The following is a 72,089-nucleotide window of genomic DNA, read 5'->3' on the forward strand; positions in this document are numbered from 1 at the left end:
CAACTTTATATGACCATGCCAAATCACACTTTTGAAACCTTAAACATCTTCAGTGATTTAAAGTGACACATTTCCCATACACTGATTTTCCAACATGATATTGTTGTTTAGTCACTAAGTCGTGTCCAACTCTTTGTGACCCCATGGACTGCAGCAGCATATACTTGGCCTCAATTCTGAGTGTTTTATCCACTGTGTGTGTGCACAGGCACAAATTGTGAAGTCTATGGAATGTTATTATTGTAGCATCTTTTGGGGATATTTTAATTTCTGCTGGCTTAGTCCCCACCATGACTTGAATTTAGTCTTATTCCTGGGTTTTCTCACCTATCTGTGTTTTTCTATAAACTTTGAAATCAATTTATCTAACTCCAGAAAAGAAAACACATTTTGAGTTATCTGTTCAAGAATATAGGATATCTTATCATTCATCCAAAACTATTTTTTCTTTTTGTGTGTGATGTTTTGGTTTTTATTTATTTTTTCCCTAGGAATATTTTAAAGATTTCCTCATATGAATTTTCACATTTTCTGTTAAGGTCATAGGTATCTTATCTTTTTCATTGTTATTATAATTGTTGTTTTTGTTTTTCATCATGTATCTTTTAGTGGGAATATAGACTGATTTTGTCATGTTTTATCTAATGGCTTTACTGAACCTTCTTACTATTTGTGGTAGTTTCATAGTTTTCTCTTGGGTGTTCCAGATATCCTCTAAGTCTTCTTTTTAAACAAATTCAGTTTTATGTGATTTTTAATTTTTATTTATTTTTAAAAAATGTATTTATTTATTTTTGCTGCATGGCATGTGGAATCTTTGTTCCCAACCAGAGATTGAACTCCCACCCCTTGCATTGGAAGCACAGAGTCTTAACCATTGGACCACCAGGGAAAAATCCTTCTAAGTTTTAAAATAGGAGATAGATTAAAAGGCCTTTTCCATTTCCCTGGATGATTCTCTAGTGTGGCTGTGGTGGCCAATCTTCCAATATGGTATTAAAGAGCAAGGGATAAAGGAACAACCTTTCTGTGACCCTAACTTCAGCATAAAGGCACTCGTTCCCTCACTAAGGAAAGTGCTAGCTTTTAGGCTGATGTGTGTATATGTATATGTATATGTATATGTATATGTATATGTATATGTATATCTTACTGGACTTCCCTGGTGGCTCAGACACTAAACAATCTGCTTGTAATGCAGGAGACCTGGGTTCAATCCCTGGGTCAGGATGATCCCCTGGAGTAGGAAATGACAACCTACTCCAGTATTCATGCCTGGAAAATTCCAAGGACATGGAACCCTGTTGGGCTACACTCCATGCGGTCGCAAAGAGTCAGACATGACTGAGCGACTAATACACTATATATCTTATTATTCAATGGTTCCTTTTTTAAAAGTTGGAAATGGATTTTGAATGTGTTAAACATCTTTTCTTTAATTTTATTCTCCTTAGAAAAGCAATAATATTGTGAATTATATCTATGGGTTTTCTAATAATTATCTTTGCATTACTGGAATAATTTCTACAGGATTATAATGTATTACTTAAAAAATAATGTTGAGCTCTGTTAATCTTTCATCAGGATTTTTGTTAGTTGATAGGTTGGATTGTCTTAGTTTTTTGTGTGTGATTAGTTTTTGTCTTCACAACACTCTCCTCCTTTGTCTGTGTCTGGAACAGAATGGACAGCACTGGGACAATCCTGTGGTTAAAGGCCTGATGTGACTCCCAAGGAGGCCATCTCAGCTAAGGACTTTCACTAGGATAGTTTTTTTTCCTTAAATTTCCCCATTTCTTCTTTGGAATTTGATCTCTAGCCTTCTGTCTCTACTGGGATCAGTTTCAATAAATTAGTTATTTCCTAAAAAGTGATACTTTTCATTTGAATTTATTTACATAGAGTTGAATAATATCTCTTAGGATTTCTTAAACTTTTTATGTTCAAAGGATATATCCCCCTTGTCATTTCTTGTTTTGTGTATTTTCAGTCTCACATCATATCTTGATTAAGTTCATGATGTCCTTTCTTACTTTTTGATTTTTTGTTAAAATTGGTATTTCTAAAATGTTAGTTTTAATGTTTTCTGTTGTTTAGCTTTTGATTTCTGCTTTTACCTTTTAAGTTTCCTTTGGGTGCCTACTCTCAGCTCATGTTTTCCATTTTCCAAATTAGATGTTTAAGTATTTAATACTCTGATATTGATAGGTCTGTTTTTAAGATGATGACTTTCCCTCTGCCCCAGCTTTGGTCACACCCTGGATTCTATATCCAGACATGGTTGTCCTTTCTAGACATGCTGTAGTTTGATTTATCCTTCTGTCACCCTTCTGTCAAGGGTGACATTCTGACAAGTGTTCATTCTGACAAGGCAGGGTGATGAACATACTCTGCATGTGAAAGGGAGGCTGTACTCTGTGTAGAAAGATAAATATAGGATTTCTGGGACACTTGCTTTGTAAATATTTAATATCTTCTCAAATCTTAGGTGCCTGGAGCACTCAGCAAATGTCCTCTGCCCTCCCATGAACCGCCGCCCTTCTGTGGTGAGACCAGCCTCTGCCGTGCTCGGCGTGGCCCTTAGCAGTCTCCCCCCCAACCTTGCGTGTGAGCTTGGCTGATGGCCCTCACTTTGCTCAGGTGTGTGAGGACTTGAGGGGCTGGAGCTGGGCAGGGATGGAGGCATGCAGCTGTGAGGAAGCTGGGTGAGGCTTTAGTCCTTACAGCATTGACAGGGCAGCCAATGAGGTCATAAGGACGTTGATGATGGCCCCCGGAGTAGGGGAGAGGGCAGGGAGTGGCTGAAGAGGTAAGAGTGTGTTTTCTATGTGACGTTGAATCCATCTCGAGAAAAAGGAGACTCGGGCAAAAACTGTAGGAAACATAGGGTATGTGCAACCCTTTCCCCAGCTCACTACTCCAATTTGCACCCAGGTATGGTTGAATTCACAGACAAGTGGGCTCCCAGAATCACCCTGGAAAAAAGAGGAGTTTCTTGTAAACTGGGAGTTCGGGGCCTCCTGCATGAGGGTGGCCCAGTGCCAACCCTGTGGGATGGAGCCAGGCTCCTGCCAGTCATGCAGCCCCACCTTGTCAATGGGAAGGCCCTGCTGCAGGCAAGCAGTGTTCACGACACTGTCCTGCAAGTAGAGGGTAGGTGCTGTGGGATGACAGTCAGCATGGCCGCTGGGAAAACGTGGAGCCCTGGGCTGCTCTGGCCAGCACTGGGGTTCACAGGGCCTGACGGAGGCCTGCGTTGCATTTGCACATAAGCCACCTTGTGGTCCCCCACTCAGCCCATGGCTGCGTGGAGATGTACGTCTGAGCCCCATAAGAACAAGGATGCTGGGGACCATTGACCCGCCCAGTAGAAGTGCTCCTGGCTTAAAGCATATATAACATCTGAAATCCCTGGGCTTAGCCTCCCATTCCTGCAGTGGGTCACACCTGACATGCAGTCTTCATGTCCCTGATGTTTCCGGCACACAGCATGTCTGGCTGAATGTTTGTTTGTCCATAGAGCAGTCGGCACAGGTACAATGGGACCAGAGGCAGCTGTACCTCCTGCAGCTTGTTTGACGTGTCACCTGTCAAAAGCAGTGTAGGCCCAGTGAATGGTCTTGTCATTCCTTTTCCCCACGGCACACACTGGAGCTCCCCCAAGGCTTAGTGGGCTCACACCAGAGCTCCTTCTCTTGCTCCCGCCCTCCACGTGGCTCCCTTCTCTGCAATGGAGACCCAGGCTTTTGTCAGTAAAGCTTAAATATGTGCCACATGACACTTCCTAAGAGAGATGTAAGAGCCAAGACTTGGTTCATCCCATTACATTCCCATTGTCACAGCTCAAGTGCAAACAGCTCCATCAGCTGAGTCCCTGGGTGAGAGTGAGTGGATGACAGAATGTGTGCAAGAAAGTAGCCTCCAAAAGTTTTGTGGGTTGTCATTCCACGTGTCCTTGTCTATACCAATGGATATGGTAATTGGTCCTAGGAAACCTGTACTTGCCTGACCAATGTGTAAGTGATCCTGTTCTACCTAGAAAGGGGTTATTCTCATAGGTTAAAGACAGGTCTGAGTGGGTATTGGTGGGGGTGGGGTGCTGAATTTGGGGATAGTGTAGTCTGTGGCAGGGGGGAATTAGTTTTAGAGTAAACAAATGTGTACCTCAAAGGAAGATGATGGGAAGCAGAATGTCAGCAGTGTTTGTGGTTTCTATTGAGTGCATTGGCAAGGCAGTATCAGGAGAGGAGCCATGGAAGAATTAGATGGTTAATAGAAGGAATAAAAAAGCTCAATGTTGGTGATCCTGGAGAAGCAATGTAGTACAATGCAGTTGGAAAATACTTTTAACTACTAAGCCAGCTAAAAATCTATCTGAGGCTTTTCGTTGTGCCCACAGCGAGGTAACTAGGAGTGAACTTGCCTCTACCATAAGCTAGCAGCAAACATATTTACCTAGGAGGCAATTATTTCCCATTCAGCGTGAGGCAGGGCATGGCCGTGGCCCCTGAGAAAAGAGGACAGATGAGGTAAGGTCTATAAGGGCCTCATCTTCCTTCTTGGGGCACATTCCAGGCTGTGACATGAAGAGGAGCACAGGCAGCTAGAATCTGCAAAGATGGATGCCAGAATCAGGGCACTCCAGAGCGAAGGACCCCTGAGGGAGCCCAGGAGGCCTCAGTGCCTGCAGTGTGTCGTTGGACCCTGAGCCATGGGGACACCGTATGCAATTCCACAGGAAAGGCAGAGTGGCCAGATTAGACTTCATAGTCCCCAGAGCTCACACGGGTCTAGAAGGCTGAGCTGTAACCAGTTAAGAGTGAAGAGCCTTGTGGAGCACCTGGGACATTGAATGAAGACAGTGCAGAGGTAGGATAAAATATCCCTGTCATGTTTACACAGATGCCGAGGCCCACACGGAACCAGGTGGACAGAGATCCAGACTGAAGCACTCTGAAAATGATTAGCACAGCACAAAGGAAGAGGTGTAACACAAGTGGGAGGGAGAAGTCAGCTGACTATAGTTTCAATGAGCCATTCAATTGTGGGCCAGTGTGCCAGTTCAGAATGATGAGAAATCGGACAAGAGGAGGATTGCACTCACTGGTAGGTCTTTCTCCTAGGCCTTCACTAGCAGCTCAGGCAATATACCTGGGGCAAAGCAAGGGACCATAGAGAGAGCATCTCAGTGTAGGTGTTGAGAAGATTACCACCTACCACTGGGGACCTGAAAGCACACATTTTTCTTACCTCTCACATATGGAGCAGAAGCCTTCTATTGGTAGTGTGTGGTGGGAGGCACCACATGCTCCTATCCTCAGGGCCTAGTACAGGTGCACTATTCTGGAGGAAGAGTAGAACAGGCCCACATCCCTGGAAAATCTCAGATGCCAAGACCAACCGCAGAAGCCACAACCCAGTTCAAGTTCTCACTAGCCTGAATCAGACCTTCCCCACCCTGACGGTTTAGCAGAAGAAGAGGAATGCCTGTTTTGGGGTACAGAGACTTTGGTCTTAAGTGTTCTTCTTTAATATCTGGCATTCAACCAAAAATGAAAAGATACACACACACACACATACACACACACACACACACAGGAATGGGGGAGGGGAAATAAAACACTGGACCCACTGTCAAGAGATGTAACATTGAACAGAATCAGACCCAGAGATGACTGAAACATTGAAAGTATCTGAAAGGAACTTTAAAGTAGCTATGATTAATACGTTAAAGGAATTAAGAAGTAAACAAGCATGAAAAAATGAATAATTTTAAAGTAGATATATGGAAACTATTAAAGAACAATCAATCGGAAATGCCAGAAATACACACTATCAGAAATTTTAAAATTTCTTCAACAGGTGTTTCAGCAGACTGGACACAAATGAGGAAAGAAGCAGCAAGTGTGAAGATAGGTCAATAGCTATTATGGCTGAAATACAAAAGAAACAGAGTGGAGAATAAAGCAAAACCTTAAGAGATGTAAGAAAGTAGCAGTGTAACACATGTGGAATTAGTTCCAGAAGAAGAGAGTGTAGGGCATAAAAAATGTGGAGATATAAAGGATAAGAATTTTCCAAGATTAAAGACTATAATAATCACAGATTCAAGAATTTCAGAGAACCCCACACCAGAATAAAAAAGCAAACATCATAGTCAGTGGGTTCCCTGGTGGTCCAGTGGTTGAGACTCCACACTACCACTGCAGGGGCATGGGTTCGATCCTTGGTTGGGAAACTAGGATCCCGCTGGCCACGTAGTGCAGCAAAAGAAAGGGAGGAAGGGGGAAAGATCGTAGTCAAATGGCTGCAAAATAAAGTCAGGGAAAATCCTAAGGCAGTGAGAGTGGGAAAGTATTTAACACAGAGGATCAAGGATAAGAGTTACAAGTTTTTCATTAAAAACTATGCAAGTCAGAAGACAGTCAATCAGACTCTTGCAAAACAAAATTAAACCAGAAAACTGTCTACCCAGGATTCTATTATCTAGGGAAATTTTCTGTAAAAATGAAGGTAAAATAAAGACTTGTAGTCTGACAAACAGACCTGTAGCTCTTATTCACTGTTGAAGACAGTGTAAAATTGTACACACACTTTGGAAAATCCTTTGCAGTTTCTCAAAACTACATGAATATGTAATTTCACTGTCCTGTATGCACCCAACAGCAATGAGAGCACATGTGCATAGAGACAGTTGTAAAAGAATGTTCATAAGAGTTTTCTTCACACTACCCCAAAACTGAAACAACACAAATGTCAGTCAACAGAAGAATAGACAAATAAACTTTGGTATTTATGTGATGAAAAGGCAAAAAGATATGACACTGAAAATGAACTCCCCAGGTCGATAAGGTGCCCAATATGCTACTGGAGAAGAGTGGAGAAATAGCTTCAGTTCAGAAAGACTGAAGAGGCCAAGCCAAAGTGAAAACAGTGCTCAGTTGTAGATGTGACTGGTGATGGAAGTAAAGTCCAATGCTGTAAAGATCAATATTGCATAGGAACCCAGAATGTTAGGTCCATGAATCAAGGTAAATTGGAAGTGGTCAAACAGGAGATGGCAAGAGTGAACATTGACATTTTTAGGAATCAGTGAACTAAAATGGACTGGAATGAGTGAATTTAATTCAGATGACCATTATATCTATTACTGTGGGTAAGAACCCCTTAGAAGAAATGGAGTAGCCCTCATACTCAACAAAAGAGTCCAAAATGCAGTTCTTGGGTGCAATCTCAAAAATGACAAAATGATCTCCGTTTGTCTCCAAGGCAACCCATTCAATATCACAGTAATTGAAGTCTATGCCCCAGCCACTAATGCCGAAGAAGCTGAAGCTGAATGGTTCTATGATGACCTACAAGACCTTCTAGAACTAACACCAAAAGGGGTGAGATGGGGAGGGAGACAGGAGGGAGGTTCAAAAGGGAGAGGATATATGTATACCTATGGCTGATTGATGCTTTTGAACTGTGGTGTTGGAGAAGACTCTTGAGAGTCCCTTGGACTTGAAGGAGATCCAACCAGTCCATCCTAAAGGAGATCAGTCCTGGGTGTTCACTGGAGGGACTGATATTGAAGCTGAAACTCCAATACTTTGGCCACCTGATGCAGAGAGCTGACTCATTTGAAAAGACCCTGATGCTGGGAAAGATTGAGGGCAGTAGAAGAAGGGGACGACAGAGGATGAGATGGTTGGATGGCATCACCAACACAATGGACATGGGTTTGGGTGGACTCAAGGAGTTGGTGATGGACAGGGAGGCCTGGCGTGCTGCAGTTCATGGGGTCACAAAGAGTTGGACATGACTGAGTGAGTGAACTGAACTGAACTGAACTGATGGCTGATTCATGTTGAGGTTTGACAGAAAACAACAAAATTCTGTAAAGCAATTAATCTTCAATAAAATAATAAAATTTTTAAAAAGATATCCTTTTCATCATAGGGAACTGGAATGCCAAAGTAGGAAGTCAAGGTAAATTTGAGGTAACAGGCAAGTTTGGCTTTAGAGTACAAAATGAAGCAGGGCAAAGGCTAACAGAGTATTGCCAGGAGAACATGCTGGTCACAGCAAAAACCTTCTTCCAACAACACAAGAGATGATTCTACACATGGACATCACCAGATGGTCAATACCAAAATCAGATCGATTACATTCTTTGCAGCCAAAGATAGAGAAGCTCTATACAGTCAGCAAAAACAAGACTGGGAGCTGACTATTGCTCAGATCATGAACTCCTCATTGCAAATTTCAGACAAAATTGAAGAAAGTAGGGAAAACCACTAAGCCATTCAGGTATGACCTAAATCAAATGCTTTACAATTATAAAGTGGAAATGACAAATAGATTCAAGGGTTAGATCTGATAGACAGAGTGCCTGAAGAACTATGGACAGGGGTTTGTAACATTGCACAGGAGGTGGTGATCAAAACCATCCCGAGGAAAAGATATGCAAAAAAGCCAAAATGGTTGTCTGAGGAGGCCTCACAAATAGTTGAGAAAAGAAAAGAAGCTAAAGGCAAAGGAGAAAAGGAAAGATATACCCATTTGATGCAGAGTTCCAACGTATAGCAAGGAGAGATAAGAAAGCCTTCTCAGTGATCAATGCAAAGAAATAGAGGAAAACAATAGAATGGGAAGACTAGCACTCTCTTCAAGAAAATTAGAGATACCAAGGGAACATTTCATGCAAAGATGGGCACAATAAAGGACAGAAATGGTATGGACCTAACAGAAGCAGAAGATGTTAAGAAGAGGTGGCAAGAATACACAGAAAAACTATACAAAAAAGATCTTCATGACCTAGATAACCACAATGGTGTGAGCACTCACCTAGAGCCAGACATCCTGGAATGTGAAGTCAAGTGGGGCTTAGGAAGCATCACTATGAACTATGAAGCTAGTGGAGATGATGAAATTCCAGTTAAGCTATTTCAAATCCTAAAAGATGATTCTGTGAAGGTGCTGCACTCAATCTGCCAGCAAATTTGGAAAACTCAGCAGTGGCCACAGGACTGGAAAAGGTCAATTTTCATTCCAATCCCAAAGAAAGGCAATGCCAAAGAATGTTCAAAACTGCACAGTTTCACTCATCTCACACACTAGTGAAGTAATGCTCAAAATTCTTGAAGCTAGGCTTCAACAGTACGTGAACTTCCAGATGTTCAAGTTGGATTTAGAAAAGGCAGAGGAACCAGAGGTCAAATTGCCAAGATTTATTGGATCACTGAAAAAGCAACAGAATTCCAGAAAAACATCTGCTTCATTGACTATGCAAAAGCCTTTGACTGTGAATCACAACAAACTGTAGAAAATTCTTCAAGAGATGGGAATACCAGACCACCTTACCTGCCTCCTGAGAAATTTGTACACAGGTCAAGAAGCAATAGCTAGAACTGGACATGGAACAATGGACTGGTTCAAAATTGGAGAAGAGTATGTCAAGGCTATATACTGTCATCCTTTTTATTTAACTTATATGCAGAGTACATCATGTGAAATGCCGGGCTGGATGAAACACAAGCTGGAATCAAGATTGCCAGGAGAGATATAATTAACTTTAGATATGCAGATGACACCACCCTCATGGCAGAAAGTGAAAAGGAGATAAAGAGCCTCTTCATGAAAGTGAAAGAAGAGAGTGAAAAAGTTGGCTTAAAACTCAACATTCAAAAAACTAAGATCATGGCATCCAGCCCCATCACACTTCATGGCAAACAGATGAGGAGACAATGGAAACAGTGACTGACTTTATTTTCTTGGGCTCCAAAATCACTGCAGATGGTGACTGCAGTCATGAAATTAAAAGATGCTTGCTCCTTGGAAGAAAAACTATGATAAACATAGACAGCATATTAATAACAAGAACATTACTTTGCTGACAAAGGTCTGTCTAGTCAAAGCTATGGTTTTTCCAGTAGTCATGTATGGATATGAGAGTTGGACTATAAAGAAAGTCTGAGCACTGAAGAACTGATGCTTTTGAGCTGTGCTGTTGGAGAAGACTCTTGAGAATCCCTTGGACTGCAAGGAGGTCAAACCAGTCAATCCTAAAGGAAATCAATCCTGAATATTCATTGGAAGGACTGATGCTGAAGCTGAAGCTCCAATACTTTGGCCACCTGATGGGAAGAACTGACTCATTGGCAAAGACCCTGCTGCTTGGAAAGATTGAAGGCAGGAAGAGAAGGGGATGACAGAGGACAAGATGGTTGGATGGTATCTCTGACTAAATGGACATGAGTTTGAGCAAGCTCTGGGAGATGGTGAAGGACAGGGAAGCCTGGTGTACTGCAGTCCACGGGGTTGCAAATAGTCGGACACCACTGAGCGACTGAACTGAACTGAATATTCCTCAAAATAAAAAGGAATTGAAGATACAAGGAAAACATGAATAATTCTTACAGACTATATTGAGTAAAAGGGTATTCCGTTTATATATAAAGTTCAAAAACATAAATGTAATGGGTAAATCACAGAAATCACAACAAAAGCTACCCTAGAAGAAAGAGCTTGGCTGCAAAGCAGTAAGAGAGCTTTTTGAGGTGATGAAAATGTTAAATGTATTGGTTTTAGTGTTTCAAGAATGTTTTATATAGAAACAGAAATAATTTAAAAGTTAGAAAAATGATCAGAGAAGCTCTCTGAAGAATATTCAGTGATGAGCTGAGTAAGTGGAAAACAGTGGGGTCTTATGAGCTGAGGTCAGAGACATCTTTTTTGGGTAATGTTCAGGAATTTGCTGGTGTGGAATAGAAGTGGGAAATAACTAAGAAATATGTGTTGTATTGAAGTCAGAACCCATGCAATGTTATCTAAGCAACCTAAATAAAGATGGGGCTACTTTTCAGTAATTTTTGGTTTCTTGGGAATTGTAAAACTGAGAACTACAAAACTTCATTAGGTGGCTCTATGGTTATTTGAACTACTTTCGCTTTGCGCATCTTAGAGCATGTTCTTGCATTGTGGATAATTCTCTGAGTTCTGCTGAGGGAAAGCCATACACTGAAATTGTATCTTTTTTTCCTCTTTTATAAAAATTAATTTTTATTGGAGTGTAGTTGCCTTGCAATGTGTTAGTTTCTGCTCTACAGCAAAGTAAACCAGTTATGTGTATACACACATCAATTAAAGATTTCTTTCACATTTAGGACATTACAAAGCACTGAGTAGAAGTTCTCTGTGCTATACAATAGGTTCTCCTCACTTATCTATTCTATACATAGTAGTGTATATGTGTCAAACCCAATTTCCCAGTTCCTTCCTGCCTCCTTCCCCCTTGGTATCCATAAAGTTGTTCTCTGTATCTGTGTATCTATTTCTGCTTTCCAAATAAGTTCATTTCTATTATTTTTCTAGATTCCACATAAAAGTGATAATATACAATGTTTGTTTTTCTTTTTCACTTTGTATGACAATCTGTAGATCTATCCACGTCTCTGCAAATGGCACTGTTTCATTCCTTTTTATGGCTGAGCAATATTCCTTTGTATATACGTACCACATTTTTTATCCATTCCTCTGTGGATGAACATTTGGGTTGCTTCCATGTCATGGCTATTGTAAATAGTGCTGCAATGAATATTGGGGTGCACTTTTTTTAAATTATGGGTTTCTATGGGTAAATGCCCGGAAGTGGTGTTGCTGAGTCATATTTTTAGTTTTGAGGAGCCTCTGCGCTATTCTCCATAATGGCTGTATCAACTGGCATTCCCATGAACAGTGTAGGAAGCTTCCCTTTTCTCCACATCCTCTTTAACACTTACTGTTTGTAGATTTATTTTTTTTAATTTATTTATTTTTAATTGGAGGGTAATTGCTTTACACTGTTGTGTCCATTTCTGCCATACATCCACATGAACCAGCCACAGGTATACATATGCCCCCTCCTTCTTGACCCTCCCGCTCACCTTCTGCCCTATGCCACCCCTCTAGGTTGTCACAGGGCACCGGGTGGAGCTCCCCACATCATACAGTGAATCCCCGCCAGCTATCTGTTTCACGTGTGGTGATATACATATGCTCCAATGCTGCTGTCTCAATTCGGCCCACCCTCTCCCTCCCCCGATGTGCCCACGAGTCTGTTCTCTGTGTCTGCATCTCTGTGCTTGTGGTCATTCAGCCACTAAATCATGTCTCACCTTTTGTGACCACGTGAACTGTAGTGTGCCAGACTTCCCTGTTCTTCACTATCTCCTGGGGTTTGCTCAGACTCATGTCCATTGAGTGAGTGATGCCATTCAACCATCTCATCCTCTGTTGCCCCTTGCCCTACAAATAGGTTCATCAGTACCATCTTTCTAGATGCCATATATATACCACGTTATACGATATTTGTTTTTCTTTCTGACTGACTTCACTGTGTATAATAGGCTCTAGGTTCATCCGCCTCATTAGAACTGACTCAGATGTGTTCCCTGTTATGGCTGAGTAATATTCCATTTTATACATGTGCCACAGTTTCCTTGTCCATTCATCTGTTGATGGACATCGAGATCGCTCACATGTGTTGTGGGGAACATAGCCTGCCCTGGACATTGAGCAGAGTCTCCCCTTTGCCCTGTGGTTCTCACTGCCCTGTCAGAGGCAGAGGCATCTCCCTAGTTGTTGGAGCAGAGGACCCGCAAGTCTGCTTCTTAGGTGTGTTTCTGGCCTGTGGTGCAAGGTGGGCAGATTTGGAGGAGTCCTCCTGGTGGGGAGGCCACCAAGTGCTCTTCCTCTGGAGCTGTTCACCTGTGGGTGTGCTCCGTTGTGTCACCTTTCACCCACTGTGTGAACTCGCAGATTACACTGAGGCTGGCCCTGCTCTAAGCCCCACTTTAACTGCAGGTGTGATGGTAACTGGCCCTGGTGTCTCCCCGATGTTGCTTTCACCATGCCACCAGAGTAGATCCACTGAAATCTGGTTCTAATTGCAGAAATCCTGGCTCTGGAGCTGTCATGGGTGTACAGAGGCAACTCAGACTTTAGCCTGATCCAACCCCTACATGTATGTGCCCACAAAGTCTACATCTGCTAAAGCTAGGCCTGTCCTGGGCAAGAGAACTTGTCTGTTCAGATGTTTTGTAGGCACTGAGTTTCTAACAAAGTCAGTAATGGGATGTCAGTTCATGGTTTGCTCAAGTGAGAGGAGTAATTTCAACCTTTTTTCCCCTTCGTTTCATGTCCCCTGGGGCTCACCTATGGTTTTGGCCCTACCTCTGTGTGTGACCACCCACAGGGGCCTGCGCCTGAGGCTGCCTGGAGCACTTGGGTCTACCCTGGTTAGGGCAGGGCATAGAGGTGGCACAGCCAGTGGTGTTATAGGAGCCCTGATGGTGACAGGTGTACTGGGGAGTCAGTGGCTGTGAAAGATTCTGCCCCATCAGCAACAAGGTACACAGGAAAACTGGTGGCTATTGGTGTGAGAGATCCAGCCCTGGAGGCAGCCTTTCCTAGCCCCTGTCTACCACACAAGATGGCCACCCTGGTGGGGGCCTTTTCTATCACCTGCTGGCAGGTGGGCAAGGGCCAGTTTCTTCCCCAGATGCAGGGACCCCTCCTCTCCTTCAGCCATCCTCTCAGGGGCACAGGCCCCAAACAGCTCCCTCTCCTCTTCCCCTTCCCTTCTGTCCTCTGTCCCTCCTGGTTACATGGGGATCTTTCTTGCTCATTCCGGTGTCTGAGATCCTCTGCTAGTGTTCAGCCAGTGCTCTGTGAGAACTGTTCCATCTGTAGATGTACTGTTGATGCATTTGTGGAGAGAGATGCCTTTCACATCCTCCTACTCCTCCGCCATCTTGGCTTCCTCTGTGGCTGTATCTTAAATGAAGGTTAAGTCAGAGCCAGGGTCTCATACAGGATGGGAAGATGTATAAAGGCAGTTTCAGCTAGAAGAGAGTGGAACCTGCCATTCTTTTCTTTAGGTCCAAGCTTCTCAATCTGTGGCCTTAGTTCCTGATAGGCAATGGATTCTATGCTCTGGGATCCATGTATATACCATGACTGTCTGTGAAAGATTTGTGGGGAGCATTCTGGGAAATGGCCAAGCAGGAAGCACTAGGAATCTGTCTTCCACCAGGACAAAAGAACTGCACTGGCAGAATTTGACTGACGTATTTTGGAGTTCTAGAATCTACTGAAGATTTGGAGGGTAAATTGCAATCAACGTTAGTCAATTTCAGCTCTTAACACAGTAGCATCTACATCCCTGGGGCAAGCAGCTGTACACATATTCCTGGAAAGCTTGCATACAGCATGTGGGGGCCAGGGTGAGCAAAGAAGACTCTGTACCCTGTATATTGGGGATCTGTGCTTTGATTGATGATTGCTGCTTCTTATCACAGAGGTATACACAAAAAGGGAGGCAAGAATTTATTTACAGGGCAGCAGTGGCGAAACAGACATAGAGAATAGACTTATGGACATGGGGAGAGGGGAGGAGAGGGTGAGATGTATGGAAAGAGTAACAGGGAAACTTACATTAGCATATGTAAAATAGACAGCCAACAGGAATTTGCTGTGTGGCTCAGGAAACTCCAACAGGGACTCTGTATCAACTTAGAGGGGTGGGATGGGAAGGGACATGGGAGGGAGGTTCAAAAGGGAGGGATATATGTATACCTGTGACTGATTCATGTTGAGGTTTGATAGAAAACAACAAAATTCTGTAAAGCAATTATCCTTCAATAAAAAAAAAAATTTTTAAAAAAGGAGGCAACCATTGTTGTTGCACCACCCCCCAATTGTCACAAGCACCTCCTGCTCCAGCTGCAGTGACTTCTAGAGGATTTATGAGGCCACAACCCTTTTCTCTCTTCATTTTTCACTTTTCCTTTTTTGAGATCTAGAAAGAAAAAAGACTAAAGAAAAGCAAACAGAGCCTAAGGAATTGGTGAGACACCATCAAGAAGCCAACATACATTGTGGGTGTCCCAGGAGAAGAGAGAGATAAAGGGGCAGAGAGAGTATTTAGAGAAATAACAGCTGAAAATTTTGCAAATTTAATGAAAAACATAAGTATAAACATCCAAGAGGCTCAACAAACTCCAAGAAAAATGAACTCAAAGGGATCCACACTGAAATACATTATAATCAAACTTTCAAAAGCCAGAGCCAAAGAGGGAAACCTGAAAGCAGTAAAAGAGAAGAGAATCATCACGTACATGGGATTCTCAGTAAGACGATCAGTATATTTCAATCAGAAACCTTGGCAACCAGGAGACAATGGACAGATATAGTCAAATTAATAAAAGAGAAAAACTGTCAACCAAGAATTCTAATCTGGCAAAACTGTCTCTCCAAAGGAGGGAGGAACCAAGCTTTTCCTAGAAATTCCTATACAGTCCATGGAATTCTCCAAGCCAGAATACTGGTTAGCCTTTCCCTTCTCCAGGGGGTCTTCCCAACCCAGGGATCGAACCCAGGCTTCCCACATTGTGGGCGGATTCTTTACCAGCTGAGCCATAAGGAAGCCCAAGAACACTGGAGTGGGTAGCCTATCCCTTCTCCAGCGGATCTTCCTGACCCAGGAATCCAACTGGGGTCTCCTGTATTGCAGGTGGATTCTTTACCAACTGAGCTATCAGGAAAGCCCTGATTTAAAAGAGTTAAATGCATTGTTTATGTTTGGGGACACAAAATGTATAAGATGCAATTCTGTTACATCAACAACCAAATTGGCTGTGGATAGAATCTTAAAGGAGCAGAGTTTTTGTATGTTATTGAAGGTAAGCTGTTGTAAATTCAAATTAAAATGTTAAATGTCATTCCCACGATAATCACAAAATAGCTATAGATTATGCACAAAAGAAAAGAAATTTAAACTTTTTACTACAAAAATATCAACTAAACACAAAAAATAGTCATGCAGGAAATTAGAGACAACAAAGCTATGGAGCATATAGAAAATTTACATCACAATGACACAAGTAATTCCTTCTTCATTGATAATTAAATGTAAATGGATTTAAACTCTCCAATCAAAAGACAGGTTTGCAGAATGGATTAAAAACACATGATCTAACTAAATGTCTACAGACTCACTTCATATCCAAAGATACAAACAAGTTGAAATTTAAAAAAAAGAAAAAGATAGTTCATGGAAATAGTAACCAAACAATACCAGGAGTGGTTATACTAATATCAGAAAAAATAGATTTTTAAATAAAAAAGGAGACCAAAAAGGGATAGCTCAGTTGGTAAAGAATCTGTCTGCAGTGTAGGAGACCCTGGTTCAATCCCTGGGTCAGGAAGATCCACTCGAGAAGGGATGGGCTACCCACTCGAGTATTCTGGCCTAAAGAATTTCATGGACTTTATAATCCATGGGGTTGCAAAGAGTCAGATACAACTGAGCGACTTTAAAAAAAATTAATAAAAGAATACAGCAAGAAGATATAACAATTATAAACATCTACATCAAAATATGTGAAGCAAAAACTGACAGTATTCAAGGAGAAATAGAAAGTTCAATAATAATTGTAGACTTCTATACCTCTTTCAGAATAATGGATAGCACAAACAGACATAAACAAAGAAACAGAGGAGTTAACCAACACAATAAACTAATATGTATCTAGTAGATACATACAAAATATTCCACCCAACAACAGCATAAACATTTTTCTCAAGTACACATGGAGCATTTTCCAGGATAGACCATATTTTAGGCCACAAATTAAACCTCAATAGATTTTAAAATACTGATAGGATGAAAACATCAACATTGAATTTGGCAATGAGTGGAGGTGAATGGTCCTGATTTCAGAGTAAACTGAATTTGAGTGCTGGGTCAATCATTTCCTGAATGAAATTAAAAATGAGACTATTGAAAAGTACGTTGAAGGATTACTGAAGATTTAAGGCAACAACAGTACCAACATAGCATGCAGAAGTCAAACACAGAATAATGGTATAAGAAACTGAGGGGAGAAATGGAGTTGTACTACATTGTGTTTATCTGCTTAACAATAAACTATAAATTGAAGGGAAATCAATTGCATTAATGAATTCAATTTTCCATATTTTCCTACATATACATCCGTTGCTCTGTGTCTTTGCAGCTACTCCCATCAAGAGGTGTAATGTATATTCTCAGTCCTTGGATCTGAATTTTGCCACATGACATACTTTGTCAACGGGACTTGAGCAGACTTGCTGCAAGCAGAGACTTCAAACAATGTATTTCTCCACCACTGCCTGTGAATGTTTCCTGGTCACCCTGCCAGACAGTGAAAGATGCATGAATCAGAGTCAGCACTCCAGCTCAATATGTCACAGGTCAGCCCATAGAGACCGTTATCAGACACACAGGCATGCTCAGCAACTACCAGCAGGACCACACAGCTCAAGACCTGTACTTGTGAAAGTGTTGTACTTGTAAAAGGTAGCATGATGCTCAAAATGTCAAAGACTCTGGGCCCCAGGAGAGACTGGTAAATTTGCTCAATGTGGCATTTTTCAAAGCCCCCCCCCTTTTTTTTTAAAATTTATTTATTTATTTATGTTTTCAGTGGGTTTTGTCATACATTGACATGAATCAGCCATAGATTTACACGTATTCCCCATCCCGGTCCCCCCTCCCACCTCCCTCTCCACCCGATTCCTCTGGGTCTTCCCAGTGCACCAGGCCCGAGCACTTGTCTCATGCATCCCACCTGGGCTGGTGATCTGTTTCACCATAGATAATATACATGCTGTTCTTTCGAAACATCCCACCCTCACCTTCTCCCACAGAGTTCAAAAGTCTGTTCTGTACTTCTGTGTCTCTTTTTCTGTTTTGCATAAAGGGTTGTCGTTACCATCTTTCTAAATTCCATATATATGTGTTAGTATGCTGTAATGTTCTTTATCTTTCTGGCTTACTTCACTCTGTATAATGGGCTCCAGTTTCATCCATCTCATTAGAACTGGTTCAAATGAATTCTTTTTAATGGCTGAGTAATATTCCATGGTGTATAGGTACCACAGCTTCCTTATCCATTCATCTGCTGATGGGCATCTAGGTTGCTTCCATGTCCTGGCTATTATAAACAGTGCTGCGATGAACATTGGGGTGCACGTGTCTCTTTCAGATCTGGTTTCCTTGATGTGTATGCCCAGAAGTGGGATTGCTGGGTCATATGGCAGTTCTATTTCCAGTTTTTTAAGAAATCTCCACACTGTTTTCTAAAGTGGCTGTACTAGTTTGCATTCCCACCAACAGTGTAAGAGGGTTCCCCTTTCTCCACACCCTCTCCAGCATTTATTGCTTGTAGACTTTTGGATAGCAGCCATCCTGACTGGCGTGTAATGGTACCTCACTGTGGTTTTGATTTGCATTTCTCTGATAATGAGTGATGTTGAGCATCTCATAAGAGGATACCCCCTTAAGACTAGAATAGATAACTGTTTTCACCTAATTTCATAGAGACAAAAAAGTTAAAATGAGAAACATAGGAATATGTTTCAAAAGAAAAATAGATAAGACCCTAGAAAAATGCTAATGAAACAGAGATAATTCCTCAGATGAGTTCAAAGTTATAGTAATAAACTAAGTGAACTTGGGAAAAGAATAAACAGTGAGGATTTTAACAAGGAACTAGAAAATTGTAAAAAGACCAGTTAGAGCTGAAGAATACAATAACCAAAATGAAAAATATACAAGAAGGGAATAACATCAGACTAGGTAATATAGAAGAATGTGAGATAGGACTAATGAAATCATCCAATCAGAACAGAAAAATGAAAATAAATTTTAATGAGGATACTTTAAGGGACCTCTAAAATAATGTCAAGTACACTAATATTTGCATTTAGGGGTTTCAAAACAAGAAGAGAGAGAAGAGGGTAGAAAGTGAAGTTGATGAAATTACAGCTGAAAAATTCCTGAGGCTGAAGAAGGAAACATTTTCCAAGTATAGGAAGCACAGAGTTCCACACAAGATGAACCCAAAGAGATTCACACTAAGACTAAACTAAACATAACTAAACAGGCAAAAGTTAAAGATAATGAGAGAATTTTAAAGGCAGCAAAAGAAATACAAATAGTCATATATAAAGGAATTCCCTATAAGGCTATATGTGGTTGTCCTGCACAAATTTTGCAAGCCAGAAGGGAGTGGCATGATATATTTATTTAAAGTACTGAAAGTAAGACTTCCCTGGTGGTCCAGTGGTTAAGATTTTACACTCTCAATGCAGGGAGCTCAGGTTCAACCCCTGGTCATGGAACTAGATCCCACATGCTGCAACCAAGACTTCACATGCTGCAACTAAGAGTTAGCATGCCACAGCTAAAAGATTCCACATGCCACAACCAAAGATCCCACATGCTGCAACTAAGACCTGGCACAGCCAAGTAAAAAAATAAATAAAAATAAATAGTTTTAAAAAGTACTGAAAGGGAAGAACTTACAACCTAGGATACCCTACCCATCAAGGTTATCATTCAGAACTGAAGAAGAGCTAAAGATTTTTTCAGACAATCAAAAACTAGAAGAGTTCTCAATACTAAACTGATCTTACAAGAAATGCTAAAGGATATTTAAATGGAAAAGAAAAGACTACAAGAAGTAAGAATTTATATGAAAGGGAAAAAATATCCCACTAGTAAAGGAAAATAGATATTATTAGCAAAGGCTCTGATCAACCACTTACTAATAGGAAGGTTTAGAGACAAAATTTTTAAAATCAACTATAACAACAGAGCATGAGATGGTTAGATGGCATCACTGACTCGATGGACATGAGTTTGAGCAAGCTCCAGGAGTTGGTGATGGACAGGGAGGCCTGGCATGCCTCAGTCCATGCACTCACAAAGAGGTGGACACAACTGAGTGACTGAACTGAATTGATAACTATAATAAACAAGGAATAGATATGAAGATGTGAAAAACACAAAACACAGGTGAAAGTAGTAAAAAAAAAAAAAGTAGATCTTTTATTTTATTTTTTTCCATTTATTTTTATTAGTTGGAGGCTAATTACCTTACAATATTGTAGTGGTTTTTGCCATACATTGACATGAATCAGCCATGGATTTACATGTGTTCCCCATCCCGATTCCTGCTCCCGCCTCCCTCTCCATCCCATCCCTCTGGGTCTTCCCAGTGCACCAGCCCTGAGCATTTGTCTCATGCATCCAACCTGGGCTGGTGATCTGTTTCACCCTTGATAGTATACTTGTTTCAATGCTGTTCTCTCAGAGCATCCCACCCTCGCCTTCTCCCACAGAGTCCAAAAGTCTCTTCTGTACATCTGTGTCTCTTTTTCTGTTTTGCATATAGGGTTATCATTACCATCTTTTTAAATTCCATATATATGCATTAGTATACTGTAATGGTCTTTATCTTTCTGGCTTACTTCACTCTGTATAATGGTCTCCAGTTTCATCCATCTCATTAGAACTGGTTCAAATGAATTCTTTTTAATGGCTGAGTAATATTCCATTGAGTATATGTACCACAGCTTCCTTATCCATTCGTCTGCTGATGGGCATCTAGGTTGCTTCCATGTCCTGGCTATTATAAACAGTGCTGCGATGAACATTGGGGTGCACGTGTCTCTTTCAATTCTGGTTTCCTTGATGTGTATGCCCAGAAGTGGGACTGCTGGGTCATATGGCAGTTCTATTTCCAGTTTTTTAAGAAATCTCCACACTGTTTTCTAAAGTGGCTGTACTAGTTTGCATTCCCACCAACAATGTAAGAGTGTTCCCCTTTCTCCACACCCTCTCCAGCATTTATTGCTTGTAGACTTTTGGATAGCAGCCATCCTGACTGGCGTGTAATGGTACCTCACTGTGGTTTTGATTTGCATTTCTCTGATAATGAGTGATGTTGAGCATCTTTTCATGTGTTTGTTAGCCATCTGTATGTCTTCTTTGGAGAAATGTCTGTTTAGTTCTTTGGCCCATTTTTTGATTGGGTCATTTATTTTTCTGGAGTTGAGCTTCAGGAGTTGCTTGTATATTTTTGAGATTAATCCTTTGTCTGTTTCTTCATTTGCTATTATTTTCTCCCATTCTGAAGGCTGTCTTTTCACCTTGCTTATAGTTTCCTTTGTTGTGCAAAAGCTTTTAAGTTTCATTAGGTCCCGTTTGTTTATTTTTGCTTTTATTTCCAATATTCTGGGAGGTGGGTCATAGAAGATCCTGCTGTGATTTATGTCGGAGAGTGTTTTGCCTATGTTCTCCTCTAGGAGTTTTATAGTTTCTGGTCTTACATTTAGATCTTTAATCCATTTTGAGTTTATTTTTGTGTATGGTGTTAGAAAGTGTTCTAGTTTCATTCTTTTACAAGTGGTTGACCAGTTTTCCCAGCACCAGTTAAAGAGGTTGTCTTTTCTCCATTGTATATCCTTGCCTCCTTTGTCAAAGATAAGGTGTCCGCAGGTTCATGGATTTATCTCTGAGCTTTCTATTCTGTTCCATTGATCTATATTTCTGTCTTTGTGCCAGTACCATACTGTCTTGATGACTGTGGCTTTGTAGTAGAGTCTGAAGTCAGGCAGGTTGATTCCTCCAGTTCCATTCTTCTTTCTCAAGATTGCTTTGGCTATTTGAGGTTTTCTGTATTTCCATACAAATTGTGAAATTCTTTGGTCTAGTTCTGTGAAGAATACTGTTGGTAGCTTGATAGGGATTGCATTGAATCTATAGGTTGCTTTGGATCATATACTCATTTTCACAATATTGATTCTTCCAACCCATGAACACGGTATATTTCTCCATCTATTTGTGTCCTCTTTGATTTCTTTCATCAGTGTTTTATAGTTTTCTATGTATAGGTCTTTTGTTTCTTTAGGTAGATGTGCTCCTAAGTATTTTATTCTTTTTGTTGCAATGGTGAATGGTATTGTTTCCTTAATTTCTCTTTCTGTTTTCTCATTGTTAGTGTATAGGAATGCAAGGGATTTCTGTGTGTTAATTTTATATCCTGCAACTTTACTATATTCGTTGATTAGCTCTAGTAATTTTCTGGTAGAGTCTTTAGGGTTTTCTATGTAGAGGATCATGTCATCTGCAAACAGTGAGAGTTTCACTTCTTCTTTTCCTATCTGGATTTCGTTTACTTCTTTTTCTGCTCTGATTGCTGTGGCCAACACTTCCAAAACTATGTTGAATAGTAGTGGTGAGAGTGGGCACCCTTGTATTGTTCCTGATTTTAGGGGAAATGCTTTCAATTTTTCACCATTGAGGGTAATGCTTGCTGTGGGTTTGTCATATATAGCTTTTATTATGTTGAGGTATGTTCCTTCTATTCCTGCTTTCTGGAGAGTTTTAATCATAAATGAGTGTTGAATTTTGTCAAAGGATTTTTCTGCATCTATTGAGATAATCATATGGTTTTTATCTTTCAATTTGTTAATGTGGTGTATTCCATTGATCGATTTGCAGATATTAAAGAATCCTTGCATTCCTGGGATAAAGCCCACTTGGTCATGATGTATGATCTTTTTAATATGTTGCTGGATTCTGTTTGTGAGAATTTTGTTAAGGATTTTTGCATCTATGTTCATCAGTGATATTGGCCTGTAGTTTTCTTTCTTTCTTTTTTTTTTTTTTGTGGCATCTTTGTCTGGTTTTGGAATTAGGGTGATGGTGGCCTCATAGAATGAGTTTGGAAGTTTACCTTCTTCTGCAATTTTCTGGAAGAGTTTGAGTAAGATAGGTGTTAGCTCTTCTCTAAATTTTTGGTAGAATTCAGCTGTGAAGCCATCTGGTCCTGGACTTTTGTTTGCTGGAAGATTTCTGATTTACAGTTTCGATTTCCTTGCTTGTGATGGGTCTGTTAGGATCTTATATTTCTTCCTGGTTCAGTTTTGGAAAGTTATACTTTTCTAGGAATTTGTCCATTTCTTCCAAGTTGTCCATTTTATTGGCACAGAGCTGCTGGTAGTAGTCTCTTATGATCCTTTGTATTTCAGTGTTCTCTGTTGTGATCTCTCCATTTTCATTTCTAATTTTGTTGATTTGGTTCTTCTCCCTTCTTTCTTAATGAGTCTCACTAACAGTTTGTCAATTTTGTTTATCTTTTCAAAAAACCCAGCTTTTAGCTTTGTTGATTTTTGCTATGGTCTCTTTAGTTTCTTTTGCATTTATTTCTGCCCTAATTTTTAAGATTTCTTTCCTTCTACTAACCCTGGAGTTCTTCATTTCTTCCTTCTCTAGTTGCTTTAGGTGTAGAGTTAGGTTATTTATTTGACTTTTTTCTTGTTTCTTGAGGTAAGCCTGTAATGCTATGAGCCTTCTGCTTAGCACTGCTTTTACAGTGTCCCATAGGTTTTGGGTTGTTGTGTTTTCATTTTCATTCGTTTCTATGGATATTTTGATTTCTTTTTTTATTTCTTCTATGATTTGTTGGTTACTCAGAAGCGTGTTATTTAGCCTCCATATGTTTGTATTTTTAATAGGTTTTTTTTTCCCTGTAATTGAGATCTAGTCTCACTGCATTGTGGTCAGAAAAGATGACTGGAATGATTTCAATTTTTTTTTAATTTACCAAGGCTAGATTTGTGGCCCAGGATGTGATCTATTCTGGAGAAGGTTCCATGTGCACTTGTGAAAAAGGTGAAATTGTTTTGGGGTGAAATGTCCTATAGATATCAATTAGGTCTAGCTGGTCCATTGTGTCATTTAAAGTTTATGTTTCCTTGTTAATTTTCTGTTTAGTTGATCTATCCATAGGTGTGAGTGGGGTATTAAAGTCTCCCACTATTATTGTGTTATTGTTAATTTCCCCTTTCATACTCATTAGCATTTGCCTTACATATTGCGGTGCTCCTATGTTGGGTGCATATATATTTATAATTGTTATATCTTCTTCTTGGGTTGATCCTTTGATCATTATGTAGTGTCCTTCTTTGTCTCTTTTCACAGCCTTTATTTGAAAGTCTATTTTATCTGATATGAGTACTGGGACTCCTGCTTTCTTTTGGTCTCCATTTGCATGAAATATTTTTTTCCAGCCCTTCACTTTCAGTCTGTATGTGTCTCTTGTTTTGAGGTGGGTCTCTTGTAGACAGCATATATAGGGGTCTTGTTTTTGTATCCATTAAAGTAGATCTTTTAGAATGTGCTTGAATTGAATTGGCTATGAGTTTGAACCAGTAAATATAGTCATAGGTCAAAATAAATGGTAACCACAAATCAAAAACCTACAGTAGACACACAAAAACTAAAGAGAAAAGAGTACTAAAGAAAACCATCAAACCGCAATGGAAGAGACAAAAATAATAATAACAGAGAATAACTAAAAAGCAACAAGAAAACAAGTAACAAAATGACAAAAAGTACATACGTATCAATAATCACTTTAAATATCAATACACTAATGTTCCCATCAAAAGACAGAAAGGGGCTAACTGAATGAAAAACAAGACGCATCTATATATAGCCTACAAGAAACTCACTTCAGAGTTAAAGACACACAGAGACTGAAAGTGAGGGGATGGAAAAAGTTTTTCCACACAAATGGAACCAAAAAGAATGCTGGGGTGGCAGTACTGGCAACAGAAAAAGAAGATTTTAAATAAAAGTCTATGACAAAATACCAAGAAGGGCATTATACAATAAAGGGATCAATACAAGAATAGGATATAATGTTTGTTAATATTCATGCACCTAATATGTGTGTATATCAGTTGCTCAATTGTATCCAACTCTGTGACCCCATGGACTGTAGCCCTTCAGGTTCTTCTGTCCATGGAATTCTCCAGGCAATAAAATTGGAGTGGGTAGCCATTCTCTTCCCCAGGGGATCTTCCCAATCCAGGAATCGAACCTGGGTCTCCAGCATCACAGGTGGACTCTACTGTCTGAGCCACCAGGGAAGCCCATGCACCCAACATAGTACTATGCTGTTTCTGGATGGAATGTTCTATAGATAGCTATTATGTCCATCTGGCCTAATGTGTCTTTTTTTTTTTCATTTATTTTTATTAGTTGGAGGCTAATTACTTTACAATATTGTAGTGGTTTTTGTCATACATTGACATGAATTAGCCATGGATTTACATGCATTCCCCATCCCGATCCCCCCTCCCACCTCCCTCTCTACCCGATCCCTCTAGGTCTTCCCAGTGCACCAGGCCTGAGCACTTATCTCATGCATCCAACCTGGGCTGGTGATCTGTTTCACCCTAGATAATATACATGTTTCGATGCTGTTCTCTCAAAACATCCCACCCTCGCCTTCTCCCACAGAGTCCAAAAGTCTCTTCTGTACATCTGTGTCTCTTTTTCTGTTTTGCATATAGGGTTATCATTACCATCTTTTTAAATTCCATATATATGCGTTACTATACTGTAATGGTTTTTATCTTTCTGGCTTACTTCACTATGTATAATGGGCTCCAGTTTCATCCATCACATTAGAACTGATTCAAATGAATTCTTTTTAATGGCTGAGTAATATTCCATTGAGTATATGTACCACAGCTTCCTTATCCATTCGTCTGCTGATGGGCATCTAGGTTGCTTCCATGTCCTGGCTATTATAAACAGTGCTGCGATGAACATTGGGGTGCACATGTCTCTTTCAATTCTGGTTTCCTTGATGTGTATGCCCAGAAGTGGGATTGCTGGGTCATATGGCAGTTCTATTTCCAGTTTTTTAAGAAATCTCCACAGTGTTCTCCATAGCGGCTGTACTAGTTTGCATTCCCACCAACAGTGTAAGAGGGTTCCCTTTTCTCCACACCCTCTCCAGCATTTATTGCTTGTAGACTTTTGGACAGCAGCCATCCTGACTGGCGTGTAATGGTACCTCATTGTGGTTTTGATTTGCATTTCTCTGATAATGAGTGATGTTGAGCATCTTTTCATGTGTTTGTTAGCCATCTGTATGTCTTCTTTGGAGAAATGTCTGTTTAGTTCTTTGCCCATTTTTATTTTATTTTATTTTACTTTATTAGTTGGAGGCTAATTACTTCACAACATTTCAGTGGGTTTTGTCATACATTGATATGAATCAGCCATAGAGTTACACGTATTCCCCATCCCGATCCCCCTTCCCACCTCCCTCTCTACCCGATTCCTCTGGGTCTTCCCAGTGCACCAGGCCCGAGCACTTGTCTCATGCATCCCACCTGGGCTGGTGATCTGTTTCACCATAGATAATATACATGCTGTTCTTTCGAAACATCCCACCCTCACCTTCTCCCACAGAGTTCAAAAGTCTGTTCTGTACTTCTGTGTCTCTTTTTCTGTTTTGCATATAGGGTTATCGTTACCATCTTTCTAAATTCCATATATATGTGTTAGTATGCTGTAATGTTCTTTATCTTTCTGGCTTACTTCACTCTGTATAATGGGCTCCAGTTTCATCCATCTCATTAGAACTGGTTCAAATGAATTCTTTTTAATGGCTGAGTAATATTCCATTGAGTATATGTACCATAGCTTCCTTATCCATTCATCTGCTGATGGGCATCTAGGTTGCTTCCATGTCCTGGCTATTATAAACAGTGCTGTGATGAACACTGGGGTGCACATGTCTCTTTCAGATCTGGTTTCCTTGATGTGTATGCCCAGAAGTGGGATTGCTGGGTCATATGGCAGTTCTATTTCCAGTTTTTTAAGAAATCTCCACACTGTTTTCTAAAGTGGCTGTACTAGTTTGCATTCCCACCAACAGTGTAAGAGGGTTCCCCTTTCTCCACACCCTCTCCAGCATTTATTGCTTGTAGACTTTTGGATAGCAGCCATCCTGACTGGCGTGTAATGGTACCTCTTTGTGATTTTGATTTGCATTTCTCTGATAATGAGTGATGTTGAGCATCTTTTCATGTGTTTGTTAGCCATCTGTATGTCTTCTTTGGAGAAATGTCTGTTTAGTTCTTTGGCCCATTTTTTGATTGGGTCATTTATTTTTCTGGAATTGAGCTTCAGGAGTTGCTTGTATATTTTTGAGATTAATCCTTTGTCTGTTTCTTCATTTGCTATTATTTTCTCCCATTCTGAAGGCTGTCTTTTCACCTTGCTTATAGTTTCCTTTGTTGTGCAAAAGCTTTTAAGTTTCATTAGGTCCCATTAGTTTACTTTTGCTTTTATTTCCAATATTCTGGGAGGTGGGTCATAGAAGATCCTGCTGTGATTTATGTCGGAGAGTGTTTTGCATATGTTCTCCTCTAGGAGTTTTATAGTTTCTGGTCTGACATTTAGATCTTTAATCCATTTTGAGTTTATTTTTGTGTATGGTGTTAGAAAGTGTTCTAGTTTCATTCTTTTACAAGTGGTTGACCAGTTTTCCCAGCACCAGTTAAAGAGGTTGTCTTTTCTCCATTGTATATCCTTGCCTCCTTTGTCAAAGATAAGGTGTCCGTAGGTTCGTGGATTTATCTCTGGGCTTTCTATTCTGTTCCATTGATCTATATTTCTGTCTTTGTGCCAGTACCATACTGTCTTGATGACTGTGGCTTTGTAGTAGAGTCTGAAGTCAGGCAGGTTGATTCCTCCAGTTCCATTCTTCTTTCTCAAGATTGCTTTCGCTATTCCAGGCTTTTTGTATTTCCATACAAATTGTGAAATTATTTGTTCTAGTTCTGTGAAAAATACCGTTGGTAGCTTGATAGGGATTGCATTGAATCTATAGATTGCTTTGGGTAGTATAGCCATTTTGACAATATTGATTCTTCCAATCCATGAACACGGTGTATTTCTCCATCTGTTTGTGTCCTCTTTGATTTCTTTCATCAGTGTTTTATAGTTTTCTATGTATAGGTCTTTTGTTTCTTTAGGTGGTCAAATAAATAACCTAACTCTATACCTAAAGCAACTAGAGAAGGAAGAAATGAAGAACCCCAGGGTTAGTAGAAGGAAAGAAATCTTAAAAATTAGGGCAGAAATAAATGCAAAAGAAACTAAAGAGACCATAGCAAAAATCAACAACAACTAATAAAAAAATTTAAAAAAAAAATCAACAAAGCTAAAAGCTGGGTTTTTTGAAAAGATAAACAAAATTGACAAACTGTTAGTGAGACTCATTAAGAAAGAAAGGGAGAAGAACCAAATCAACAAAATTAGAAATGAAAATGGAGAGATCACAACAGAGAACACTGAAATACAAAGGATCATAAGAGACTACTACCAGCAGCTCTGTGCCAATAAAATGGACAACTTGGATGAAATGGACAAATTCCTAGAAAAGTATAACTTTCCAAAACTGAACCAGGAAGAAATATAAGATCCTAACAGACCCATCACAAGCAAGGAAATCGAAACTGTAAATCAGAAATCTTCCAGCAAACAAAAGTCCAGGACCAGATGGCTTCACAGCTGAATTCTACCAAAAATTTAGAGAAGAGCTAACACTTATCTTACTCAAACTCTTCCAGAAAATTGCAGAAGAAGGTAAACTTCCAAACTCATTCTATGAGGCCACCATCACCCTAATTCCAAAACCAGACAAAGATGCCACAAAAAAAAAAAAAGAAAGAAAGAAAACTACAGGCCAATATCACTGATGAACATAGATGCAAAAATCCTTAACAAAATTCTAGCAAACAGAATCCAGCAACATATTAACAAAATCATACACCATGACCAAGTAGGCTTTATCCCAGGAATGCAAGGATTCTTTAATATCTGCAAATCGATCAATGGAATACACCACATTAACAAATTGAAAGATAAAAACCATATGATTATCTCAATAGATGCAGAAAAATCCTTTGACAAAATTCAACACTCATTTATGATTAAAACTCTCCAGAAAGCAGGAATAGAAGGAACATACCTCAACATAATAAAAGCTATATATGACAAACCCACAGCAAGCATTACCCTCAATGGTGAAAAATTGAAAGCATTTCCCCTAAAATCAGGAACAAGACAAGGGTGCCCACTCTCACCACTACTATTCAACATAGTTTTGGAAGTGTTGGCCACAGCAATCAGAGCAGAAAAAGAAGTAAACGAAATCCAGATAGGAAAAGAAGAAGTGAAACTCTCGCTGTTTGCAGATGACATGATCCTCTACATAGAAAACCTTAAAGACTCTACCAGAAAATTACTAGAGCTAATCAACGAATATAGTAAAGTTGCAAGATATAAAATTAACACACAGAAATCCCTTGCATTCCTATACACTAACAATGAGAAAACAGAAAGAGAAATTAAGGAAACAATACCATTCACCATTGCAACAAAAAGAATAGAATACTTAGGAGTATATCTACCTAAAGAAATAATGTGTCATTTAAAGGCCAATGTTTCCTTATTGATATCTGTCTGATTGTAACTGGAGTGTTATAGTCCCCTACTATTATTTTATCATGGCCAATTTCTCCCTTTCAGTCTGTTAGTATTTATTCTATATATTTAGTTTAACAAATTTAAGAGGATAGAAATTATATCAAACCTCTTTTCTGACCATAAAGATATGAAATTAGAAATCAATTACAGGAAGAAAATAGTAAAAACACAAATGCATGGAGACTAAACAACATGCAACTAAAAAGCAATTGGCAAATGAAGAAAGCAAAGATGAAATCAGAAAATACCTCAAGACAAATAAAAATAAAAGCAATTTTTCAAGATTTATGGTATGCAGCAGAAGTAAATCTAAGAGGGAAATTTATACCTGTAGAAACAAGAAAAATCTCAAACTACATATCATCTAAAGGAATTAGAAAAAGAAGAAAAACAAAACCCAAGGTCATCAGAAGAAAGGAAATAATAAAGGCCAGAATAGAAAACAATAAAATATAGACAAAAATAGAAAAGATAAATGAATCCAAGAGCTATTTTTTTAATGATAAAGAAAATTAATAAGTGTTTAACCAAGTTCAATAGGGGGAAAAAGAAGACCCAAAAATGAAAGAGGAAAAATTACAAATGATATTACAAAGATACAAAAAAGTTAAAACAGAACACTATGAAAGTTATATGCCAACAAATTGGACACCCTAGGAAAAAATGGATAATTTGCAAAAAAAAAAAAAAAATGCAAACTTCCAAAACTGAATCAGGAGAAATAGAAAATCTGAAGAGACTGATCACTAGTAGTGAAACTGAATCAGTAATGCAAAACTCCCAAGAGGTAAAAGTAAAAGACTGAACAGTTTCACAACTGAAAAGTTAATACCTATTGTTCTCCAACTATTCAAAAAAATTGAGGAGGAGGAAACACTATTGAATTCATTCTACAAGATCACCATTTTCCTGATATCAAAACCAAAGACATTATAAAAATGAAAATTACTGGACAATATCCTGATGAATATAGATACAAAAATCCTCAGCATATTAGCCAACTGAATTCAACAGTATATAAAAAATATCAAACCATAATCAAAAGAAATTAATTACAGGGATGCAAGGATGGTTCAATTTCTGTAGTTCAATATCTGCAGATGGTTCAATATCAATGTGATATACCACATTAACAAGTGCTAAGTCACTTCAGTCATATCTGACTGTTTGTAACCCCATGGACTGTAGCCTGCCAACCCCCCTCTCTCCATGGGGATTCTCCAGGCAAGAATACTGAAGTAGGTTGCCATGCCCTCCTACCACATTAACAAAAGGAAGGATAAAAATCACAAGATCATCTCAACAGACACAGAAAAAGCATTTGACAAAATTCAAAAACCATTTATGATAAAAACTCCCTTCAAAGTTAGTATATAGAGGACATATCTCAACATAATAAAGGCTAGTTATGAGAAACCAACAGCTGATGCCATGCTCAATGCTGAAAAACTGAAAGCTTTTCCTCTAAAATCAGGAACAAGACAAAGATGCCCAATATTTCCTCTTTTGTTTGACATAGTATTGGGAAGTCCTATGGGAAAGATTGAAGGCAGGAGGAGAAGCAGATGACAGAGGATGAGATGGTTGGATGGCATCACCAACTCGATGGACATGGGTTTGAGCAAGCTCCGGGAGTTGGTGATGGACGGGGAAGCCTGGCATGATGCAGTCCATGGGGTTGCAAAGCGTCAGATGAGACTGAGCAACTGAACTGACTGACTGACTGGAAGTCCTAGTCACAGAGGCCAGACAAGAAAAAGAAATAAAAAGTATCCAAACTGGAAGGGAAGAAGTTAAACTGTTACTATTTCAGATGACATGATATATACAAAACCCTAATGTCTCTACCAAAAAACTATTAAAATTAATAAAGGAATTCAGTAAACCTGAAGGATACAAGATTAATATAAAGAAATCCATTGTTTTTCTTTCTGAAAAAACTCCACTAAAATTTAACATATCAGTAATTTTTAATTAAAGTATAGTTCATTTACACTATTATGTTAGTTTCAGGTATACAGCATTGTGATTCAGTATTTTACAGATTCAGTTCAGTTCAGTTGCTCAGTAGTGTCTGGACTCTTTGAGACCCCATGAACCGCAGCACGCCAGGCCTCCCTGTCCATCACCAACTACCGGAATCCACCCAAACCCATGTCCATTGAGTCGGTGATGCCATCCAAACATCTCATCCTCTGTCATCCCCTTCTCCTCCTGCCCTCAATCTTTCCAAGCATCAGGGTCTTTTCAAATGAGTCAGCTCTTCGCATCAGGTGGCCAAAGTACTGGAGTTTCAGCTTCAATATTAGTCCTTCCAAAGAACACCCAGGACTGATTTCATTTAGGATGGACTGGTTGGATCTCCTTGCAGTCTAAGGGACTCTCAAGAGTCTTCTCCAACACCACAGTTCAAAAGCATCAATTCTTCAGCGCTCAGCTTTCTTTTTAGTCCAAGTCTCACATCCATACATGACCACTGGAAAAACCACAGCCTTGACTAGACAGACCTTTGTTGACAGAGTAATGTCTCTGCTTTTTAATATGCTGTCTAGGTTGGTCATAACTTTCCTTCCAAGGAGTAAGCATCTTTTAATTTCATGGCTGCAATCACCATCTGCAGTGATTTTGGAGCCCAGAAAAATAAAGTCAGCCACTGTTTCCACTGTTTCCCCATCTATTTCCCATGAAGTGATGGGACTGGGTGCCATAATCTTAGTTTTCTGAATGTTGAGCTTGAAGCCAACTTTTTCACTCTCCTCTTTCACTTTCATCAAGAGGCTCTTTAGTTCTTCTTCACTTTCTGCCATAAGGGTGGTGTCATCTGCATATCTGAGGTTATTGATATTTCTCCTGGCAATCTTGATTCCAGCTTGTGCTTCTTCCAGCCCAACGTTTCTCATGATGTACTCTGCATATAAGTTAAATAAGCAGGGTGACAATATACAGCCTTGACATACTCCTTTTCCTATTAGGAACCAGTCTGTTGTTCCATGTCCAGTTCTAACTGTTGCATCCTGACCTGTATACAGGTTTCTCAAGAGGCAGGTCAGGTGGTCTGGTATTCCCATCTCTTTCAGAATTGTCCACAGTTTATTGTGATCCACATAGTCAAAGGCTTTGGCATGGTCAGTAAATCAGAAGTAGATGTTTTTCTGGAACTCTCGCTTTTTTGATGATCCAGCGGATGTTGGCAATTTGATCTCTGGTTCCTCTGCCTTTTCTAAAACCAGCTTGAACATCTGGAAGTTCACAGTTCACGTATTGCTGAAGCCTGGCTTGGAGAATTTTAGGCATCACTTTACTAGCGTGTGAGATGAGTGCAATTGTGCGGTAGTTTGAGCATTCTTTGGGATTGCCCTTCTTTGGAGTTGGAGTGAAAACTGACCTTTCCAGTCCTTTCAGCCACTGCTGAGTTTTATAGATTAAACTTCATTAAAAGTTATTACAAAAAATGTTATTACAAGATAGTGACTGAAATTCCTTGTACTATACAATATATCCTTGTTACTTATCTATTTTATATGTAATATTTTATATCCCTTTATCTTATACTCCTAGTTTGCCACTTCCCTTTCCCTAACCCTTTGGTAGCCACTAGTTTGTTTTCTAAATCTGTGAGTTGGTTTCCATTTTGCATATACTCATTGGTAGTATTTTTTAGATTCCACAAATTAGGAATATGACTCACACAGTATTTGTCCTTCTGTGTATAAATTATTTAACTAAGCATAATATTCTCTAGATCCATCCACATTGCTTCAAATAGCAGAATTTCATTCACTTTTATGGCTGAGTACATATATATATATATATATATGTACATACATACACACATATGTTGTCATCCACACAGTCAAAGGCTGTATAAACAACTGTGGAAAATTCTTAAAGAGATGGGAGTATCAGACCACCATATCTGTCTCCTGAGAAACTTGTATGTGGGTCAAGAAGCAACAGTTATAACTGGACATGGGACAACTAACTGATTCAAAATTGGGAAAGGAGTATGACAAGGTTGTATATTATCACTCTGCTTATTTAACTTATATGCAAAGTACATCATGAAAATTGCCAGGCTGGATGAATTGCAAACTGGAATCAAGACTGCTGGGACAAATATCAACAACCTCAGATACACAGATGATACCACTCTAATGGCAGAAAGCAAAGAGGAACTAAAGAGTCTCATGGTGAGGGTGAAAGGGGAGAGTGGAAAAGCTCTCTTGAAACTAAACATTCAAAAAACTAAGATCATGGCATCTGGCCCCATCACTTCATGGCAAATGGAAGGGATAAAGAGGAAGCAGTGACAGAATTTATTTTCTTGGACTCTGAAATCACTGTGGATGGTGACTGAAGCCATGAAATTAAGACATTTGCTCCTTGGAAGGAAAATCATGACAAACCTAGACAGCACGTTAAAAAGCAGAGACATCACTTTGCCAACAAAGTCCATGTGTTTCCAGTAGTCATGTACAAATGTGAGAGTTGGACCATAAAGAAGGCTGAGCGCTAAAGAATTGACACTTTTGAACTGTGGTGCTGGAGAAGACTCTTGGGAGTTCCTTGGACTGCAAGGGGATCAAACCAGTCAATCCTAAAGGAAATCAATCCTGAATATTCACTGAAGCGGAAGCTCCAATACTTTGGCCACCTGATGCAAGGAGCCAACTTACCAGAAAAGATTGAAGGCTAAAGGAGAAAGAGGCAGCAGAGGATGAGATGGTTAGATAGCATCACTGACTCAATGGATATGAATCTGAGCAAGCTCTGGGAGATGGTGAAGGACAGAGGAGCCTGGCGTGCTGTTGTCCGTGAGGTTTCAAAGGGTCATACATGACTTAGTGACTGAACAACAAATATGTGTGTGTATGTGTGTGGGCATATATATACATATATGGCTCAGCAGTAAAGAATCTGCCTGCAGTGCAGAAGACCTGGGTTTGATCCTTGGGTTGGGAAGATCCCCTGGAGGAGGGCATGGCAGTGCACCCCAGTATTCTTGCCTGGAGAATTCCCTTGGACAGAGGAGCCTGGAGGGCTGCAGTCCATGGGGTTGCAAAGATCCGGACACAACTAAGTGACTAAGCACAGCACAACATGATCATACTACCCTAAATCATTACAGATTTAATGCAACCCTCACCAAAATACCCATGATATTTTTCACGGAACTAGAACAAATAATCCTAAAATTTATATGGAGTCTCACACACACACACACACACACACACACACACACACACACACACATACACACACACACACAACAAATAGCCAAGGCAATGTTGAGAAGAGGGAACAAAGTTATAAGTATCATGGTGGCTGACCTCAGACTATACTACAAAGCTTCAGTACTCAAACAGTATGGTACTGGCACATAAAACAGGCATGTAGATCAATGGAAAACAATAGAGGACCCAGAAATAAATCCACATACTTATGTTCAATTAATCCACAACAAAGGAGGCAAAAATATACAATGAGAAAAAGGCCATCTTCAATAAATGGTGCTGGGAAACTGGAATAGCTACATGTAAAATAATGAAATTAAAACATTTTCTCATACCACATATGAAAATAAACTGAAAATGGATTAAAGACTTAAACATCAGACCAGAAACCACAAAACTCTTAAAAAAGAATATACACAGAACACTCTTTGATATGAATTGTAGCAATAGTATTTTGGGCTTGTCTCTTTAGGAAAGAAAGGAAAATGAAAAATAAACAAATGAAATCAAGTTAAACTTAAAAGTTTTAGCAAGGTAAAGGATACCACTAAGAAAGTTACAAAATGAAAGGACATCCTACTGAATGAGAGAAAATATTTCCAAGTAATATGTCCTATAAGTGTTAATATCCAAAATATATAATAGGTTATACAACTCTCTATATATTTATATCTATATATATCTATATGTATATCTCCTATCTATCTAAATTCAATTTAAGGATGGACAGAAGACCTGAACTGACATTTTCCCTAAGGAGACACACAAATGGCCAACAGGCGCATGAAAATATGCTCAACATTGCTAATCATCAAAGAAATGCAACGCAAAACCACAGTGAAATACCACCTCACACCTGTCAGAATGGCTATCATCCACAAGATCATGTTAATAAAGACCATCAATGAAGCTGAACAGAACAGTAAAAATATATATATATAAATAAAGATGGTTTAAGATGACACCATTCCTGCAGAAAACCAGGAGGAACTAAAGAGCCTCTTAATGAAAGTGAAAGAGAAGAGTGAAAATTTTGGCTTAAAACGCCACAATCAAAAATGAAGATCATGTCATCTGGTCCCATCACTTCATGGCAGATAGATGGGGAAACAATGGAAACAGTGACAGACTTTATTTTCTTGGGCTCCAAAATCACTATAGATGGTGACTGCAGCCATGAAATTAAAAGATAGTTGCTTCTTGGAAGAAAAGCTATGACAAACTTCGACAGTATATTAAAAAGCAGAGACATTACTTGCTGACAAAGGTCTGTATAGTCAAAACTATGGCTTTTCCAGTACGTATGGATGTGAGAGTTGGGCCATAAAGAAAGCTGAGAACCAAAGAATTGATGCTTTTTTTAAAACAAAAATTATTTATTTTTTAATTGAAGGGTAATTGCTCTACAAAATTTTGTTGTTTTCTTTCAAACATCAACATGAATCAGCCATAAGTATATATATGTCCCCTCACTCTTGAACCTCCTTCCCATCTCCCTCCCCATTCCACCCCTCTTGAGTTAATTGGGACATGTGGTACGTATATGCAATGGAATTTACCCAGCCATAAAAAAGAATGAAATCTTACCATTTGCAACAACATGGATGGATCTAGAGGATATTGTGCTAAATGAAATAAGCCAGACAGAGAAAGACAAATGTTGTGTGTGTGTGTGTGTGTTGTTGTTGTTGTTGTTGTTGCTTAGTCGTGTCTGACTCTTTGCAACTCCATGGATCCTCTGTCCATGGAATTCTCCAGGCAAGAATACTGGAGTGGGGTGCCATTTCTTTCTCCAGGAAATCTTCCCAACCCAGGGACTGAACTCAGGTCTCCCGCATTGCAGGCAGATTCTTTACCATCTGAGCCACCAAGGAAGCCCAAATATTGTATGATTTCACTTATATGTGGAATCTAAAGAAAACAAATGAACAAACAGATACAGAGGAAAAACAGGTGGTTGCCAGAGGTGAGGGGTTGGAGAATGGAAAGAAATAGGTGAGGAAGATTAAGAGGTACAAACTTCCAGTTGTAAAATAAATGAGTCACAGGCATGAAATGTACAGTGTGCAGAATAAAATAAAAAATTATGTAATATATTTGTATAGTGACATATCATAATTAGACTTATCATGGTGATAATTTTAAGCTGTGGAGAAATACCAAATCACTATGTCATATAACAGGAACTAATATATCAATTAGACTTCAAAGACAAACTCATAGAAAAAGAGATTAGTTTTGTGATTACCAGTGGCAGGGGAGTGTTGAGGGAGGATGGAATTGGTTGAAGGCAGTCAAAACTTATAAACTTCTAGCAGTTACAAGATAAATAAGTACTAGGGATGTAATGTGGGCTTCCCAGGTGGGTCAGTGGTGAACTAAATCATGTCCGACTCTTTGCAGTCCCATGGACTGTAGCCCATCCGGCTTCCCTGTCCATGGAATTCTCCAGGCAAGAGTACTGCAGTAACTATTCCCTTCCCCAGGGGATCTTCCTGACCCAGGGATTGAACCTGGATCTCCTGCATTGCGGGCAGATCCTTTACACTAGGGAAGCCCAATAAACTAGATAGAGGATTCTAAAATAGTGCTTGTCAACACCAGTGTCCATGTGATAGAGTGAGCTCCCCTAAATGTTGCCACCAGCGTCTATGTCTGCAGGATGAGCTCCAGTTGCTTCCTACCTCTCGGGGAGACTCTCCAAGATAAGTAGGTGGATCTGACCCAGGCTCCTTTCAAATTACTGCTCTGCTCTAGGTCCTGGAGCATGTTAGATTTTATTCGTGCCTTTTAAGAGTGGAGTCTTTATTTCTCACAGGTTTCTGAGTGTCCCAAAAGTAAGGCCTGTTGGCCTCCAAAACCAAATATTCCTGGTATAGGACCCCAGGACCGGGGAGCCCAATGTGAGGTTCAGACCCTTTATTCCTTGGGGAGAAGCTCCATATTTGTAATTATTCTATTTGTGGGTCATCCACCCAAGCGTATAGGTCTTGACTATACTATGACTTTGCCCTTCCTACCCATCTCTTTATGATTCCCATCTTTAGTTGTAGAAAATCTTCTCTGGTGGATTCCAGTCTTTCTCATCAATAGTTGTTTTATCAATGACTGTAATTTATGTGTTCCAGTGAGAGGAGGTGTACTCTACCATCTTGGCTTTATCTCCCTAATTCCAGTCTCTGTCTTTTGATTTGAGAGTTCAACCATTTACATTCAAAGTAATTATTGGTAAGGAGGAACTTGGTTCTGTCATTTTACTACTTACTTTATACATGCCTTATAGCTTCCCCCTTGCCTCATTTTCTTGCATTCCTGTCTTCTTTGCATTTAGTTGATTTTTTGTAGTGAAATATTTAAATTCCCTCTTAATTTCCTTTCATGTTTACCATGGGGATTACATTTAACATTCTAAAGTTTTAACATTCTAATTTGAATTTATATCAGTTTAACTTCAATAAGAGTTTTTTTTTTAATTAAGTAAAGCAGATGTTAAACTTTCTTAAACTGATATAAGATATCAATTTGAAATCTCCAAATCAAGCCATAGATGCAATAGTAAGCTATTAGAAGCATTTCAATTAAAATAAAAAGCAAGAAAAAGAGACCTAGCAACATTTCTACTAGAGGTTCTAATCATTGCAATAAGATAAGAAAAATTAATTAAGGATAAGATATAGAACAGGAAGTGATGAAGCAAGCTTTATCTGAAGAAAATATATTTAACAATCTAGAACAATTAAATAATCAACTGACAAACTATTAAAAATTAGCCCTATATGGTGAGTGGAAATATTATCAATACACAGAAATCAACAGCTGTGTCTGATTAGCAAAATGCAATTAAAAATAATCTTTTATATAACCATAGAAATCCTAAAATACAAAGATTTAAACCTAGAAAGAAAGTACAAGGCCTTTATGGATAACTAGAATAACTAATGTGTTTTTTCATAGGTTAAAAAAGATTATAAATTGAATTTAAAATTTTAAGAACAACTACGCTGGAAATTTGTGCTCTTGGTATACAAAATATTAGTTTCACACTCAAAGTAGATGTAACTACTTCTCTATATAGAACAAAGCCAGCCAGGAATAAAGCACAACTCCACATTGACAGAGAAACATATTGTGATTGATGGATGGATAAAGATTCCAGTCCTCAGATACTTGCAAGCTCTTAATGGACAGAACATGTTCTCTCCAGTAATGTCATAAAGCCATCATCTCTTCCACAAACTCCAATAAAGGGATCCACCCTGCACTTTGTTTTCTTACCTTGTTGGGAGATGGATCCCCATCCTGTAGCCCAGCAAGAAAGGTTCGAAAGAGTCAAGTCTGGGGGTGCAATACAGACGGGAAGCACAGCGTCGGAAAAAACAATGCGGCTTTTCAGCTGCACCAGAGCGACGTCGCCTCCAATAGGGTGGTACAATTCATAGGTGGGGTGTATGATCACCCTATTCACCTCAAACCACTGTGTGTGATTGCCAGCAACCAGGAGGTCCACAAGGCCCACATATATATCATATGCCTCAGTGTTCGTACTCCTGTAGAGAGAGAGAACAAAGGTACAGTTGTTCAAGCACCTGAACCATGGGAAGAGGAGCTTCCATGAGCTCACAGGCCCAAGGAGTCCTGGAACATGGGGGCCTGGGCATCCAAGCTCTCAGCCAGGATGTGGAAAGTGAGCCGTTCCAGCACAGTAGGGACCTGACTGGCAGAACTGCTCCCAAAGAAGTCCTGACCTGAGTACATGGAGGATTCAAGGACTCACCAGTATCTGCTGGATGGTGAGCTTGTCAGATGTACAGTGAGCTGCCAATGAGGATACTTCTTTTTTTTTTTTTTTTCCATTTATTTTTATTCGTTGGAGACTAAATACTTTACAATATTGTAGTGGTTTTTGCCATACATTGACATGAATCAGCCATGGATTTAGATGTGTTCCCCAACCCAATTCCCTCTCCCGCCTCCCTCTCCATCCCATCCCTCTGGGTCGTCCCAGTGCACCAGCCCTGAGCACCCGTCTCATGCAGAGGATACGTCTTTCATCACCTCTTATCTTATCATCCTAAGATGTGACTCCTCACCTCACCTCTCATCCTATTATTTTGTTCCACACCTATCCAGAAGAGCTGATGGCCCTACGGGAGCCCTCAGTCCTGTGCAAGAAGCTGTAGTGAATGGAGCTGTGTGCTGGGTCCCATTCTCTCCCCAACTTCGAGAAGTCCCAGGCCTATGTAGTCCATGTGGTTGGTCCTGCAGCCCTAGACCTCCATGGGAAGGGTATCCATCACCGCCCACTCACCTGTCAAAGCAGTGGGCAGCCGACAGGATCCAGTACTCATCAACGATGGACCCACCACAGATGTGGAAACCTGTGTAGTGCACACTGACCTGCCACGGCCACTTTCTCTCAAGGGCATCCACGCCTCCCAGTATCCTCCCTTGCACAGGACGCTGGCCACAGGCTGAAGGAAGGATGACAAAGGGTGTGAGTAGCAGCGGCACCAGGGTGGCCACATGCAAAGGGAAGGGAGGGAGAGTGGGAGGCGTGGAAAAAGGAAAGGACCGCGGAAGGCTGGGTCTCCACCCATGGGAGTCGGAAGCCCGGGATTCACCGGATTCACCACCAGGACCACCGCCAACCTGGGCTTGGGGGGCGCCCTACCCACATCACGGCTAAAGGCGACGTCCTCACTGGCAGGGTGCCTGTGGGCTGTGGCTGCAACCTGGGTGGGAGGCAGGAGAAAAAGGAGTAGGAGGAGGCTCAGGGTCGTGGGCCAGGGCTCTCCAGGCACAGTGTGAGGGCCAGTCAGGGCGGCGGCCATGTGAGCCTGCCTCAAGGATGTCAGGGCTGGAGCGCACGACCTGTGACGTCATAAACACGTGACGGTGCCCAGGCGCACGATGGTAGGAAGGCCCCACAGCACAAGCACCAGCTGTCTCGCTCCTCCACACACCGCTTCCCCCACCCCACCATGGCTGGCTCTCTGTGGTTTCACTCCCTGGAGGGTGCTCAATTAGACTCTGGCTGGTCTTTCTCCCTGGATGGTGGTGGTCTCTCTCCCTACTCAGCTGCCTGGCTGTTGGTTAACGCAATGGGAATAATTTCATCCCGAGTCTCCCAGCATCCAGCCAGCAAGCTTAACTTTGGTCATGTCTCAGTTCCAGCATTTCAGAAATACACAAGCACTTTTCACACCTCTTCTTGATCATATTGATGTACCATTGAATAAAGCAAGTTATACAGATGTTGGGGATGAAAAGGGGTTGGAAAAATGCACTGTAGTACTTAAGCCCCCTCTCTGGAAACTTCAGAACTCTGTTGCTGTGACAATACATACACAAATGAACAGGACTATATTCCAACATTTACAGACACTGAAACTGGAATTTTATTTTATTTTCGCATCTCATAAAAGTGTATAAACTGTTCTTAGTTAAGAATGAACACATGTACATTAGTTCAGATGTACAGAAGTCGGTAGTTGCCAACCTCTGCTCTGGTTCTTATATTTCTTTTTTTAAAAATAGATTTTATTTTTTATAGCGATTTTAGGTTCACAGCAAAAGTAGACAGAAGGTACAGAGGTTGTTAATGGGCAGTCAATGCATGTATCAGTGTAGGACGTATTGGGACATCTCTGTACACTGTATTTCTTGATATTAATCCCTTGTCTTTTAAACCTATTGCCAGTAATTTCTATTTCTCCACTGTTTCTTGTTCTTTAATATGTTTCAAGTGTGTTCATTATTGTTCAATGGAGAACTTTTATAATGGCTGCTGTAAAATCCTTGCCCAGCAATTCAACAGCTATGTGAGCTTGATGTTGGTGCTCATTAAGTCTTTTCTTTTTTTTTAAATTTAATTATTTTAATTGAAGGCTAATTACTTTACAATATTGTGGTGGTTTTTGCCATGCATTCACATGAGTCAGCCATGGGTGTACATGTGTTCCCCATCCTGAACCCCCCTCCCATCTCCCTCCCCATCCCACCCCTCTGGGTCAGCCCAGTACAACAGCCCTGAGCACCCTGTCTCATGCATCCAACCTGGACTGGAGGTCTGTTTCACATATGATAAAGTACATGTTTCAATGCTATTCTCTCGAATCATTCCACCCTTGCCTTCTCCCACAGAGTCCAAAAGACTGTTCTATACATCTGTGTCTCTTTTGCTGTCTCACATATAGGGTTATCATTACCATTTTTCTAAATTCCATATATATGAGTTAGTATACTGTATTGGTGTTCTTCTTTCTGACTTACTTCACTCTGTATAGTAGGCTCCAGTTTCATCCACCTCATTAGAACTGATTCAAATGCATTTTTTTCATAGCTGAGTAATATTCCATTGTGTACATGTACCACAGCTTTCTTATCCATTCATCTGCTGATGGACATCTAGGTTGCTTCCATGTCCTGGCTATTATAAACAGTGCTGCAATGAACATTGGGGTACACGTGTCTCAATTCTGGTTTCCTCAGTGTGTATGCCCAGCAGTGGGATTGCTGGGTCATATGGCAGTTCTATTTCCAGTTTTTTAAGGAATCTCCACACTGTTCTCCATAGTGGCTGTACTAGTTTGCATTCCCACCACACCCTCTCCAGCATTTATTGCTTGTAGACTTTTGGAGAGCAGCTGTTCTGACCGGCTAATAGTCTTTTCTTATTGGAATTGAGAGTTTACTGGTTCTTAGTGTGACAAAGGCTTAGTGTGACAAGGGCTTCTCTGGTGGCATAGATGGTAAAGTGTCTGCCTGCAATGCAGGAGACCTGGGTTCCATCCCTGGGTTGGGAAGATTACCTGGAGAAGGAAATGTCAACCCACTCCAGTACTCTTGCCTGGAAAATCCAATGGGGCAAGGAGCCTTGTAGGCTACAGTCCACGGGGTTGCAGAGAGTCGGACACAACTGAGTGACTTCAATAGTGTGACAAATAATTTTGGACTGTGTCCTATGCATTTTGAGTATTACTCATGAGACGCTAGTTCCTACTTAAATCTTCTATTTTAGCAGGTTGAAAAATCTGTTTAGGTCCAGAATGCACATCCTGGCTCACTCTGGTGAACTGTGGTTCCAACAGCAGTTTATCAAGTCTCTGCAGGGCTAGTCTTGTTTGTCCACTTGCATGCTTCCAAGATGATGGGATCCCACCTCATAGTATTCTCAGTGCTGGCTTGAGATGGGGAAGGGTGTTACCTCCTACTGCAGGTGAGGAGAGAAGACAGGCTCTACAATGTGTCTGACTTGCATGTCCTATCCTTCCTGCAAGAGGTTGTGAAGTCAGATAGCATTGGTTCTCAATCAGGGGTGATGTTCCAAGAGCACATTTGGTAATATCTGTATACATTTTTGATTATAGGAATTGGGGGAGTGTGCTATTGGCATCTGATGGGTTATACAAGGATACTGCTGTACATCCTATAGTGCATAGTATATCCTTCCAGAGCAGAGGCTTTTCCAGCCCCAAATGTCAATAATGCTGAGTATGAGATATCTTGGCTCACAGGTTCCATGAGGCCCACCTTACTGAAGGGAAAAGAGGTTGGAACATAGCCTCTTACCAGTGAATTCAGTGTCTGCAATGCCTGTTTGGGAATTGCAGCTCTCCTCATGTTTGCCACAAGACCAGAGTGGTGAAAAGGTTTTTGTCATGGTAGGCAAAACTTTTCTGGACCTTCAGCTTTTCTTAAGGCATGTGTATGTGTGTGATTTCCAGGTTGGTATTTCCAGATTTCAGGCTTCTCTAACCTCAAGTTGGATACATGGGAGGAAAGAAAACCCCAGGAAACTCCCCATTGGGTTAGTATTTGAGTCCTGAGGTCCCTAGCTAATTTGCCTCCTTTTGTCCACCTTTCAGAATCTAATGGTAAGTGGCTTGTGGCATTGTGGTCACTGGGAGGAATAAAGTGAAATGTATTCATTTTTTCTAAACTTTAAAGAACTTGACATCCTTAATGACTTTTGTTTTCTTCTCCCAGCTGAGTTTGTTTCCTACAAATTGCTGTTTTCAACTTGATTGATTCAATGCTTATTTTCTGTGTTTAGAGATTTTCCTTGGATGTCTGGTCTTCTATTTGACATTATGAGTGTTGGAATAAAAAGTGATTGGAAATTCTGGGATGTGAACCTAGCTTGTTTAGTTTGAACTTCCTAGGGAGAGAACTGGATGAGTCATGGGAGAGATGCTAATGTCAGTATCTTTAGGACATCTTTCTTGGACTTGTTAGCTTCTCCAGAGGATCCCAAACTCCTTCTTGAATGGTGGGAGTCTTACTTCAGGGTTCTGGCAGCTCAGATCAAAGGTGGCATACTCTTCATTAAGTAAGCCATCTCCTAATCTTCCAATTTTGGCATCTAAGGGCCCTGAACTTCCCTGCAACTCCTCAATGTGAATTACTTGTTTTACTCCCAGCAGAAAACAAAACTTCAGATTTTTGCAATAGTCAGTAAGGTATACTAGCCTAGAGATATGGAACAGGGAGATTTGGGGATATAACTGTCTAAAACAGCTTTCCCTCCAATATTCTTTCCTTCCTAGTCAGATCTAGACACAGTGTTTCTTTTTGAGAATTCTGTGTTATAGATCATTATGTTTTTGCCTTTCTTCATAGCCCACTCAATTCTTTAAGGTAAATTACTATGTATAGATCCACCATCCACTTGTCAAAACCTTTTTGATTAAGGTATAATATACAAATAGTAAATTGTATCCAATCATGCAAGTCTTGACAAATAAATACAGTCCTGTTACCACCACCATCAAGTTATAGAATTCCTTTGTACCCCTCATCCTACCACCAGTTTCCCTGTGCACCTTTATTGTCAAGCCTTCCTTTTCCCCCCAGTCCGTTTAAACCACTAAGCTACTTTTCCATCCACATAGTTTGGCCTTTTCTAGAATATTATATATGTAGTCTTTTAAGTCTGACTTCCTCTACTTAGCATAATGCATTTGAGATTTATCCATATGATGGCTAGTAAAATCACTGAACCTAGAATTTTCTTTTCTGAAGGGTTTTTAATTGTGAATTCAATTTCTGTAATACACGTAGGACTATTCAGGTAATTTGTTTCTTCTTGAATGAGTTTTGGTACTTTGCATCTTTTAAGAAAATTGTCCATTTCACTTGAATTATTGAATTTGTGGCTATAAAGTTAGTAAATATTTCCTTATTATTCTTTTAGTGCCCATAATAATCACTCATCTTTGTTCCTGATATTGGTATCTTTTAACAAATTTTTATTTTATTTTATTTATTTGGCTGTGCTGCACAGCCTGTGGGATCTTAGCTTCCTGACTAGGGATTGAACCCGGGCTTCGTCAGTGAAAGTGCCTAATCCTAATCGCTGGAGCACCTGGAAACTCCCTAATGCTATTATTTTACATATTCAGGCTATTGGTGTTTTGTATTCTACTTTACGGAATATTCTTTCAGTGTGTGATAGTTTCACATGGATACTTTTTTTGTCATTGAGTTGTGAGTGCTTTATAAATTCTTGATACAAGTCTCATCAGATATATGGTCTGCAAGTATCTTCTCACAGTAGGTGGGCTGTCTTCTCACTGTCTTGAATGTGCTTTATGACACACTAAGATTTTAATTTTAAAGAAGTCCAACTTCTCTATTTTCTTTTGTGCTTTTGGTGTCATATCTATGAAACCATTGCTTAAACTAAGGTCATAAAGATTTATTCCTATGTTTTCTTATAAGCAGTTTATCATTTTAACTCTTACATTTAGGTCCGTGATTGATTATGAGATAAATTCTGTGTTATGATGTGAGATGGGGGTCCAACTTTTTTTTTTGCATGGGCTATTGAGTTGTCCCAACATCATTTGTTGAACCGACTCATCTTTTCTCACTGGTTTTCTTGGATCCTTGCTAAAAAACAATTGACAATAAATGTAAGGAGTTTCCCCCCATATGTTTCTACCCTTATGCCAGTTATACACTGTCACAATTACTGTAGTCTTGTAAGTTTGTAATCATGAAAATTTAAGTCCTCTGACTTTATTTTTTCTTTTTCAAGATTGTTTTTACTAGTCTGAGTCATTTTCCATATGAATTTTAGGGTCAGCTTGTTAATTTCTATAGGAGATTCATCTGAAATTTTGATAAGGATTCAGTCAATATGTAGATCAACTTGGAGAGTATTACCATCTGTTGTGGGTTGAATTGTATCCCTGGATGGATAGGTCTTACTCCCAGTATCTCAGAATGTGACTTCATTTGGAAATAGGGTTATTGCAGATGTAATTACAGTTAAGATGAGGTTAAACAGGAGTAGGGTGGGACCTTAATCCAATATAACTGTTGTCTTTGTAGGAAGCAGAGATAGAGGCATGTAGGGAGTAATGGCCATGTGAACACACAGAGACACACAGAGAAAGCAATGTGAAGATGGATACTGAAATTGGAAGGATGCACCTAAAAGCAAAGGAACGCCAAGCATTGCTGGCAATCACCAAAAACTAGGAAAACATATGGAACTGATACTCCCTCAGAGACCTCAGTAGGATCCAATTCTATTGACACCTTGATTTCAGACTTCTAGCCTCCAGAACTGTGAGGGAATACATTTCAATGGTTTTAAGCCATCAAGCATGTGGTACTTTGTCATGGCAGCCATAGGAAACTGATGTAGATTTTGGTAATAGGAGTTGATCTGGCAAGGCCAAAGTCTACAGGGCAAGCAGTAGTTTGGAGACTCTGGCAAGAGCTGGAGCTATCATCTTGATTCTGAAATCTGTAGGGGAGGTCAGCAGGCTGGAAACTCAGATAGGATTTATATGTTATCATCTTGAGGCAGAGCTCCTTTTCTAGGAAATCTCAGATTTTTGCTCTTGAGGCCTTCAGTTGTCCAGATGATGCCCACTCACATATCAAAGGTAATCTCCTTTATGTAAAGTCAACTGATTATAAATATTAATTATATCTACAAGATACCTTCACAGAAACATTTAAACAACATTTGAAGGAACAATTGGGCACCATAACTTGAATAAGTTGACACATAAAATTAACTGTGACAGTCCTACCTTGTCAACTTGGCACCCATAGGCATCCCTGTGTATGCATGCTCAGTCACTTCAGTTGTGTCCGACTCTTTGCAACCCTATGGACTGTAGCCTGCCAGGCTCCTCTGTCAATGGGATTTTCAGGCAAGAATACTGGAGTGGGTTGCCATCCCCTCCTCCGGGGGATCTTCCTGACCCAGGGGATTGAACCTGTGTCTCCTGTATCTCCTGCATTGGCAGGCGGATTCTTTACCACCAGTGCCACCTGGGAAGCCCATACACATCCATATTAACCCCCAATAAAGACAACAGCAAAGTTATACTTCTAACACGATGCATTCATCCTGAGTACAGCTGACAATGCAGGAACCCTTTTCCCAGGAGAGAATACAAAGTCCTTGAGTGATGTTGTCTCTTCTCTTTGGCATCCTGAAATGCACACCCACACACATACACCACAAAATGAGGTAAAAATACTCATAATACCTACAGTCCTAGTTCTGTAAATGGTCACATGGTCCTAGCTGGTGTTTGTAACTTCCCTCTTCTACTACTCATTCCATATTTCCTTTGCCCTCAGCAGGCACCCTAAGATGGTTATGCTTCTTTACTTCATAGGCCATAGATGACTCAAATGTTCATTCCTGAAGAGTCTGGGCCATTACTAGTCCTACCTGAATTGGATTGTTGTAGTTTTTCATTGATTTTTAATCACAGCATAGTAATACAGAGAGATACTGTAAGAGACTTTCTGGGTTCAGACATAGTCTTCCTTACTTCCATTGTGGAGTAGCAGTCCAAGTTCCCTTGGGTAATCAGGCTGAATCACCCCAGCTAGCACAAAAACTCCTCCTTTTGCCTATTGGTTCAGAAGCATAAGGAGCAAAAACTAGCTGGGTGGCAGTCTTAAATTGCACTTCAGTGGCATCACTGCTGTGTTTCCTTATGAAAGTATCCCTCTCCATGGAACTAAGACTTGTAGATCAGGTTTATGAAACTAATACACAATCTTAATAATATTAAATCTGACCCGTGAATATGAGCAACTTTTAATTTATTTAGATCTTTAATTTCTTTCAAAACTTCTCCCGTCTTACATTTCTTTCATTAAATTTGTTCCTTAATATTTTATTCTTTTCAGTGCAATTATAAATTGAGTCACTTTTGAGTGACTTTTTGGGTGAACTTTTGAGTTCCTAATGTCACTTTTGGATTATTTGTTGCTAGTGTACAGAAATACTATTGATTTCTGTCCATTGATCTTATCTCCTACAGTTATTATTGTTATAACAGATTTTAGTGACCTCCTTAGGATTTTTGTATACATAAGATCATGTTATCTCCAAGTGTAGATCATTTTACTTCTTCCTTTCCAATCTGGATTAAAATTTTAATGGTCTTTCGTTTCTTTTTTGCATATTAGGGGGAAAATTCTAGTCTTTCCTCATTAACTATGGTGTTAGCTATAAACTTTTTCCTAGATGCCCTTTATCAAGTTGAGATTTTTTTTTCATTTATTTTTATTAGTTGGAGGCTAATTACTTTGCAATATTGTAGTGGTTTTTGTCATACATTGACATGAATCAGCCATGGATTTACATGCATTCCCCATCCCGATCCGCCCTCCCACCTCCCTCTCCACCCGATTCCTCTGGGTCTTCCCAGTGCACCAGCCCCAAGCACTTGTCTCATGCATTCAACCTGGGCTGGTGATCTCTTTCACTATAGATAATATACATGCTGTTCTCTCGAAACATCCCACCCTCGCCTTCTCCCACAGAGTCCAAAAGTCTGTTCTGTACATCTGTGTCTCTTTTTGTTTTGCATATAGGGTTATCGTTACCATCTTTCTAAATTCCATATATATGTGTTAGTATACTGTAATGGTCTTTATCTTTCTGGCTTACTTCACTCTGAATAATGGGCTCCAGCTTCATCCATCTCATTAGAACTGATTCAAATGAATTCTTTTTAATGGCTGAGTAATATTCCATGGTATGATAAGCTTTCTTATCCATTCATCTGCTGATGGGCATCTAGGTTGCTTCCATGTCCTGGCTATTATAAACAGTGCTGCGATGAACATTGGGGTGCACGTGTCTCTTTCAGATCTGGTTTCCTCAGTGTGTATGCCCAGAAGTGGGATTGCTGGGTCATATGGCAGTTCTATTTCCAGTTTTTTAAGAAATCTCCACACTGTTCTCCATAGCGGCTGTACTAGTTTGCATTCCCACCAACAGTGTAAGAGGGTTCCCTTTTCTCCACACCCTCTCCAGCATTTATTGCTTGTAGACTTTTGGATAGCAGCCATCCTGACTGGCATGTAATGGTACCTCTTTGTGGTTTTGATTTGCATTTCTCTAATAATGAGTGATGTTGAGCATCTTTTCATGTGTTTGTTAGCCATCTGTATGTCTTCTTTGGAGAAATGTCTGTTTAGTTCTTTGGCCCATTTTTTGATTGCGTCATTTATTTTTCTGGAATTGAGCTGCAGGAGTTGCTTGTATATTTTTGAGATTAATCCTTTGTCTGTTGCTTCGTTTGCTATTATTTTCTCCCAATCTGACGGCTGTCTTTTCACCTTACTTATAGTTTCCTTTGTTGTGCAAAAGCTTTTAAGTTTCATTAGGTCCCATTAGTTTACTTTTGCTTTTATTTCCAATATTCTGGGAGGTGGGTCATAGAGGATCCTGCTGTGATTTATGTCGGAGAGTGTTTTGCCTATGTTCTCCTCTAGGAGTTTTATAGTTTCTGGTCTGACATTTAGATCTTTAATCCATTTTGAGTTTATTTTTGTGTATGGTGTTAGAAAGTGTTCTAGTTTCATTCTTTTACAAGTGGTTGACCAGTTTTCCCAGCACCACTTGTTAAAGAGGTTGTCTTTTTTCCATTGTATATCATTGCCTCCTTTGTCAAAGATAAGGTGTGCATAGGTTCATGGATTTATCTCTGAGCTTTCTATTCTGTTCCATTGATCTATATTTCTGTCTTTGTGCCAGTACCATACTGTCTTGATGACTGTGGCTTTGTGGTATAGTCTGAAGTAAGGCAGGTTGATTCCTCCAGTTCCATTCTTCTTTCTTAAGATTACTTTGGCTATTCGAGGCCTTTTGTATTTCCATACAAATTGTGAAATTCTTTGGTCTAGTTCTGTGAAAAATACCATTTGTAGCTTGATAGGGATTGCATTGAGTCTATAGATTGCTTTGGGTACTATAGCCATTTTGACAATATTGATTCTTCCAATCCATGAACACGGTGTATTTCTCCATCTGTTTGTGTCCTCTTTGATTTCTTTCATCAGTGTTTTATAGTTTTCTATGTATAGGTCTTTTGTTTCTTTAGGTAGATATCCTCCTAAGTATTTATTCTTTTTGTTGCAATGGTGAATGGTCTTGTTTCCTTAATTTCTCTTTCTGTTTTCTCATTGTTAGTGTATAGGAATGCAAGGGATTTCTGTGTGTTAATTTTATATCCTGCAACTTTACTAAACTTCCAAACTCATTCTATGAGGCCACCATCACCCTAATTCCAAAACCAGACAAAGATGCCACAAAAAAAGAAAACTACAGGCCAATATCACTGATGAACATAGATGCAAAAATCCTTATCAAAATTCTAGCAAACAGAATCCAGCAACATATTAACAAAATCATACACCATGACCAAGTGGGCTTTATCCCAGGAATGCAAGGATTCTTTAATATCTGCAAATCGATCAATGGAATACACCACATTAACAAATTGAAAGAAAAAAACCATATGATTATCTCAATAGATGCAGAAAAAGCCTTTGACAAAATTCAACACCCATTTATGATTAAAACTCTCCAGAAAGCAGGAATAGAAGGAACATACCTCAACATAATAAAAGCTATATATGACAAACCCACAGCAAGCATTACCCTCAATGGTGAAAAACTGAAAGCATTTCCCCTAAAATCAGGAACAAGACAAGGGTGCCCACTCTCACCACTACTATTCAACATAGTTTTGGAAGTGTTGGCCACAGCAATCAGAGCAGAAAAAGAAGTAAACGAAATCCAGATAGGAAAAGAAGAAGTGAAACTCTCGCTGTTTGCAGATGACATGATCCTCTACATAGAAAACCCTAAAGACTCTACCAGAAAATTACTAGAGCTAATCAATGAATATAGTAAAGTTGCAGGATATAAAATTAACACACAGAAATCCCTTGCATTCCTATACACTAACAATGAGAAAACAGAAAGAGATTTTTAAATCATGAAAGGGTGCTGGATTTTGTGAAATGCTTTTTCTACATGTATAAGATAATCATGTGGGTTTTTGGCCTTTATTCTATTAACCTGTTTGTATTATATTAGTTAATTATTGAATATTAACCTAACCTTGCATTTCCAGGACAAATCTCACTTGGATGTGGTGTATAATCCTGTTACTAAGTTGCTGAATTCAGTTCAATAGCATTTTGTTGAGAATTTTTGGGTCTTCTTGTGATGTTTATACCTGGTTTTGATGTGAGAGAAATTCTGGCCTCAAAGAATGAGTTAATAGGTGTTCCCTCCTCTTCTATTTTTAAAGAGTTTGTAATGCACTGGTGTTGATTTTTTAGAAATTTTTATTACAGTATATTGATCTGCAATTTGTGTCTCAGGTGTACAGAAAAGTGAATTACTTGTACATGTATCCACTCTTTTTTAGACTCTTTTCCCATATGGGCCATTACAGAGTATTGAGTAGGGTTCCCTGTGCTATTAAGTCCTTATTAATTATCTGTTTTATATATAATAGTGTTTATATGTCAACCTCAATCTCCCAGTTTGTTTCTATCCCTTCACTGATTAAGCTTGTTTTCTACATCTGTAACTCTATTCCTCTTTTGTAAATACATTTATTTGTACCCTTTTTTAGATTCCACATGTAAGTGATATCATATGATATTTGTCTTTCTCTGACTTACTTCACTCAATATGACAATCTCTAGGTCTATCCATGTTATTAGATATAATAAATAGCTAGAAACAATAAATAGCATTATTTCATTCTTTTTTAAAAAAGTTTTATTTTGTATTGAGGTATAGCCTATTAACAATGTTGTGATAGTTTCAGGTGAACAGCGAAGTACTCAGCCATACAAACTCCCCTCCCAGCCAGGCTGCCACATAACATTGAGCAGAGTTCCGTGTGCTATACAGTGAGTCCTAGCTGGTTACCAATTTTAAATATAGCGTGTGTACCTGTCCATCTCAAGCTCCCTAACTATCCGTTCCCTCCATACTTCCCCCAGGCAACCATAAATTCATTTTATAAGGCTGTGAGTCTCTGTTTTGTAAGTAAGTTCATTTGTATCCTTTCTTTTTAGAGTCCACATATAAGGAATGTCAGATGATATTTCTCCTTCTCTACCTCCTGACTTACTTCACTCAGTATGGCAATCTCTAGGTCCATCCACTTTGCTGCAAGTGGCATTATTTCATTCTTTTCAATGGCTGAGTAATATTTTATTATATACATGCACCACATCTTCTTTACCCATTCCTCTGTGGATGGATATTTATGTTGCTTTCATGTCCTGGCTATTGTAAATAGTGCTGCAGTGAACATTAGGTGCATGCATCTTTTTGAATTATGGTTTTCTCCAGACATTTGCCCAGGAGTGGGATTGCTGCATCATAGGGTAGCCTTATTTTTAGTTTTTTTAGAAACCTCCATACTGTTGTCCACAGTGGATGTCCAAATCTATATTCCCACCAACAGTGTAGGAGAGTTCCCTTTTCTCCACATCCTCGCCAGCATTTATTGTTTACAGATTTTTTTGATGATGGTCATGCTGATCAATGTGAGGTGATGTGATATCACATTGCAGTTTTGAATTGCATTTCTCTAACAGTTGGGGTGTTGAGCATCTTTTCATGTGCTTTTTAGCCATCTGTATGTCTTCTTTGGAGAAATGTCTATTTAGATCTTTCGCCTACTTTTTCATTGGGTTGTTTGTTGCTTTTATATATATGTATATATATACTGAGCTGCATGAACTGTTTTATCTTTTGGAGATTAATCTCTTGTCAATTGCTTCATTTGAAAAAATTGCCCCCCCATTCTGAAGGCTATCGTTTGTTTTGTTTATGGCTTCCTTTGCTGTGCAAAAGCTTTTAAGTTTAGTTAGGTCCTACTTGTTTATCTTCGTTACTCTAAGTGGGTGCATTGAAAAAGATCTTGCTGTGATCTATGTCAGAGAGTGCTTGCCTATATTTTCCTCTAACAGTTTTTATAGTATCTAGTCTTACATTTAGGTCTTTAATCCATTTTGAGTATTTTTGTGTATAGTGTTAGGGAATGTTCTAATTTCATTCTCTTACGTGCAGTTGTCTAGTTCTCCCAGCACCACTTCTTAAAGAGATTGTCTTCTCTCCACTGTGTGTTACTGCCTCTTTCATCATAGATTAGGTGACCACAGGTGCATGGGCTTATCTCTGGGCTTTCTGTCCTGCTCCATTGATCTATATTTCTGTTTTTGTGACACTATCACACTGTTTTGATTGCTGTAGCTTTGTAGCATAGTCTGAAGTCAGGGAACCTGATTCCTCCAGCCCTGTTCCTCTTTCTCAAGATGGCTTTGGTTATTCCTGTCTTTTGTGTTTTCACACAAGTTGTAAAATTTTTGTTTAAATCTGTGAAAAATGCCATTGGTGATTTAATAAGGACTGCATTGAATCTATAGATTGCTTTGGTAGTATATTTTTTCCAGTCTAAGAACGCAGTATATCTCTCCATTTGTTTGTATCATTTTTTATATTTCTTTAATCAGTATCTTTGATAAAGATGAAGGAGGAGTGTGAGAAAGCTGGCTTAAAACTCAGCATTCAAAAAACAAAGATCATGGCATTCCATTCTATCACTTCATGGCAAATAGATGGGGAAACAATGGAAACAGTGACAGACTTTATTTTCTTGGGCTCCAAAATCACTGCAGATGGTGACTGCAGCCATGAAATTAAAAGACGCTTGCTCCTTGGAAGAAAAGTTATGACCAGCCAGACAGCATATTAAAAGGCAGCGTATCAAAAAGCAGAGACATTACTTTGCCAACAAAGGTTCGTCTAGTCAAAGCTATGGTTTTTCCAGTAGTCATGTATGGATGTGAGAGTTGGGCCATAAAGAAGGCTGACTGCAGAAGCATTGATGCTTTTGAGCTGTGGTGTTGGAGAAGACTCTTGAGAGTCCCTTGGACTGCTAGGAGATCAAACCAGTCAATCCTAAAGGAAATCAATCCTGAATATTCCATGGGGGTCACAAAGATTTGGACATGACTGAGCGACTGAACAACAAAAATCAGTATCTTATAGTTTTCTGAGTACAGGTCTTGATTTTTATGTCTGACAGAATTTACCATTGAAGTCTTTGGGGCCTGGACATTTATTGAAAGTGAAAGTGTTTGGTGCTCAGTAGTGTCTGACTCTTTATGAAGTTTCTACTAATTCAATCTCTTTATTTGTTGCAGATGTATTTATATTTTGTATTGTTTCTTGAGTCAATTTTAAGGAAAAAGAAAAAATTTAAATATAGTATGTACCACACAGTGAAATAAGAAAATTTGACAGTATACATAGAACAAAACAATACTGCTTTATATCTGATATTTAATTTTTTTGTATTTGGTCCTAGTTTAGTCATTGATATGAATCTTCTTTTTTTATAATAGCTATTTCTATAAAAATGTGACTTTCTAGTTAAAAAAAAAAAAAGAAGAACAAGATGGCAGAGGAGCAGGTGGACGTGGAGTACATCTCCCCCCACAGATACATCAGGAGTACACCTTCAGACACAGAAGTGCATGCAGAATACCAGCTGAAAGCAGACAGGAGTACCTGACCAGCAGAAAAGAATATATAGACCCATGCAAAACTCAGTAAGAGGAAGGAACTAGGGAAAAACAGGAGTGTTAGTAGGACTGGACCTGCCCTCGGTGGGTGGGGGAACTGAAGCAGGGGTCCGATCCCCACAACGGGGCAATTGTCTGAGTCAGAGGAGAACCATTTAAGGCTGAGAGTGAAACAGCTGATCTGTGGCAGCCTAAATGGAATGAGAATCAGACAGTCCTTGCCGCAGCCATACATACCCCAGATGGCGCAGTGGCTGGGAGCTGGAGTTTAGGGATTGTTGAGCAATCCCAGGGCAAGGGCTGCTCTGATTGCAGAAAGACTGATGGAGGGGATGTGAGGGAGGTTGTGGTTGGAAATGCCTGTGGAGGAAAGCCAAGGAGAAGCCAAGGAGCCATGGAAGCAAGGCGATACTGCTGAATCATGCATAGGGGGTGGCGCCATCACCATAGCCTCTCTCCCCCCACTTGCCAGCATTGGCAGCTGAACAATAGAGAGGCTGGACCATCAAATGCCTGAGGCACTGAACTGTATACAGAGTAGGATCCCACCCAGGTGCCCCTTTAAGTGCTTGATGCGCCGAATGACAGAGAAGGACCCCAGGCAAGGAAGCCCTCTAAGTGCCTGAACAGGCGGAGGTATGGAGAAAGACTGGCCAAAGAGGCCTTCTGATCACCAGCTATAAGAGGCTGGAAAAAAGACTCTGATATGGCCCTAACTCCTCTGGTGGAGGCAGTCCGTGTCCCTGCACACTTGGCCAAGCAGCTTCACACTCAGCTCTCACTGGGGCAGAGCTGCCACAGGCAAAAAAAGTCTTGTGCCTATGTGTGCAGGGTCACTTCGGTCGTGTCCATCTCGGCAACCCTGTAGGCTGTGGCCTACCAGGCTTCTCTGTCAGGGAGAGGGGTTCTCCAGGCAAGAATCCTGGAGCCTATTGGCCAATACTGGTTGCCATACCCTTCTAGAGCACTGTATTTCCTGCTTGCCGTAGCCGCCAAACCCCCTGAGTACCTGGTGCTGCCAGAACCCCTGCAACCCAAGCAGCTGCCCCACCTCCACACCTGGCCCTCACAAGGGCAAACCCAAGTCCTCCAGGGCAGCCTCAGGAGCAAACCCCAGTAGATGACCTACATGCAGAGGTGGGAATAAAACCACAGCTGAAACCCGGGGGCAGTGTGGCTAAGGAAGAAGACCCAAAACCTTCCCACCAGCTGTACAAGTGCAGATTAAATCCACATGATCAACTAGGCAGACTCTGAGTCTATGGAATATTTAAGAGGTCATTGAGAGCTCCCACAAGAGAAACGCGCTAGTTCTGATAGCTGTGGGGATTGGAGGCGAGAACTCACAGGAGTAGGAGCAGATTAGAGTCTGAGCTGCCCCCACAGCAGGTCCAGAGACCAGCACACTGTTGGAGGCCGTCCTAGGGAGGTGAGGGGGACTGTGACTCCCAGCGAGGGAAAGGACTCTGACAGCAGTGACTCAAGAAAAACAGTTATTATTCTTATGTTTTGACTTGTTTTGTAGATTCTTTACGATTTTCTTTCTTTTTTTCCTTTCCCCCCATCCCCATTGTAGTTGTTGATTTTATCGGTACTATGAAATCTAATTAAGCTTTTGAGCTTTTTTCCCCCTTTTTTTCCTCAGTCACATTTTTTTATTGTTGTTATAAACCTCTGCCTCTATGTTGGGCTTTTGCAGTTCTGGGGAGGTCTTTTTTTCCCCTCTCTTTTTTAATTATAATTTTTAAAAACCTATTATTATTTTTTCTACATTTATTCCTTTGCTTTTCCTACTGTTTTCTTCCCCTTGCAGTCAATCTTTGATATATATAAATCTTTATCTACCTCTATTTAACTTTGCTTATCTATTCTTTCTTTCTTTTCCTTCTTTCCTTTAATCTCAACATATTTGTTAGTTTTACTTTCACTGCTTTATTCCCCAATTGGCACCTTACTTTAGCTTTGTTTTCCAGTTTGTGCTTTAGTTAGTATTCTGGTAGACATAATTTCTAGTTCCCTTTGTTCACTGAATCAGTCTATTGTACTTCATTTTTGTTAGACTATTTTGATTTTGCTTATCAGTGTCTATGTATATGTGTATATTCAGTCACACTTTTTATTGTTGTTATAAACCTCTGCCTCTACATTGAGCTTTTGCAGTTCTGTGGAGTTTTCCTTTTCTCTTTTCTTCTTCCTTTTTTTTTCTTTTCTCTTTTTTATAATTTTAATTTTTTAAACCTATTATATTTTTTCTACATTTATTCCTTTGTTTGCCTTTCTACTTTTCTTTTCCCCTTGCAGTTAATCTTTAATGTATATAAATCTTCATCTACCTCTATTTAACTTAGCATATCTATTCTTTCTTTTCTTTCTTTCCTTTCCTCTCAACATATTTGTTAGTTTTATTTTCATTGCTTTATTCCCTAATTGGCACCTTGCTTTAGTTTTGTTTTCCAGTTTGTGCTTTAGTTAGTTTTGTTCTGGTAGATATAATTTTTTGTTTCCTTTGTTCACTGGGTCAATCTATCATATTTTATTGTTGTTGGACTGTTTCAATTTTGTTTATGGGCGTGTATGCACATGTGTATATTCAGTCACACTTTTTATTGTTGTTATAAACCTCTGCCTCTACATTGGGCTTTTGCACTTCAGTGGAGTTCCCCCCCGCCCCGCCCCCACCTTCTTCAGTTTTTTTCCTTTTCTCTTTTTTATAATTTAAACTTTTATTTTTTTAAACATATTATATTTTTCATGTATTTGTTTGTCTTTCTTACTGCTATTTTCCCCTTGTAGTTAATCTTTAATGTATATAAATCTTCACCTACCTCTATTTAACTTTGTATATCTATTCTTTCTTTCTTTTCTTTTTTTCCTCTCCTCTCAACATATTTGTTAGTTTTGTTTTCATTGCTTTATTCCCCATTTGGCATCTTGCTTTAGTTTTGTTTTCCAGTTTGTGCTTTAGTTAGTTTTGTTCTTAAACTGGGAAATATGATTTTTTATTTCCTTTCTTCACCAGGTCAATCTCTTGTACTTTATTTTTGTTGGACTGTTTTGACTTTGGATGTGTATGAATATGTGTGTATTCCATTATTTTAATTATTATTTGCCTTATTTGGTAACTGCCATTTGTCTGGGGTTCATCTTTGGTTTCTCGTTTTTGGATATTTGTTTTAATCTCACTTAACGCTTTAACAAACCACTTGTAGAATCTTCATTCGTGACCAGAGATCAAGACCTGAACCTTTGGAGTGGGAGCACTGACTCCAAGTCCTAGACTACCAGAGAACTACCCCAGTTCAGTTCAGTCACTCAGTCGTGTCCGACTCGTTGCAACCCCATGAATCACAGCACGCCAGGCCTCCCTGTCCATCACCAACTCCCGGAGCTTACTCACACTCATGTCCATCGAGTCGGTGATGCCATCCAGCCATCTCACCCTCTGTCGTCCCCTTCTCCTCCTGCCCCCAATCCCTCCCAGAATCAGGGTCTTTTCCAATGAGTCAACTCTTCGCATGAGGTGGCCAAGTACTGGAGTTTCAGCTTCAGCATCAGTCCTTCCAATGAACACCCAGGACTGATTTCCTTTAGGATGGACTGGTTGGATCTCCTTGCAGTCCAAGGGACTCTCAAGAGTCTTCTCCAACACCACAGTTCAAAAGCATCAATTTTTTGGCACTCAGCTTTCTTCACAGTCCAACTCTCACATCCATACATGACCACTGGAAAAACCATAACCTTAACTAGATGGACCTTTGTTGGCAAAGTAATGTCTCTGCTTTTTAATATGCTATCTAGGTTGGTCATAACTTTCCTTCCAAGGAGTAAGCATCTTTTAATTTCATGACTGCAATCACAATCTGCAGTGATTTTGGAGCCCAGAAAAATAAAGTCAGCCACTGTTTCCACTGTTTCCCCATCTATTTCCCATGAAGTGATGGGGCCAGATGCCATGATCTTAGTTTTCTGAATGTTGAGCTTGAAGCCAACCTTTTCACTCTCCTCTTTCACTTTCATCAAGAGGCTTTTTAGTTCCTCTTCACTTTCTGCCATAAGGGTGGTGTCATCTGCATACCTGAGGTTATTGATATTTCTCCTGGCAATCTTGATTCCAGCTTATGCTTCTTCCAGCCCAGCGTTTCTCGTGATGTACTCTGCATATAAGTTAAACAAGCAGGGTGACAATATACAGCCTTGACGTACTCCTTTTCCTATTTGGAACCAGTCTGTTGTTTCATGTCCAGTTCTAACTTGCTTCCTGACCTACATATAGGTTTCTCAAGAGGCAGGTCAGGTGGTCTGGTATTCTCATCTCTTTCAGAATTTTCCACAATTTATTGTGATCCACACAGTCAAAGGCTTTAGCATAGCCAATAAAGCAGAAATAGATGTTTTTCTGGAACTCTCTTGCTTTTTCGATGATCCAGCGGATGTTGGCAATTTGATCTCTGGTTCCTCTGCCTTTTCTAAAACCAGCTTGAATATCTGGAAGTTCATGGTTCACGTATTGCTGAAGCCTGGCTTGGAGAATTTTGAGCATTACTTTACTAGCATGTGAGATGAGTGCAATTGTGTCATAGTTTAAGCATTCTTTGGGATTGCCTTTCTCTGGGATTGGAATGAAAACTGACCTTTTCCAGTCCTGTGGCCACTGCTGTTTTCCAAATTTGCTGGCATATTGAGTGCAGCACCTTCACAGCATCATCTTTCAGGATTTGAAATAGCTCAACGAATTCCATCACTTCCACTAGCTTTGTTCGTGGTGATGCTTTCTAAGGCCCACTTGACTTCACATTCCAGGATGTCTGGCTCTAGGTGAGTTATCATACCATCGTGATTATCTGGGTCATGAAAATCTTTTTTGTACAGTTCTTCTGTGTATTCTTGCCACCTCTTCTTAATATCTTCTGCTTCTGTTAGGTCCATACTAGTTCTGTCCTTTATCAAACCCATCTTTGCATGGAATGTTCCCTTGGTATCTCTAACTTTCTTGAAGAATCTCTAGTCTTTCCCATTCTATTGCTTTCCTCTATTTCTTTGCATTGATCGCTGAGGAAGGTTTTCTTATCTCTCCTTGCTATTCTTTGGAACTCTGCATTCAAATGGATATATCTTTCCTTTCTCCTTTGCTTTTCACGTCTCTTCTTTTCACAGCTATTTGTAAGGCCTCCTCAGACAAGCATTTTGCCCTTTTGCATTTCTTTTTCTTGGGGATGGTCTTGATCCCTGTCTCCTGTACAATGTCACAAACCTCCGCCCATAGTTCATCAGGCACTCTGTCTATCAGATCTAGCCCCTTAAGTCTATTTCTCACTTCCACTGTATAGTCATAAGGGATTTGATTTAGGTTATACCTGAATGGTCTAGTGGTTTTCCCTACTTCCTTCAATTTAAGTTTGAATTTGGCAATAAAGAGTTCATGATCTGAGCCACAGTCAGTTCCCGGTCTTGTTTTGCTGAGTGTATAGAGTTTCTCCAACTTTGGCTGCAAAGAATGTAATCAATCTGATTTCAGTGTTGACCATCTGGTGATGTCCATGTGTAGAGTCTTCTCTTGTGTTGTTGGAAGAGGGTGTTTGCTATGACCAGTGCGTTCTCTTGGCAAAACTCTATTAGCCTTTGCCCTGCTTCACTCAGTACTCCAAGGCCAAATTTGCCTGTTACTCCAGGTGTTTCTTGACTTCCTACTTTTGCATTCCAGTCCCCTATAGTGAAAAGGACATCTTTTTTCGGTGTTAGTTCTAAAAGGTCTTGTAGGTCTTCATAGAACCGTTCAACTTCAGCTTCTTCAGCATTACTGGTTGGGGCATAGACTTGGATTACCATGATATTGAATGGTTTGCTTTGGAAATGAACAGAGCTCATTCTATCATTTTTGAGATTGCATCCAAGTACCTCTACTGCTACTGCTAAGCCACTTCAGTCGTGTCCGACTCTGTGCGACCCCATAGATGGCAGCCCACCCGGCTCCCCCATCCCTGGGATTCTCCAGGCAAGAATACTGGAGTGGGTTGCCATTTCCTTCTCGAATGCATGAAAGTGAAAAATGAAAGTGAAGTCGCTCAGTCATGTCCGACTCTTAGCAACCCCATGGACTGCAGCCTACCTGACTCCTCCATCCATGGGATTTTCCAGGCAAGAGTACTGGAGTGGGGTGCCATTGCCTTCTCTGATCCAAGTACTTAGGCAGTATCAAATAGTGAGAACTCACACAAAGCAAACCACTGGAATACAAGACCCAGTATCACCCAACCACCAATAGCACCCTGTGCAGGATGCCTCATCTAAACAACAAACAAAACAAAAATACAAACGCAGCATCAGCAGACAGGATTACCACCTCACTCTGCCTTGCCCATCAGAGGAAAAACAAACAAACAAAAAGACCTCAGCACAAATCTCACCCTATAAGAAGCTTACACAAACCACTGGACTAAACTTAGGAGGGCAGAAACCAAAAGGAAGAAAGAATTCAACCTTGAAGCCTAGAAAAAGGAGACCTCAAACACAATAAGTTTAAAAAACATTAATGAAAAGGCAGAGAAATACTACACAAATGAAGGAACAAACTAGAAATGCAGAAGTCCAAATAAATGAAGAGGAAGTAGCCTAAATACCTGAAAAAGAATTCAGAATAATGATAGTAAAGATGATCAAAAAACCTTGAAAGTGAAATGGAGAAAATGTAAGAATCAATTAACAAGGACCTAGAAGAAGTAAAGAATAAAAACTCAGAGACAAACAACACAATTACTGAAATTAAAAATAGTCTAGAAGGAATCAATAGCAGAATATCTGAAGCAGAAGAACAAATCAGTGAGCTGGAAGATAAAATGGTGGAAATAACTTCTGAAGAGCAAAATAAAGTAAAAAGAATGAAAAGAACTGAGGATAGTCTCAGAGACCTCTGGGGCAATATCAAACACACCAACATTCGAATTACAAGGGTCCCAGAAGAAGAAGAGAAAAAGAAAGGGTACGAGAAAAAATTTGAAGAGATTATACTTGAAAATTTCCCCAACATGGAAAAGGAAATAGTCAACCAAGTCCAAGAGGCACAAAGAGTCCCATACAGGATAAACCCAAGGAAAAACATGCCAAGACAAGTACTAATCAAACTAACAAAGATTAAACACAAAGAAAGAATATTAAAAGCAGCAAGGGAGAAGCAACAAGTAACATACAAGGGAAACCCCATAAATTTAACAGCTGATCTTTCAGCAGAAACTCTGCAGGCCAGAAGGGAATGGCACTATATATTTGAAGTACTGAAAGGGAAAAATCTCCAACCAAGATTACTGTATCTGGCAAGGGTCTCATTTAAAATTGATGGAGAAATAAAAAGCTTTTCAGACAAGCAAAAGTTAAGAGACTTCAGTACCACTAAACCAGATTTACAACAAATGTTAAACAGACTTATATAGTCAAGAAATACAAGAGAATAAAAAAGATCTACAAAATCAACCCCCAAACAATTAAGAAAATGGCAATAGGAACATATATATCAATAATTACTTTAAATGTAAATGAATTAAATGCTCCAACCAAAAGACACAGACTGGCTGAATGAATACAAAAACAAGACCCATATATATGCTGTCTACAAGAAACCCACTTCAGACCTAAAGACACATGCAGACTGAAAGTGAGAGGATGAAAAAATATATTCCATGCAAATGGGAAGCAAAAAAAAACCTGGAGTAGCAATCCTCATATCAGACAAAATAGACCTTATAAAAATATTACAAGAGATAAGGAAGGACACTACATAATGATCAAGGGATCAATCCAAGAGGAAGACATAACAATTGTACATATCTATGCATCCACCATAGGAGCACCTCAATACATAAGACAAACACTAACAGACATAAAAGGAGAAATTGACAGTAGCACAATAATAGTAGGAGACTTTCATATCCCACTCACATCAATGGACAGATCATCAAAACAGAAAATTAATAAGGAAACACAAGTCTTAAATGATACATATATGAGATGGATCTCATTGATATCTTCAGGACATTTCATCCAAATGCAGAAGAATACACCTTCTTTTCAAGTGCACATGGAATATTCTCCAGGATAGACCACATCTTGGGTCACAAATCAAGCCTCAGTAAATTTTAGAAAATTGAAATCGTATCAAGCATCTTCTCCATCCACAACACTATGAGATTAGATATCGATTCCTAAGAGGGAAGTTTATAGCAACACAATCCTACCTCAAAAAATAAGAAAAACATCGAACAGACAACCTAACTTTACACCTAAAACAACTGGGAAAAGAGGAACAAAAGAAAACCCAAAATTTGTAGAAGGAAAGAAATCATAAAGATCCAAGCACAAATAAATGAGAAAGAATGAAAGAAAAAAATAGTAAAGATTAGTAAAACTAAAAGCTGGTTCTTTGAGATGATAAACAAAATTGACAAAACTCTAGCCAGACTCATCAAGAAAAAAAAAGAGAATAATTAAATCAACAAAATTAGAAATGAAAAAGGAGAGGTTACAACAGACAATGCAGCAATACAAAGGATTATAAGAGACTATTGTGAACAACTATATGGCAATAAAATCGATAACCTGGAAGAAATGGACAGGTTCTTCAAAAAGTTCAATCTTCCAAGACTGAACCAGGAAGAACTAGAAATTATGAACAACCGAATTCAGTTCAGTTCAGTCACTCGGTCGTGTCCGACTCTTTGCGACCCCATGAACTGCAGCACGCCAGGCCTCCCTGTCCATCACCAACTCCCGGAGCTTACTCACACTCATGTCCATCGAGTCGGTGATGCCATCCAACCATCTCACCCTCTGTCGTCCCCTTCTCCTCCTGCCCCCAATCTTTCCCAGCATCAGGGTCTTTTCAAATGAGTCAGCTCTTCACATCAGGTGGCCAAAATATTGGAGTTTCAGCTTCAACATCAGTCCTTCCAATGAACACCCAGGACCGATCTCCTTTAGGATGGACTGGTTGGATCTCCTTGCAGTCCAAGGGACTCTCAAGAGTCTTCTCCAACACCACAGTTCAAAAGCATCAATTCTTCGGCGCTCAGCTTTCTTTATAGTCCAACTCTCACATCCATACATGACCACTGGAAAAACCATAGCCTTGACTAGATGGACCTTTGTTGGCAAAGTAATGTCTCTGCTTTTTAATATGCTATCTAGGTTGGTCATAACTTTCCTTCCAAGGAGTAAGCATCTTTTAATTTCATGACTGCAATCACCATCTGCAGTGATTTTAGAGCCCAGAAAAATAAAGTCTTTCACTGTTTCCCCATCTATTTCCCATGAAGTGATGGGGCCAGATGCCATGATCTTAGTTTTCTGAATGTTGAGCTTGAAGCCAACTTTTTCACTCTCCTCTTTCACTTTCATCAAGAGGCTTTTTAGTTCCTCTTCACTTTCTGCCATAAGGATGGTGTCATCTGCATACCTGAGGTTATTGATATTTCTCCTGGCAATCTTGTTTCCAGCTTGTGCTTCTTCCAGCCCAGCGTTTCTCATGATGTACTCTGCATATAAGTTAAATAAGCAGGATGACAATATAAAGCCTTGATGTACTCCTTTTCCTATTTGGAACCAGTCTGTTGTTTCATGTCCAGTTCTAACTGTTGCTTCCTGACCTGCATACAAGTTTCTCAAGAGGCAGGTCAGATGGTCTGGTATTCTCATCTCTTTCAGAATTTTCCACAATTTATTGTGATCCACACAGTCAAAGGCTTCGGCATAGTCAATAAATCAGAAGTAGATGTTTTTCTGGAACTCTCTTGCTTTTTCGATGATCCAGCGGATGTTGGCAATTTGATCTCTGGTTCCTCTGCCTTTTCTAAATCCAGCTTGAACATCTGGAAGTTCATGGTTCATGCATTGCTGAAGCCTGGCTTGGAGAATTTTGAGCATTACTTTACTAGCATGTGAGATGAGTGCAACTGTGCAATTCCGCAGTAGTTTGAGAATTCTTTTGCATTGCTTTTCTTTGGGATTGGAATGAAAACTGACCTTTTCCAATCCCATGGCCATTGCTGAGTTTTCCAAATTTGCTGACATATTGAGTCAGCCCTTTCACAGCATCATCTTTTAGGATTTGAAATAGCTCAACTGGATTTCCATCACTTCCACTAGCTTTGTTCCCAGCGATGCTTCCTAAGGCCCACTTGGCTTCACATTCCAGGATGTCTGGCTCTAGGTGAGTGATCACACCATCGTGATTATCTGGGTCTTGAAGATCTTTTTTGCACAGTTTTTCTGTGTATTCTTGCCAACTCTTCTTAATATCTTCTGCTTCTGTTAGGTCCATACCATTTCTGTCCTTTACTGAGCCCATCTTTGCATGGAATGTTCCCTTGGTATCTCTAATTTTCTTGAAGAATCTCTAGTCTTTCCCATTCTATTGCTTTCCTCTATTTCTTTGCATTGATTGCTGAGGAAACCTTTCTTATCTCTCCTTACTATTCTTTGGAACTCTGCATTCAAATGGATATATCTTTCCTTTTCTCCTTTGCTTTTCACTTCTCTTCTTTTCTCAGCTATTTGTAAGGCCTCCCCAGACAGCCATTTTGCCCCTTTGCATTTCTTTTTCTTGGGGATGGTCTTGATCCCTGTCTCCTGTACAATGTCACAAACCTGCGTCCATAGTTCATTGAACAACCCAATTACAAGCACTGAAATTGAAGCTGTGATAAAAAATCTCCCCCAAAACTACAGCCCAGGACCAGATGGCTTTACAGGAGAATTCTATCAAACATTTAGAGAAGAGCTAATGCCTATCCTTCTAAAACTGCTTCAAAAAATTACAGAGGAACACTTCCAAACTCATTCTATGAGGCCACCATCACCCTGATACCAAAACTAGACAAAAAAACACAAGAAAAAAAAAAAACTATAGGCCGATATCACTGTTGAACATAGATGCAAAAATCCTCAACAAAATTTTAGCAAACAGAATTCAGCAACACATCAAAAAGCTCATAGACCATGATGAAGTTGGGTTTACTCCAGGAATGCAAGGATTCTTGAATATATGCAAATCAATCAATGTGATATACCATATTAACAAATTGAAAGATAAAAACCATATGTTATCTCCATAGATGCAGAAAAAGGCTTTGACAAAATTCAGCATCCATTTATGATTAAAACTCTTCAAAAAATGGGCATAGAAGGAACCTACCTCATCCGGGCCTGAGTGCCCTGAGGACAATCGGAGGGAGCTTCTGTGAGTTGCCAACTTGAACTGTGGGAGACCAAAAGAGAGAGAGTAAATTAACCCACCCGAACACACTGCCGGCCGTTTGCAGAACAAAGAGACCGAGAAAATCCAGAGAAGAGCTCGCAGGCTGCGGACCGGCCCAGCCCCGCTGGAGGCAGGAGGCAGGGGGGAGGGGAAGGTCGCGGCGAGACACAGGGCGCAGGCACCCGACCGGCGCGGGTGGGGACTGGGGCTGGGGACGCGGAGGGCGGAAGGCGCAGGCACCCGATTGGCGCCAGCGGAAACTGAGACTGGGTCCGTGGAAGGGAGTGGGCGTGCCACACCTGGGGAGAGTGCGCCCACCAAGCCCCTGGCTGCCTGGACCGCTCTGACGGGGAAGGCACAGAGGGCAGGTGCAGCTTTTCGTTCAGCGCTTTTGTGGACCACCCGAGGGCTGGAACCTCGCGCAGCGCGGGGCGCGCTCCATACAGAGCAGCTGGGAGCCTGAGCAGCGCAGACGGAGAAAGCAGCGTCGGCCCCTCCCGGCAGCGCCAGCCCGTCCCCGCGGCACAAGCCCCTCCCTGCAGCGCCAGCCCGTCCCCGCGGTGCCAGCCCGTCCCCACAGCGCCAGCCCCTCCCCGCAGCGCCAGCCCCTGCAGCGCCAGCCCCTCCCCGCAGAGTGACGGAACTAGCTACCTGAATAAGAGGCCACCTCCGCCCGCCTGTGTCAGGGTGGAAATGAGGCTCTGAAGAGACCGGCAAACAGAAGCCAAATAAACAAAGGGAACCGCTTCAGAAGGGACTGGTGCAACAGATTAAAATCCCTCTAGAAAACACCGACTACACCGGAAGGGACCTGTAGACATCGAGAAGCGTAAGCTGGAACGAGGAGCTATCTGAAACTGAGCCGAACCCACACTGACCGCAACAGCTCCAGAGAAACTCCTAGATATAATTTTACTTTTTTCTCTTTTTTTTTTTCTTTTTTTTTCTTTTTTATTTTTTCTCTTTTATTTTCCTTTAAAATCCCCTATTACTCCCCCATTACTCCTTAACTTTCATTTCCATAGATTTTTACGATTTTTTTAATTAGGGGAAAAAAATTTTTTTTTCTTTTTTTTTTTCTTTTTCTTTCTTTTTTTTTCTCTTTCTTCTTCTTTTTTTTCTTTCCTTTTTCTCTTCTATTTTCTATTTTTCTTTTTCTCTTATTTCTTTTAAAGTCCTCTAGTACTCCTCTACTACTCCTTAATTTTCATTTTCAATACACTATAACCTTACAAAAAAAAAAAAAAAGAGAAGCCCTATTTTTAAACCGAAGATTATTCTCTCCCAATCTTGACTCTCTGTTTTCTACCTCAGAACACCTCTATTTCCTCCTTTCCCCTTCTCTTCCCAATCCAATTCTGTAATTCTTTGTAGGTGACTGGGCTACGGAGAACACTCTGGGAACAGACAGCTGCGTAGATCTGTCTCTCTCCTCTTGAGTCCCCCTTTTTCTCCTCCTGCTCATCTCTATCTCCCTCCTCCCTCTCCTCTTCTTCATGTAACTCTGTGAACCTCTCTGGGTGTCCCTAACGGGGGAGAATCTTTTAGCCATTAACCTAGAAGTTTTCTTATCAGGGCTGTATAGTTGGAGAAGTCCTGAGACTACAGGAAGAATAAAACTGAAATCCAGAGGCAGGAGACTTAAGCCCAAAACCTGAGAACACCAGAAAACTCCTGACTACATGGAACTTTAAGTAATAAGTGACTGTCCAAAAGCCTTCATACCTACACTGAAACCAACCACCACCCAAGAGCCAATAAGTTTTAGAGCAAGACATACCACACAAATTCTCCAGCAACGCAGAAACATAGCCCTGAACATCAACATACAGGCTGCCCAAGGTCACACCTAACACATAGACCCATCTCAAAACTCATTACTGGGCACTCCATTGCTCTCCAAAGAGAAGAAATCAAGTTCCACGCAACAGAACACTGACGCAAGCTTCCCTAACCAGGAAACCTTGACAAGCCAATCGTCTAACCCCACCCACTGGGTTTATCCTCCACAATAAAAAGGAATCACAGACCTCCAGAATACAGAAAGCCCACTCCAGATACAGCAATCTAAACAAGATGAAAAGGCAAAGAAATACCCAACAGGTAAAGGAACATGAAAAATGCCCACCAAGTCAAACAAAAGAGGAGGAGATAGGGAATCTACCTGAAAAAGAATTTAGAATAATGATAATAAAAATGATCCAAAATCTTGAAAACAAAATGGAGTTACAGATAAATAGCCTGGAAACAAAGATTGAAAAGATACAAGAAATGTTTAATAAAGACCTAGAAGAAATAAAAAAGAGTCAATTAAAAATGAATAATGCAATGAATGAGATCAAAAACACTTTGGAGGGAACCAAGAGTAGAATAACGGAGGCAGAAGATAGGATAAGTGAGGTAGAAGATAAAATGGTGGAAATAAATGAAGCAGGGAGGAAAAAAGAAAAAAGGATCAAAAGAAACGAGGACAACCTCAGGGACCTCTGGGACACTGTGAAACGCCCCAACATTCGAATCATAGGAGTTCCAGAAGAAGAAGACAAAAAGAAAGGCCATGAGAAAATACTCGAGGAGATAATAGCTGAAAACGTCCCTAAAATGGGGAAGGAAATAGCCACCCAAGTCCAAGAAACCCAGAGAGTCCCAAACAGGATAAACACAAGGTGAAACACCCCAAGACACATATTAATCAAATTAACAAAGATCAAACACAAAGAACAAATATTAAAAGCAGCAAGGGAAAAACAACAAATAACACACAAAGGGATTCCCATAAGGATAACAGCTGATCTATCAATAGAAACCCTCCAGGCCAGAAGGGAATGGCAGGACGTACTGAAAGTAATGAAAGAGAATAACCTACAACCTAGATTACTGTATCCAGCAAGGATCTCATTCAGATATGAAGGAGAATTCAAAAGCTTTACAGATAAGCAAAAGCTGAGAGAATTCAGCACCACCAAACCAGCTCTTCAACAAATGCTAAAGGATCTTCTCTAGACAGGAAATGCAGAAAGGTTGTATAAACGTGAACCCAAAACAACAAAGTAAATGGCAACGGGACCACACCTATCAATAATTACCCTAAATGTAAATGGGTTGAATGCCCCAACCAAAAGACAAAGATTGGCTGAATGGATACAAAAACAAGACCCCTATATATGCTGTCTACAAGAGACCCACCTCAAAACAAGAGACACATACAGACTAAAAGTGAAGGGCTGGAAAAAAATATTTCACGCAAACGGAGACCAAAAGAAAGCAGGAGTCGCAATACTCATATCAGATAAAATAGACTTTCAAATAAAGGATGTGAAAAGAGACAAAGAAGGACACTACATAATGATCAAAGGATCAACCCAAGAAGAAGATATAACAATTATAAATATATATGCACCCAACATAGGAGCACCGCAATATGTACGGCAAACACTAACGAGTATGAAAGAGGAAATTAATAGTAACATAATAATAGTGGGAGACTTTAATACCCCACTCACAACTATGGATAGATCAACTAAACAGAAAATTAACAAGGAAACACAAACCTTAAATGACACAATGGACCAGCTAGACCTAATTGATATCTATAGGACATTTCACCCCAAAACAATCAACTTCACCTTTTTCTCAAGTGCACACGGAACCTTCTCCAGAATAGATCACATCCTGGGCCATAAATCTGGTCTTGGAAAATTCAAAAAAATTGAAATAATTCCAGTCATCTTTTCTGACCACAGTGCAGTAAGATTAGATCTCAATTACAGGAAAAAAATTGTTAAAACTTTAAACATATGGAGGCTAAATAACACGCTTCTGAATAACCAACAAATCATAGAAGAAATCAAAAAAGAAATCAAAATATGTATAGAAATGAATGAAAATGAAAACACAACAACCCAAAACCTATGAGACACTGTAAAAGCAGTGCTAAGGGGAAGGTTCATAGCATTACAGGCGTACATCAAGAAACAAGAATAAAACCAAATAAATAACCTAACTCTACACCTAAAGCAATTAGAGAAGGAAGAAATGAAGAACCCCAGGGTTAGCAGAAGGAAAGAAATCTTAAAAATTAGGGCAGAAATAAATGCAAAAGAAACTAAAGAGACCATAGCAAAAATCAACAAAGCTAAAAGCTGGTTTTTTGAAAAAATAAACAAAATTGACAAACCATTAGCAAGACTCATTAAGAAACAAAGAGAGAAGATCCAAATTAACAAAATTAGAAATGAAAATGGAGAGATCACAACAGAGAACGCTGAAATACAAAGGATCATAAGAGACTACTATCAGCAGCTCTGTGCCAATAAAATGGACAACTTGGATGAAATGGACAAATTCTTAGAAAAGTATAACTTTCCAAAACTGAACCAGGAAGAAATATAAGATCCTAACAGACCCATCACAAGCAAGGAAATCGAAACTGTAATCAAAAATCTTCCAGCAAACAAAAGCCCAGGACCAGATGGCTTCACAGCTGAATTCTACCAAAAATTTAGAGAAGAGCTAACACCTATCTTACTCAAACTCTTCCAGAAAATTGCAGAAGAAGGTAAACTTCCAAACTCATTCTATGAGGCCACCATCACCCTAATTCCAAAACCAGACAAAGATGCCACAAAAAAAGAAAACTACAGGCCAATATCACTGATGAACATAGATGCAAAAATCCTTAACAAAATTCTAGCAAACAGAATCCAACAACATATTAAAAAAATCATACACCATGACCAAGTGGGCTTTATCCCAGGAATGCAAGGATTCTTTAATATCTGCAAATCGATCAATGGAATACACCACATTAACAAATTGAAAGATAAACACCATATGATTATCTCAATAGATGCAGAAAAAGCTTTTGACAAAATTCAACACTCATTTATGATTAAAACTCTCCAGAAAGCAGGAATAGAAGGACCATACCTCAACATAATAAAAGCTATATATGACAAACCCACAGCAAGCATCACCCTCAATGGTGAAAAATTGAAAGCATTTCCCCTAAAATCAGGAACAAGACAAGGGTGCCCACTCTCACCACTACTATTCAACATAGTTTTGGAAGCTTTGGCCACAGCAATCAGAGCAGAAAAAGAAGTAAAAGGAATGCAGATAGGAAAAGAAGAAGTGAAACTCTCACTGTTTGCAGATGACATGATCCTCTACATAGAAAACCCTAAAGACTCTACCAGAAAATTACTAGAGCTAATCAATGAATATAGTAAAGTTGCAGGATATAAAATTAACACACAGAAATCCCTTGCACTCCTATACACTAACAATGAAAAAACAGAAAGAGAAATTAAGGAAACAATACCATTCACCATTGCAACAAAAAGAATAAAATACTTAGGAGTATATCTACCTAAAGAAACAAAAGACCTATACATAGAAAACTATAAAACACTGATGAAAGAAATCAAAGAGGACACAAACAGATGGAGAAACATACCGTGTTCATGGATTGGAAGAATCAATATTGTCAAAATGGCTATTCTACCCAAAGCAATCTATAGATTCAATGCAATCCCTATCAAGCTACCAACGGTATTTTTCACAGAACTAGACCAAAGAATTTCACAATTTGTATGGAAATACAAAAAACCTCGAATAGCCAAAGTAATCTTGAGAAAGAAGAATGGAACTGGAGGAATCAACCTGCCTGACTTCAGACTCTACTACAAAGCCACAGTCATCAAGACAGTATGGTACTGGCACAAAGACAGAAATATAGATCAATGGAATAGAATAGAAAGCCCAGAGATAAATCCACGAACCTATGGACACCTTATCTTTGACAAAGGAGGCAATGATATACAATGGAAAAAAGACAACCTCTTTAACAAGTGGTGCTGGGAAAACTGGTCAACCACTTGTAAAAGAATGAAACTAGAACACTTTCTAACACCATACACAAAAATAAACTCAAAATGGATTAAAGATCTAAATGTCAGACCAGAAACTATAAAACTCCTAGAGGAGAACATAGGCAAAACACTCTCCGACATAAATCACAGCAAGATCCTCTATGACCCACCTCCCAGAATATTGGAAATAAAGGCAAAACTAAACAAATGGGACCTAATGAAACTTAAAAGCTTTTGCACAACAAAGGAAACTATAAGTAAGGTGAAAAGACAGCCGTCAGATTGGGAGAAAATAATAGCAAATGAAGAAACAGACAAAGGATTAATCTCAAAAATATACAAGCAACTCCTGCAGCTCAATTCCAGAAAAATAAATGACGCAATCAAAAAATGGGCCAAAGAACTAAACAGACATTTCTCCAAAGAAGACATACAGATGGCTAACAAACACATGAAAAGATGCTCAACATCACTCATTATTAGAGAAATGCAAATCAAAACCACAATGAGGTACCATTACACGCCAGTCAGGATGGCTGCTATCCAAAAGTCTACAAGCAAGAAATGCTGGAGAGGGTGTGGAGAAAAGGGAACCCTCTTACACTGTTGGTGGGAATGCAAACTAGTACAGC

At 39.8% G+C, this 72,089-nt stretch overlaps 1 protein-coding gene across 1 annotated transcript; it reads right to left on the bottom strand.

Annotated features, from left to right (window-relative positions):
* Positions 1 to 2,362: 2,362 nt before the first annotated feature.
* PRSS38 (serine protease 38) lies at positions 2,363 to 40,722 on the bottom strand. Its single transcript, XM_043910781.1, has 5 exons — positions 40,121 to 40,722; positions 39,758 to 39,920; positions 38,725 to 38,996; positions 3,448 to 3,587; positions 2,363 to 2,975 (listed from the first exon to the last, which is right to left on the bottom strand). Exons 1-5 carry the CDS (start codon positions 40,278 to 40,280, stop codon positions 2,721 to 2,723), a joined length of 990 nt encoding a protein of 329 aa, XP_043766716.1. The 5' UTR covers positions 40,281 to 40,722; the 3' UTR covers positions 2,363 to 2,720.
* Between the last annotated feature and the right edge of the window lie 31,367 nt (positions 40,723 to 72,089).

Source organism: Cervus elaphus, chromosome 9 (genome assembly GCF_910594005.1).
Source record: "Cervus elaphus chromosome 9, mCerEla1.1, whole genome shotgun sequence".
Taxonomy (NCBI): Eukaryota; Metazoa; Chordata; class Mammalia; order Artiodactyla; family Cervidae; genus Cervus; species Cervus elaphus.

Bases quoted from the DNA above. Each gene is read 5' to 3' on its own strand.
- PRSS38 (XM_043910781.1), bottom strand. From the start codon at position 40,280: ATGGCCGCCGCCCTGACTGGCCCTCACACTGTGCCTGGAGAGCCCTGG. The intron at 38,997-39,757 runs GTGAGTGGGCGG...CTCTCTCTACAG, and splicing joins GCTGCCCACTGCTTTGACAG to GAGTACGAACACTGAGGCAT. The intron at 3,588-38,724 runs GTAAGAAAACAA...TGCTTTTGACAG, and splicing joins GGGATCCATCTCCCAACAAG to GTGACACGTCAAACAAGCTG.